The sequence below is a fragment of the Rhamphochromis sp. 'chilingali' genome, assembly GCF_963969265.1.
Source record: "Rhamphochromis sp. 'chilingali' genome assembly, chromosome: 1".
Taxonomy (NCBI): domain Eukaryota; kingdom Metazoa; phylum Chordata; class Actinopteri; order Cichliformes; family Cichlidae; genus Rhamphochromis; species Rhamphochromis sp. 'chilingali'.
The window spans coordinates 71,429,312-71,488,724 of NC_137929.1; the positions used below are offsets into that span (position 1 = coordinate 71,429,312).

Sequence of the window (59,413 nt, forward strand, 5' to 3'; positions counted from 1 at the left end):
ATATTAACGTTTAATAAGTTGAGTTCATGTTTTTATCATTTTCCAATACTGTTCCTCTGATTCAGGATTATGTGTGTGCATTGCCGACACGGTCGTTATCATCCTACAGTCCTCTAGACACACTCAAAACTGTTAAGGGTAGCTGCACACCAGAGGTGTGAAGTATCCATACATTCATCCATCCATCAATCTTCTTCTGCTTTAACCAGGGCCAGGTAGCAGGGGCAGCAGCCTAAGCAGAAAACCCCAGACCTCCCTCTCCCTAGCCACCTCCTCCAGTTTATCTGGGGGAACACCAAGGCGTTCCCAGGCCAGCTGAGAGATATAATCTCTCCAGCGTGTCCTAGATCTGCCCTGGGGGCACACAGGAGGCACCCTTGTCAGATGCCCAAACTACTTCAACTGGCTCACCCTTTAGAGGAAGCGCATTTCCGCCACTTGTATCGGCAATTTCATTCTTTCGGGCACTACCCACAGCTTGTGACCTGAGGGTAGGGACAAAGATTAACCACTAAATTGAGAGCTTTGCTTTTATGCTCAGCTCCCTCTTCACCACGATGGACCAGTGCAGCGTCCGCATCGCTGCAGCTGCAGCACCAATCCGTCTGTCGATCTCCCGCTCCCTTCTCCCATCACTCCTGAACAAGACCCCGAGATACTTGAACTCCTCCACTTGGTGCAGGAACTCGTCCCTGACCCGGAGTGGGCACTCCACCCTTTTCCGGCTGAGAACCATGGCCTCAGATTTGGAGGTGTTGATCATCATTCCCGCTGCTTGACATGTTCGAATATGGTGTTCGTTATCACCAAACTGAGGTTTGCACAGAAGTCCAATAACAAAACACCGTTCAGGTTCAGATTAAGGAGGACGTTCCTCCCAATCACGCCCCTCCAGGTCTCGCTGTCACACACGTGAGCATTGAAGTTTCCCAGTAGGACGACAGAGTCTCAAGGCGAAGCAACCTTCCAGCACCCCATCTGGTGCTGGGTACTCTGAACTGCCCCTCGGCGCGTAAGCACAGATGACAATCAGGACTCATTCCCTGTTACCTGAAGGCGCAGGGAACAAACCCTCTCATCCACCGAGAAGAACCCCAACGTACAGGCAGCAAGCCGAGGCGATACCAAGATACCCTCACCAGGGGCAACTCAGACAGAGTCCAGCCCCTCTCCAGGAGACTGGGTCCAGAGCCCAAGCCATGCGTTGAGGTGCGCCTGACTATATCTAGCCGGTACCTCTTAACCTCACGCATTGACTCAGGCTCCTTGCCCGCCAGAGAGCAAGGAGCAATGCACCCGACCCCTACGGTGCTTCTTTTTTCTTTTTCTTTTTTTTTTTGTCCCGTTTTGATTTATAGCCATCAGAATTGTTGTCTTGAGGCCAAGAAAGATGCCAAGCGGATTTATTTTACCAAGTGGATCATCATGGCCTTGCCATATTGGTCCATTTGATTGACCTTTATTATAATTATGAATTTATTTTATTTTCAGTTGCTACAAACGGGACAGACATGACTGTGGGATAGGACAGGTGGAAAGAATGAAAGAAAGAGAGGGAGAGAAAGGAAACCAAAGGGGAGAAGAGACGGTGAGAAGGGGGGGAAGAGAGAGAAAAAAAACAAACAAACAAACAAACAAAAAAACTCCTGGGTCACCTGTATGGAGAAAAAAAAAACAGAAGAGAAAGCAAACAACAAAGAGCAACATAATAAGAAAAAAAAAGCACCATCACAATAAACTAGCTAGCAGTAGATATCAATAGTTACTAAATAATAAACGATATTGTGCAGCACGCAAGATAGACAGCGCACAGTGTGCTTTGAGGCAGCAGCCAAGAAAGCTGTAGTCCGCGTCTGTGAATACCCATGTGTGCATACCTGTGTGGATCAGCATGCTTGCATTCCAAAGGTTTCTCCATGTAATGATCTGCTAGGGAGTGTGGGGAGCCACAGCCCTGTCCTCTATGGTATCAAGCAGGTATGGAGGAGATCAAAACTCCAGACATCCAGAGGCCCCCAGAACACAAGAGACCAAGGAAGACCCACAGAGGGGCAGCCGCGCCACTGTCCCAGTAAGAGCTAAGGAGAGTCCCAGATGAGGGCTCATTCAGCAGCCGCGGAGCAGAAGCCAGGGGGAGTTGCAGTGATGCGCCCGTGAGCTCCGCCGGCAGCCAGCTGTGCCTGAGTGACCGAGCCCCAGGCCGAGAGGCCGGGGGCACCCCACCTCCGAAGTGGCCCGAGCGAGCCCCAATAAGCGGCCGCCAAGGAGTGAGCCGGTGTGTACCCGGACGCCCACCCCCAGATACAAAGAACCACCAACGCACCGACACCTGAGGGAGTCCGCCACCGGCAGGGGAAGTGGTGGTGGGTGGAGATAGGCCTCCAAACCTTGGAAGGCCTGAGATGTCCCCAGAGAGGTGGCGTCTGATACCCAACCTGACATATAGACACAAACATACAGGCACACACAGATACAAGCATCCATTCCCAACCTCATGCTCTCATATGCACTTACTCCACACTCAACCGACGTGGAGACAGACATAAAGAGACGCTGTATACACGATCACACTCCGCAAGCGAACTCTACGAACCGGGTCTAGGTACCCTTGCCCCTGGAGGGGGGAACTGCACCCAGACCCAGGTGGTGTTACCCTTTTCCCTGCCGTGGGGGGAGGCAGACCGCCCCGACTCCGCAGCAGCAGGGAGGCCCCACACTCCAGACCGCAGTCGGACGGCCAACTCCTCCTAGCCCCCCTGCTCCAGCAGGTCACAGAGAATGGGGGTGAGAGAAGACTCCAAACCTCCCTCCACCCGCTCATTGTAGTGTTGATGCATGTGTGTTCTAAGGTGCAATTAAAACCCAGGAGGGCATGGAGCTACCTGCCAGAGAGCAGCAGGTAAGCGCATAGTGCCTCCTGCTAGCCCTCAATGTCTACGTGTATTTAAAATTGAGAGGTGGGCAATGACGCCAGGGGTGAGGTGTACACCCTGATGGTAACTTGGACTCCGTGTATCGTGCCCACCCCCAAGATCCTATATGTATGTGTAATGAGGGTGTGAGTAATGTGAATGCCTAAGTTGTGGGATAAAATTGAGGCAGAGGCAGCCAGAAGGGGACAGAGGGGGGTAGCCTCCTCTGCACCCTGGTGACATGCCCCTACTCCAAGGCCCTGCATGTGTGGGTGGTTGTGGTGGAGCGGGAAGAGGGAGGCAGCTGGAGATGGGGAGGGAAGGAAGGGAGGGGCAGGTGACCCCTCCCTGGGGCCAGCTCCCCCACTGACCCCAATAGGCACTCCCATACTCCGCGACCCGCCAGGGAAAGGGGGCCCAGGCCCATCCAGACCGGGGCCCAGCGCAGCAGCGCCCCCCGGCCCCACAGAGCCCGGGACAGTCCACCCAACCCCACCACAGAGAAAACTGCACCCACCCCACCATCCACTCATCTTCAGGACTACATGAGACAATAGACGCCCAGGCTGAGATCTTCCTCCACCTCACCTGTATCTCCCCCTCCTGCAGAGAGTTCCTGAGGAGAGGAAAGCTCCTGCAAGGTGTGACAATCTAGGTGTGACAGCCTGTCCTCGGTCATGGTTTCCTTCCACATATAGTTTTGGAAAACTTGCATAAAAACCACTTGCACCAACAAAAACATAATATTCCAGAAACACGCTTTGCTGATATGATCAGCTGTTCGTAACACTTCCTAAGTTGGACTAGCCGTCATCGCAAACTATTGTATGTCCGCCAATACCGTCCCAAAACCGGAGGTGGCGTCATTTTCGCGGAAAATGTAGTTTTTTACTTATAGGCCTTACAAGGCTATACTGGTGTTTTTAAAAGTCATGTTTGACTTCATGCTTTTCTGAATAGTTTCTGGGATGCTTAGAACTCAAATTGCGCTGCTTTAAATAGTTTATTTTGATGCACATGCTGTTTTCTTTGCAAACTTGCATTATAATATTTATTTTCATTTTTACCGCAGTATATAAAGATTGGTGTGCCTCAAAAATAAAATTATGAAGACACTCAAAAGAAAATTTCCTGTTGTTGTCAACTATTTTTTGCAACTTTTTTGTATTTAAAGTTTTGAGGGATAAACCTCTTAAATTTCTCTAAGTAGAAATATATGTAATAAAAAACAAAAACGATTTTCAATTTTTTTGTTGTTTATTGGACTTTTTTGAAATTTATGTAATTACTATGGACTTAATGCATACATATTATTAAAATATGGGCTATAACAGTTGTATAGCAACTTGAAATGCTCCCACAAATGGCACAAAAAAATTGAAAATCGTTTTTGGTTTTTTTTTTACATTTTTACATGTTTTTGTTGCTGCAAGTGGTTTTTATGCAAGTTTTGCAAAGCTATATGTGGAAGGAAACCGTGACCGAGGACAGGCTGATGGCATAAGATGTAAGTACAACTCCTCTGGTTTCATATGCAAAAAAAAATTATTGCACTAGCTTACGTGTTTCTGGTTCTACAGGGATTTAAAAATAGTTATGCAAAACGGAGCGTGCCTGTTCCAACCAGCTTTAAAGGGTTAAAAAAGTATTTGTACTTCATTGCTTCTCTGCTCCCCTCCTTGAATTGCTACCTTATCGTGGTGGAAGGTTTTGTGTGTCCCAGGGATCCCAGGGACTATATTGCATGGAGGGCTTTGCCCCCTGGTAGGGTCTCCCATGGCAGATTGGTCCTGGGTAAGGGACCAGACAAAGAGCGATTCAGAAGACCCTTGTGAGGATATCACAGAGGTAACAGTTTACCCTGTCTGGGCCATGGGGCCCGCCCGGGCAAAGCCCAAAATGGGGACATGGGCCCAACCTCCTGCAGGCCCACCACCCGCCAGAAGCGCCGTAGGGGTCGGGTGCATTGTGGGAAGGAGCAGAGGCCCTGGCGGACTGATCCCCGGCTACCAAGACTGGCAATTGGGACATGGAATGTCAGCTCTCTGGCGGGCAAGGAGCCTGAGTCAATGCGTGAGGTTAAGAGGTACCGGCTAGATATAGTCAGGCGCACCTCAACGCATGGCTTGGGCTCTGGACCCAGTCTCCTGGAGAGGGGCTGGACTCTGTCTGAGTTGCCCCTGGTGAGAGGCGGCGGGCTGGTGTGGGTATCTTGGTATCGCCTCGGCTTGCTGCCTGTACGTTGGGGTTCTTCTCGGTGGATGAGAGGGTTTGTTCCCTGCGCCTTCAGGTAACAGGGAATGAGTCCTGATTGTCATCTGTGCTTACGCGCCGAGGGGCAGTTCAGAGTACCCAGCACCAGATGGGGTGCTGGAAGGTTGCTTCGCCTTGAGACTCTGTCGTCCTACTGGGAAACTTCAATGCTCACGTGTGTGACAGCGAGACCTGGAGGGGCGTGATTGGGAGGAACGTCCTCCTTAATCTGAACCTGAACGGTGTTTTGTTATTGGACTTCTGTGCAAACCTCAGTTTGGTGATAACGAACACCATATTCGAACATGTCAAGCAGCGGGAATGATGATCAACACCTCCAAATCTGAGGCCATGGTTCTCAGCCGGAAAAGGGTGGAGTGCCCACTCCGGGTCAGGGACGAGTTCCTGCACCAAGTGGAGGAGTTCAAGTATCTCGGGGTCTTGTTCAGGAGTGATGGGAGAAGGGAGCGGGAGATCGACAGACGGATTGGTGCTGCAGCTGCAGCGATGCGGACGCTGCACTGGTCCATCGTGGTGAAGAGGGAGCTGAGCATAAAAGCAAAGCTCTCAATTTAGTGGTTAATCTTTGTCCCTACCCTCAGGTCACAAGCTGTGGGTAGTGCCCGAAAGAATGAAATTGCCGATACAAGTGGCGGAAATGCGCTTCCTCTAAAGGGTGAGCCAGTTGAAGTAGTTTGGGCATCTGACAAGGGTGCCTCCTGTGTGCCCCCAGGGCAGATCTAGGACACGCTGGAGAGATTATATCTCTCAGCTGGCCTGGGAACGCCTTGGTGTTCCCCCAGATAAACTGGAGGAGGTGGCTAGGGAGAGGGAGGTCTGGGGTTTTCTGCTTAGGCTGCTGCCCCTGCAACCTGGCCCTGGTTAAAGCAGAAGAAGATTGATGGATGGATGAATGTATGGATACTTCACACCTCTGGTGTGCAGCTACCCTTAACAGTTTTGAGTGTGTCTAGAGGACTGTAGGATGATAACGACCGTGTCGGCAATGCACACACATAATCCTGAATCAGAGGAACAGTATTGGAAAATGATAAAAACATGAACTCAACTTATTAAACGTTAATATTTACCAGTTACCATCACTCATGTGTGGTTTTATTGATGTCTGTGGTTCTCAGTCACCCAGGTCATGGTGATCTCAGGAGCTTGGAAGGAAAAGACTGAACGTCATTAATTTTTGTCTGAGAAGCTTCTTCATTTCTGAGAACATTTGGTGGAGAGTCCCAGATTTTTAAGGCCTGTTGGGAGTGTCCCTAAGAGGGTTGTGGAGCCACTATTGATCCTCTGCCTAATCACACGGCCCAGGGGTGAAAATGGGTGTGGGTCATTGTCAGCAGAGCTTTCTAATATTTATATTTTATCCTGGCACAGTTGGTGTGGAGCACTCAAAATTTCATTGTATTTGTAAATGACGATAAAAAGCTATTTTACTCTATTCTATTCTTTCTCAGATCTTTAAGGACACACTGCACACCATTTTGAGACATGCCAAGTTTTCAGCTAATCACCTTTTTGCACCAACAAGTTGAGCAAGCCACGTAGTCTGAAAGGAGCCTGAGGAGTGATACTTGACTGTCACTCATGCAGGGGTTAAAGCTGAGAAGCCTGGAGCTGTAACTGAACATTCTTCTGCTCATTCAGGTTTTGCAGAAACTCCCAGGATAGATAAAGAAGAATGGAAATATGTTTTAAACTATGGACAAAGTAACCCTGACACCTTTGAAAAGTCCGAATTAAAATGTGTTTAATTCAGTTTTGAAGTTAAACTCTTGGTTTGTGTTAGTCTTTTTACAGATCTGTTAAATAACATGTTGTTGTTGCTTCACAAAGAGCAGGGGCGCTGCCAACTGAAACTGTGTTGCAGGCGGTTTCTAGTATTTCTAGTCTGAAAATTTCCTTGGAAGACTGAAAGCAGGAAACACAACCACATCAATCATCATCAAACAAAGCAGCTTTATTTCACCAGTGATTAAAGATGAATGTTATGCCTTTTGGTCAAAAGTCCGTGGTTAGTGCATAGTCTGATTAAGTTACATAAGCAAAGTGATAAATAAGTTCAAAGTTAAGAAATATTATAAGTGATTCATGCTAAAAACAGGTAAAATGTATGGGTTCAAAATTTGCTCAGAGTGAGACATCATTATCACAAGCGATCTTTGTATTGTACGTGCGGAAATGGGAGCGAGGGAGCGCTCTGATAATTAACCTATCTTTGACGTATTTTCTCCGTTAATGCTGTGAAAAGTGCTTCGGCAGTATTAAAAGAGTGAACGAGTTCATGTACACGCTAAGAGTGCCCTACACGCTTGTACCTTGGGAAACGTTCGTCTTATTAATATGTTCAGAGATGACTTTTATATGTGTTTACATGGAGTGAACTGCGATGCTAATGTAACGCACGTGTTAAGCTAGGCTAATCAGTAAGTTTGTCATTGAGATGTGTATTAGCTAGCAATTTATTTTCACTTTCTGTATGTTTTAGTTACAAATAAGAAATAGCAAGGAGAAGCCTTGAGAGAGATAAGGCTTTAAAGGATCTTCATTAAAAGCAAGAAAAGCAAGCCTTGTGTGGAAGATCTCCTCTATTTTGTTCGCTAGCTGTCTAGCTTCACATGGTCACGTGTCGTGAGGGCAGCATAGTAAAAAGACGAACGAAAAGACGCCTACTCAGCAGGTTCAAGCATACAGAGCTACTTTAAGCAACATGAGTCTACGCTCAGGAAGAAATTACTTAAAAGACTACGCTGCCGAAGAGCTAGACGAAGTAGCCGGTGGTGAACAACAAGCAGACGTCGCCACTCAACCAGCTACAATGCAGCAACGGTCTCAGCCATTCGACACCAAGTCGCAGCAATCCAGAACATCGACAAGGCGTTCTCAACGGACATCCTCATCAACAGCTTCTGCAGCTGCAAGGGCCTACGCCAAAGCTCAAGCAGCACGAGCTCAACTGGCCTTCGCTGAAAAGGAAGCTAATGCAATGAAACAGAGAGCTGAACTCGATGCTCATCTCGCTGAAAAGGAAGCTAATGCAATGAAACAGAGAGCTGAACTGGATGCTCATCTACATGTCCTCCAGTGCCAAAAAGCAATAGCCGCAGCTGAAGCAGAGGCCTCATCCTATGAAGAAGAAGAGATTCAGAGCGGGGAGCTCTACGGAGAACTTTGTGAGGAAGCTGAGCCCATCAGTACAGTGCACCGCACTAACGAATATGTTCAACAACAATGGGAGTTACTCTACCCAGACACTCAGCACGACCCAGCACAGTCTCCTAAAGGAAATTGCAATGAAGTAGATGTACAAGAGAGTACACAAATAACTAATCCTTTTATAACCAACACTCAGACGAAAACACCACCTGTAAACAGAGAAAGGAAACAGGAGCAAACAGCGAACACATGTGTAGTCGACACGTACTGGTCCAACTCCACAAAGCACACCCCCAACCTTAACAACTGCGTACCTGAATCAAGTGAAATGCAACAGTTTGCAAAATACCTAATTCGCAAAAAACTAGTCAGCACAGGTCTTTTGCACTTTGATGACAAACCTAAAAACTATTGGGCATGGAAAACCTCATTCATCAGCGCAACCAAAGACCTAAATTTGTCTCCAAGAGAGGAATTAGACTTGCTAACAAAATGGTTGGATCCAACATCATCCGAACAGGCTAAGCGCATTCGTGCTGTACACACCCTCAATCCTGCTGCAGGTGCGAAGATGGTCTGGCAACGCCTTGAAGAGTGCTACGGCTCACCTGAGGCTATTGAGGACGCACTCTTAAAAAAGGTAGAGGACTTTCCCAAACTCACAAACAAAGACAATGTTAAGCTGCAGGAACTTAGTGACATCTTATTGGAGCCACAGTGTGCTAAACAAGATGGCGCACTCCCAGGACTTGCTTACCTGGAAACAGCTAGAGGAGTCAGGCAAATAGTGGAAAAACTTCCCTTCAACCTACAGGAAAAGTGGACAACTGTAGGAACACAGTACAAGGACACTCATCGTGTGTCATTTCCTCCTTTCTCAGTTTTCACACAATTTGTCCAGCGGCAAGCGAAAATGAGGAATGACCCAAGCTTTGCTATGTCCAAGGCCAACACCCATGTCCCTTCTCCCACAGAAAAACTGAGGTCTTATAGTCGCAAACCTACTGTGTCAGCACACAAAATGGACATTACGGCAGAGCCGGACCAGAATAATCTCAGTCCAAAGAAAATGGAGGAACCGGATCGCCAGTGCCCAATCCACAAAAAACCAAATCCACTCAAAAAGTGTAAGCTCTTTAGAGACAAAACTATTGAAGAAAATGAAAAAGCGAGATAATGCAGATTTTAATGAGCAGATCAGGACCAACCTGTTCAGACCTGTGTTCATATACAACTGTCATGTTTTATATCTTTATCATTTCTGTCTGAGGCCCTGACTTCATTTTTCTTTCTTTGGTATGTTGTGCTGATTCTTTCATTATTTATCCAATAAGTATTTTTATACACATGATGGTGGGGTTTTTCTTTTTGGCTTTGCTTCACCACATTTATACAAACACTAACTCAGTGGTGGTGCAGTACTTGTACCACAACAGATCCCAAGTGCTGGATTTTGGATGTCTTCTTCCAGTGTTTGTTCACAAGTGTTTTATAAAACAGTTTTAAGTGTGTAAGTGACACTGTCCCTCCCTTTAACTGGAAACACAAACAGATCAAACCAGCTTGTTCCAAGAAGTCAACATTCAGGTTTTAGAGGCTGAGGTGGAGCCAGCTGTGCTCGACAGGAAGTTCTGAGACTTATTGTGTCAGTGTTTGCCGGTGAGGTGATCCAGCTCAGGTGAGGTGAAGTCTTCAGCTGCACTCTGTGAACTCTTGGATCTGTGAGGAGAACCAGGACTCAGCGTCACTGCTGTAAGTGTCTCTGATCATTCAGCTTTCAATTGTCTTGGAAAGTGTTTCTGTTCAACAGGCAGCAAACATTTTCTCCTTGTTACTGCTCACTGACATCTCAGACTGCTCACTCTTTATCAGAACCACTGCAGCTCTCAGACATTAAACAGGTTCTAACAGTTTTTCAATTTTTCTTTACTGCAAATGCAAATGCAACATGTTTTTCCTTTACTTAACCAGATTCTTACTCTGGATCACATTACATTGGCCTCCAGTAACACTGTGAGGAACGTTGGAGTCATTTTTGAACAGGATGTGTCCTTCAATGCCCATATTAAACAAATATGTAGGAATGCTTTCTTCCATTTGTGCAAAATCTCTAAAATTAGAAATATCCTGTCTCAGAGTGATGCTGAAAAACTAGTTCATGCATTTATTACTTCTATTATACTATATCCTCGCATGTGATTGGCCACAATATGGAGGGATTAGAGACCGGCCCACCAGGTATTATAGGAAAAGTCATAAAGCCTTTGAATGAAAACAACCGCTGTTGTGACAGTGATGTACACAGTCTTGTTGGTATATGTATGATTTCTATAGATTTGACATAAAAACTTGATACAGATAATTATTTGTTAAAAGTGAGACATTTTAAATGAGAATAAGAAAGAAAAGTATTTCTTTGTGCCCCCCTTTCCCTGTTATTGCCACATCTGCCCCCCTGGCAAAACTTTGCTAGACCCGCCCCTGCACAGTTACCAGCTGTCAGCTACAAAGATGATGGGTGGTTATCTTCCGTCCCTCTGTCCTTTACCTTTTCTTCTGACCACCCATTGTCTTGACCATCCAGCTGATACTAGAAAGTAATATTAAATAAATTCTAACAACAACTGATCAAGTTTAAACGTGCTGCTGTTGTTTAGTGCAACATCCGCTGGTTTCCTCTTTCTGCCGCAAAGTGATAAGGAGATGAGACATCAGAAAAGCCGATGTAAGTCCCAGCAAAAGACGCAAACTCAGCAGTCTGCAACAACAGGTGATCATTGATCAGTTTCATGATTGAAGTAGCAACAGGAGAGGGAGGGGAGAGAATGAGAGAAGAAGAGGCAGCTGTGCAGCGTAACGACAGAATAACTCCAGCTTTGTGTCTTTGTTTCATTGTAGCTGAAGTTCGGGACAAACTGTGTTCCTTTTCAGCTCAATGCGAAATACGTAATATTTTCTCTGAATACGGGATGATTCCGTTTTTTACGGGATGTTTGGCAACTTTACTAACGAACCTTATGAATAAAATAAAGTTCACTATCAGTAACATCATAGCACCCACCCAGCTGTATAGAAACTCTGTCATGCTAGCTCACGCAGTATGAGTTATTGTAACTGACTGTAAAAAGTCAGCACAACGAAAATAAACTCCACCTAAACTTGGTTTATATCTGACCCAGATAGACTGCAGGTCATAACTTCTTACCTGAAGTTCAGTTCACCTGACACTCGGACCAGCCACCGCCTCGGGTCTCTCCTCCTCCTGCCTCCCCTTTCCTTCATCCACCTGCTGGCCTCTGTGGAAGCTCCGCCATAGCCACCACCGAACAACTGAGTTATTTTTACAGATAGCCCAGCATCTGACCAATCCACCACCTTTCATTGTTTATACTGTTACAAAAACGAAAAAAAAAAAAAAAAAACATCGGCCCATAAAAACAAAAAATCACCATCGGGCATACCGGACATATGCCTGGTATGCCCGATGGCCAGTCCAGCTATGATTGGAGCATAGCTGAGCCACTGTGTGGGAGCTGAGCAGCAAAAGGAAATTAAGTGAGGAGCTGGTTCTCGCTCAATGGGAGTCGACTCTTCTGATTCACTATAAAGGACTCTCTAAGCACGGCTGTTAGAGCTGATGCTTTTGCGCACGACACATTTTGGAACATTACGTTGTGTGTCATGGATACTGTTGACTCCAAATCTCCCGACCACTATGTCAATCTGAGACAGCAAGACCGAGACAAGACCCAGGAATCCGAGACCAAGACAAGACCAAGACCAAAGTCTGTCGAGACCAAGACCACGTAAAAGTGGTCTCGAGACCGGTCTCGAGACAAGGGATGGGTACCGGTATCCGGTGCCATTTGATAGCTTGCTGCGAGACCTTACACCGAGCACATCTACTGCCGGTGTGGTGCCTGTTATCGGACCCGGAGTTAGCAACATCCCCCAAGAACCCGAAGAGTAGTTTCCTGGTCCCTAGCCCTGCCAGTTTAGCTGAAATGATGACGGATGATGATGGCAGCAGAAGCCGTTCTTCTCTGCGTGAGTAGCCTAATGTAAAGTCGTGTGTAATTTACGTTGAGTAGGCTAACCACGTTATTAAATTAATGTATATAAGGTAAACTAGCAACACCGTCATAGTTACATGCGGGTGTCTTCTTGTTTGATAGAGTGATACCATATGCCCTATAGCTGCAAAAAAGGCTAACATTGTATCTTTTTACAAAAAAAACAGCTAAACATGATAGGTTTTAGGACAAAGTTTGTGTTTTCCATTGTTTAACCCTTTAAGACCTACCATAGAACCAAGTCCGCCAGAGCTTACTTTATATTTTTACATGCTGTAGTGCCAGTTTTGGGAGCATTTCAAGTTGCTATACATCAATACAACTGTTATCGCCCAAATTTTAATAATATGTATGCATTAAGTCCATAGTAACTACATAAATTGCAAAAAAGTGCAATAAACTACAAAAAAATTGAAAATCGTTTTTGTTTTTTTTACATAATATTATAAAGCAAATCTGCAAAGTAAACAGCATGTGCATCAAAATAAACTATTTAAAGCAGTGCAATTTGAGTTCTAAGCATCCCAGAAACTATTCAGAAAAGCATGAAGTCAAACATGACTTTTAAAAACACCAGTATAGGCTTGTAAGGCTTATAATTAAAAAAGGCCTTACATTTAAGTAAGTAAGTACAACTCCTCTGATTTCATATGCAAAAAAAAATTTTTGCACTAGCTTCTGGTTCTGGTTCTACAGGGATTTAAAAATAGTTATGCAAAATGGAGCGTGACCGCTCCTACCAGCTTTAAAGGGTTAAGCACCAGTTCGAGCACAGTTTAAGCATCTGCACAGTTTTAAAAGTACCGTTTTGGCACCGGTATCGGATAAAACCTAAATGATACCCATCCCTGCTCGAGACCAAGACATCCAACTCTAGTATTGGCTTCCCTTCATTGGCTTCCTCTTAAATCCAGAATTCAAAATCCTGCTCCTCACATACAAGGTCTTAAATAAGGTCTGCAGCGACACTGCAGACCACGCCCTGCCACACACATCAAACACGTAAAATAAATATTTATGCACTTTTGCATTCACTTTTTGTTTTTTGTTATTTTTACTAGAGATGGATCGATCCGATATTACGTATCGGTATCGGTCCGATACTGACCTAAATTACTGGACCGGATATCGGAGAAAAATAAAAAATGTAATCCAATCCATTAAATATCACGAAAGCACCTCACAAAACTTGCAACAGTATGCATCACGTGATAGAGCGGCTGTGGCATGCGGGACCTGTCGGTGGTCTGGATAGCATGTGGAGCTTCGCTAGCAACCCGGCATTTCATCTCCGACAAAGTTATCCCGAGAGAAGTAAAGCAAGTGTGTAAGTCCATCTCTGAATGTTTGTAAAGCATTCCTGCGTTAAGCTTAACAAGCGACTGCCTCTTCTTGCTGCTACTTCAGTCGTGAAACTGCTTAATGATCAGCTGATCGGCTTTTCTGTCGCGAGTCCGTCTCTCTTGTTTGTTTTTGGCCCACTTTGCACCAGAAAGAGGAAACCAGCGGCTGAACAACAGCAGCACGTTTAAGCTTGATCAGCTGTTGTTAGAATGTATTTAATATTACTTTCTACACCAGGATCTTTTTCTACGTAGCTGACGGCTGGTAACTGTGCAGGGGCAGATCTAGCAAAGTTTAGCCAGGGGGGCCGATAGGGCATTAACTGGGAAAAGGGGGCACAAAGACATACTTTTCTTTCTTATTCTCATTTAAAATGTCGAGCTTTTAATAAATAATTATCTGACACCCAAAGTTTTAATTTGATGTAAAATGAATAGAAGTCAATTACTGTATATAGTGACTATTAAGTCTAATATATATACCCTAGTAAGCTATAGTACTTTTTACTTTGGGAAGGTACCATCTGTGCAGTCTGCAATTTTGTTGAAGAAAGATGTTGAATCTATTTAATATTTCTTGAAAAATAATTGATTTCTGTGCATTTATTTTTCACACTGCATCAAATTAAGGTTGATTACGTCGATTAAGCATCATGAGGGGTGGTTCCCTATTTTTTATTTATTTATGTTGTTGCTGGGAGTTGGAACCCTATTAGTTATTTTTTTTTTTTTTTGCATACAGGTATAACAGAATAGCTTTAGTGTAGTTGTTGTTTTAAACTTGAGTATGAAGTTATACAAAATGCAGCAAGATATTTAAAAAAAACAGTTTTGTTGATTAAAAAACACTATATCGGATTCATATCGGTATCGGCAGATATCCAAATTTATGATATCGGTATCGGAATCGGACATAAAAAAGTGGTATCGTGCCATCTCTAATTTTTACACAGTGTTCTGAATGATTAACAATGGTCTACAGCCAATCTTGTGTATTATTATACAAACTTTGGTTGTAAGATTCAGATAGCTATTTAATAAAAGCTAAATATTTTTAATGAGAATAAGAAAGAAAAGTATATCTTTGTGCCCCCCTCTCCCTGTTAATGCCCTACATGGACCCCGGGCAACACTTTGCTAGATCCGCCCCTGCACAGTTACCAGCTGTCAGCTTCTTAGAAAAGGATCCTGGTGTTATTTGTCTCTCAGAAACAGTTCATAACTTCCCTTCAACTCATTCATGTCAACTAAAAGGTAAACCTGTTTCTCCATCACCTGTTCAGCTCTGATGATTCAGTAAGGACATCTCCTGGTTTCGACCAGCCGCCTTTACAGCTGTGGCTCCAGAAAACATCAGCTGATACTAGAATTAATATCAAATAAATTCTAACAGCAGCTGATCAAGCTTAAACGTGCTGCTGTTGTTTAGCGCAACATCCGCCGGCTTCCTCTTTCTGGCACAAAGTGGGTGATAAACAAACACGAGAGAAAAGCCAATCAGCTGATCATTTATCAGTTTCATGATTGAAGTTGCAACAGGCAAGAGAATGACAGGGGAAGAGTCCGCTGTGCAGCGTAACGAGAGAATAAATCCAGCTTTGTGTCTTTTTCCATTGTAGCTGAAGTACGGGACAAACTGTGTTCCTTTTCAGCTCAATACGAAATGTGTAATATTTTCTCTGAATGCGGGACGATTCCGTTTGCACGGGACGTTTGGCAACTCTACTAACGAACCTTATGAATACAATAAAGTTCACCATCAGTAACAAAGCATGCACCCAGCTGTATAGAAAGTCTGTCATGCTAGCTAGCGCGCAGTATGACTTATTTTAACTGATTGTAAAAAGTCAGCACAACGAAAATATACATAATGTCTTACCTGACATTCAGTTCACCGGACACTCGTACCGGCGGCGCGCGAGAGAGAGAGGGGTGTGAAACGAGACAGAGAACCGCTCTCGGTGTAAGCCAGTCGCTCGGCTCCTGCATGTCCTTTCTGTCATACACCGGTGGCTAGCTGCCCTCTGTTGGAGCTCCGCGTTAGCCACCACCAAACAACTCAGTTGTTTTTGCACATCGACCAGCATCTGGACAATCCACCACCTTTCACTGTTTATACCATTACTAAATTGAATCATCGGCCCATAAAAGCGAAAATGTGACTCCGAGTCTGTGCGAGTATTTGTGAGAGACCCGGGAGGTGAAACAAGAGAGAGAGTCGCCCTAGCTGGTGCTTTTCAGCCAAGCGCTAGCTAGCCGGCTAGCTGCCATATGGCAGCAACATCGTCAGAGCACTGTTGCTAATATGGGATGTCTTGATAAAACGAACAGATATTTGAAGTTTACACAGCTACATTTTTGCCTGAAAATATCTTAAAAGTTTATTTTGTCACCTAGAAACATTAATAAAAGCAATATATAAAACGAAGAGGTGGGCTCCATTGTTTGACTGGCAGAGGTGAGCTATGAATTGTGGGATATGGCGGCAGAGGTGTGCTATGAATTGTGGGATATGGAGTTTTCCATCATGTCAATGGGCCAAAATTTGCACTAAAATATTAATATTTAAAAAAGTATAAAAGTCATAAATCCCAAAAGTCATAGTACACCATTCCAGATCCAGCCGCACAAAATGATATAACATTTGTGAAGCTTGTCTCAAAACTCTGGGGTGAGTTATTAAGTGTGCCTCTTGGCATAGGCACAAATAATAATTATTGTACTTAAGGCACTTCAGGTATCTGTACTTGAGTATTTTTATTTTCAGACTACTTTTTACTTTTGTTCCCTACATTTTTAAACAAATATCTGTACTTTCTATTTCTTACATTTTCAAAACAAATTAATCAGATTTACTAATTCATTTCCCTCTCATTCTGTGAGACTGAATTTAAAATGCAGATAAGAAAATGAAGTGGTGGATGTATCTCTCATTTAATATAAACTTCAAGAAATTAATCAGCCAAGATCAGAAGATTCTAACTAATCCCTAACAAACATTGAAGACTGTGTAAAGAAGAATACTGACTGGATCAACTTTATGGAAAAAAAAAGTACTGACTTTGATGTGTTCTTTGTTTATAAATGAGTCATTTTGTGTTTTTCACAGTTCAAAGATGGAGGAACCTGCTCAGACACAACTTCTGAAAACGCTGGGAGATTTGGGAGAAAAGGAACTGAAATATTTTAAGTGGTATCTACAGAAACCTCAGTTACTGGGCGGTTTACCAGTAATCCCAAAGACTGATCTTCAGACGGCTGATAACACAGAGACAGTGAATTTGATGATCAGCAAATACAAATTTGAAGATGCTTTGGAAGTCACAAAGAAGATTTTGGAAAAAGTCAAGACTCAAACAAGTCAGTAAGGGGTAAACAAAATAACACGAAACATGAAATTTTGGCTGAATTATGTCTTGATGCCTGCTTAATCATCCATGTAAAGAAATCCCCAAAAGGTTGATTCTGTTCATCATTCATTCTGTTCGTCATTCATCCAAGTGACTTCTTCAGTCTCAGCTGACTGCAGGTTCCCCCAATCTTATAAAGAGTACATTTGCACAAAAAATGAAACCAGCCCACTGTATGAACAATGGGCTGTGAGGTCAGTTCCTTGATCATTTATATGCAAATATAAAAGTCTCAAATTGATCAAGGAGCATTTTCCCTTTTCACGTAAATGGCCTCCTTGACTCCGCACTCAAACCAGCGTTCCTCCCTGTCCAGGATGTTACATCCTCATCATTGAAAGAGCGTCCACTGGCCTTTAGGTGTATCCTCTTAGCCAGAGGTTGTTTGGTTTCCCTGATGTATAGATCCTGGCAATCCTCCTGCACTTAACAGTGTACACTATGTTGTGTCGGGGACCCGATTTAAAAGCCATGGAGATGCGGTGTTTAGAGAAAATGCATCTCAACTGTTCCGATACTCCTGACACATACAGGATCACTAAGCTTTTTCACTTAAGCAGCGGTTGTCCTTCTCTCCTGGATCATCCTGGAGCTTCCTTTAGGCGCCTTCTCAGCTTTGACAAATGTCCAGCTGGGATAACCACATTTACTCAGGGCCTTCTTGATGTGATGTTCTTCTGCTTCACTGGCTGCTGTGTCTGTGGTATAGATGTGAAAAGCAGCTGGTATTTTTATCTGTATTTGTATTTGTTGAGGAGGGAAAAGTATTTGTATTTGTAAATGTATTTGAATAAAATTCAAAATAGGCGTAAAAATCGGGGTTTTTTGCGTTACACTTCTAATTAACATTATAATGTAAGTATTCTTTAATCATATCCATTATAATAATTATGGATATGCAATATTAGTTGATGTTCTTCCATAAATCCAACAATGAACATGTAAGAAGGAACGTAATTGAAAAGAAAATAACATAACAGCCTCACCCATGGTTAAACCAACAACTAATAAAATACCATTGTGAACATTATGAACTCCACCACCACCCGTCCTTGTTGGAGGACGCTGAACAGACAGGGAAACTGACTTGCAGGGGCAGAACATGGCTGTGATGATGAACTGGTGCTGGTGGGGGGGGGGGGGGTTGGCAGACAGCACCAGGAGAGGATGCTTTAAGTGCAGGTGATTATGCATAGCAGATGTTGTAAGATGTTTGATATCTCTGCCTCTGCTGATTTGACTTTTGCACACAATACATAACAGTTTGGTTTCATCTGCAGCGCTGAAAGTAAAAGACCCAGGGAAACTGAGTTAACCAAGATAAGATAAGATAACTTTTATCAGTCCCACACGTGGGAAATTTATTTCATCACAGCAGGAAGTGGACAGTGCAAAAGTTAGATAGCAAAAATTAGAATACAATAAGAATAAAATACTGTACACAACTGTACAGAATACATCCATCCATCCATTCACTTCCGCTTATCCTTTTCAGGGGGGCGCTGGAGCCTATCCCAGCTGTCATAGGGCGAGAGGCGGGGTACACCCTGGACAGGTCGCCAGTCTGTCGCAGGGCCAACACACAGGGACAGACAACCATTCACACTCACATTCACTCGCACATTCACACCTAGTGACAATTTGGATTATCCAATTAACCTATCCCCACAAGCTGCATGTCTTTGGATGGTGGGAGGAAGCCAGAGTACCCGGAGAGAACCCACGCAAACACGGGGAGAACATGCAAACTCCACACAGAAAGACCCCGGCCTGATGGTGGAATTGAACTCAGGACCTTCTTGCTGTGCGGCAATAGTGCTAACCACCGTGCCACCGTGTACAGAATACAATAAAGTAAAATAAAATACTTTATACAGTGGAATAATATAGAATAAAATAGAAAATAGGATAAAAATAGAATACAAATTCTATATACAACTGAGTAAAAAAAATAATTAATTATAAAATATTAAATAATAACTAGAGATGGACCGATCCGATATTACGTATCGGTATCGGTCCCATACTGACCTAAATTACTGGATCGGATATCGGAGAAAAATAAAAAATGTAATCCGATCCATTAAATATCACGAAAGCACCTCACAAAACTTGCAACACGCCGTAACTCGCCTCAGAACGTTAGCACGTCGGAGCAGTATGCATCACGTGATAGAGCGGCTGTGGCATGCGGGACCTGTCGGTGGTCTGGATAGCATGTGGAGCTTCGCTAGCAACCCGGCATTTCATCTCCGACAAAGTTATCCCGAGAGAAGTAAAGCAAGTGTGTAAGTCCATCTCTGAATGTTTGTAAAGCATTCCCACGTTAAGCTTAACGAGCGACTGCCTCTCGCTCTCCGGCTGCTACTTCAATCGTGAAACTGCTTAAATGATCAGCTGATCGGCTTTTCTGTCGCGAGTCCGTCTCTCTTGTTTGTTTTTGGTCCACTTTGCACCAGAAAGAGGAAACCAGCGGCTGAACAACAGCAGCACGTTTAAGCTTGATAAGCTGTTGTTACAATTTATTTAATATTACTTTCTACTCGAGGATCTTTTTCTACGTAGCTGACGGCTGGTAACTGTGCAGGGGCGGATCTAGCAAAGTTTAGCCAGGGGGGCCGATAGGGCATTAACTGGGAAAAGGGGGCACAAAGACATACTTTTCTTTCTTATTCTCATTTAAAATGTCTAGCTTTTAATAAATAATTATCTGACACCCAAAGTTTTAATTTGATGTAAAATGAATAGAAGTCCATTACTGTATATAGTGACTATTAAGTCTAATATATATACCCTAGTAAGCTATAGTACTTTTTCCTTTGGGAAGGTACCATCTGTGCAGTCTGCAATTTTGTTGAAGAAAGAAAGAAAGATTGATTTCTGTGCATTTTTTTTTCACACTGCATCAAATTAAGGTTGATTACGTCGATTAAACATCATGAGGTGGCGCGTGAGGGGTGGTTCCCTATTTTTTTATTTTTTTATTTTTGTTGTTGCTGGGAGTCGGAACCCTATTAGTTAGGTTGCTTAATATTTACGCTAAGTACTCTTTAAAATACCAGAATAGGGAGGATGGTGTAGGTCTAAGTTTATTAGATTGATCAGTATTGCTGAACTATGAAATATTTTTTTTGTATACAGGTATAACAGGATAGCTTTAGTGTAGTTGTTGTTTTAAACTTGAGTATGAACTTGCAGACTTGCAAAATGCAGCAAGATATTTTAAAAAACAGTTTTGTTGATTAAAAAACACTATATCGGATTCATATCGGTATCGGCAGATATCCAAATTTATGATATCGGTATCGGTATCGGACATAAAAAAGTGGTATCCTGCCATCTCTAATAATAACAATAAAAAACAATAAAAATCCATGAAAAACATAAATTTCACACCCAAACCTCAACTCTCGCAGCCCAGTACCAAACCACTCATGGACCAGTACCGATCCATGGCCCGGGGCTTGGGGGCCGCTGGTCTAAATTGCCGAGCTAACAGAGCTCCATAAACAGAGCGAACATGAGAGCACCCGACTGCATAACGTCAGTAATGCAGCATAACTGATTAATCTCCCGATCTTCACCAAAGTTATAAACTGCCTCTGAAACCCAGTTAAGGTACGAAACAATCTATTCAACAAAAATAGTGATGCAGTTCAGTCTTTTATTACTCAACTGTGCCGTCTCAGTTGCTGTGTGGAGCAGCCGGTGTCAGTCACTTTTTTGCACGTCACTCATCCGGTCATGTACTGTGGTCTCATAAGGAAACTCATCTTTCTGATATACATTTTTTCTTGTTCCCGAATACAAATATTTTTTTAAAGTATTTGTGTGAAATAAGTATTCGTAAAAAACACATTATTTGTGCATTTCCGAATACCGTATTCGGGTTCACCTCCACCCCTATTCTGTGGGGATGGTGTTCTCTCTGTGTTGTAGTTTCCAGATGGGTTTTCCATTTTTTCCATTTCCATTTCCAGACCACCTTTATGCTCCAGTGGATGATGAGAGTCAAACCTTAAATACGTATGTGTAGGTTCACGGTACACGTCAGCTTTTAGATGTCCCCCATTCAAAATCTCACAGTCTAAGAAGGCCAACCTGCCACTTTTCATATCCTCCCTGGTAAATTTGATGTGTCGGTCTACCGAGTTAATGTGATCCATGAAATGTGGTAGATCCTGAGATTTGATTTTCACCCAAGTGTCATCCACATACCTGAACCAATGGCTTGGTGGTGTTCCAGGGTAGGATAGCAAAGCCCTCTTTTCCACTTCTTCCATGTACAAATTAGCCACGATGGGTGAAACTGGGGAACCCATGGCACACCCATGTTTCTGCCTGTAGAACTGACCCTTGTATGTGAAATAGGTGGGATGAAGACACAGTTCCAAGAGCAAACACACTTGGTCAGTGCTGAGAGTGGTCCTGTTGCTGAGGTTGGTGTCATCCTGTAATCTCTTATGAACTACCTCCAACGCTTCCATGACTGGGATACAAGTGAAGAGAGATGCCAACCATCCCATCCATCAATCCATCCATCCTCATCCGCTTTATCCGGGGCCGGGTCGCGGGGGCAGCAGCCTAAGCCAACCATCCCTTTAACGTTAACTAGTAATGACTTCATGAACTTCTTCACAAATAAAATTTTTATCATTAGAGAAAAAATTACCAATAATCATCCCACAGATGTAATATTATCTACAGCTACTCTTAGTACCATTGATGTTAAGTTAGACTCTTTTTCTCCAATTGATCTTTCTGAGTTAACTTCAATAATGACTTCCTCCAAACCATCAACGAGTCTTTTTAAGCTTGATAAGCTGTTGTTAGAATTTCTACATTTCTACATTCCTACAAAACTGCTCAAAGAAGTCCTGCCATTAATTAATTCTTCGATCTTAAATATGATCAACCTATCTCTAATAATCGGCTATGTACCACAGGCCTTCAAGCTGGCTGTAGTTAAACCTTTACTCAAAAAGCATCTCTAGACCCAGCAGTCTTAGCTAATTATAGGCCAATCTCCAACCTTCCTTTATATCAAACATCCTTGAAAGAGTAGTTGTCAAACAGCTAACAGATCATCTGCAGAGGTTTATTTGAAGAGTTTCAGTCAGGTTTCAGAGCTCATCACAGCACAGAAACAGCTTTAGTGAAGGTTACAAATGATCTTCTTATGGCCTCTGACAGTGGACTCATCTCTGTGCTTGTCCTGCTAGACCTCAGTGCAGCGTTCGATACTGTTGACCATAATATCCTATTAGAGCGATTAGAACATGCTGTAGGTATTACAGGTACTGCGCTGCAGTGGTTTGTATCATATCTATCTAATAGACTCCAGTTTGTGCATGTAAATGGAGAGTCCTCTTCACACACTGAGGTTAATTATGGAGTTCCACAGGGTTCAGTGCTAGGACCAATTCTGTTTACATTATACATGCTTCCCTTAGGCAGTATCATTAGAAGACATAGCATACATTTTCACTGCTATGCAGATGACACCCAGCTCTATCTGTCCATGAAGCCAGATAACACACCAATTAGTTAAACTGCAGGAATGTCTTAAAGACATAAAGACCTGGATGGCCGCTAACTTTCTGCTTCTTAATTCAGATAAAACTGAGGTTATTGTACTCGGCCCTGAAAATCTTAGAAATATGGTATCTAACCAGATTCTTACTCTGGATGGCATTACCTTGGCCTCCAGTAACACTGTGAGGAACCTTGGAGTCATTTTTGACCAGGACATGTCCTTCAATGCACATATTAAACAAATATGTAAGACTGCTTTCTTCCATTTGCGCAACATCTCTAAAATTAGAAATATCCTGTCTCAGAGTGACGCTGAAAAACTAGTTCATGCATTTATTACTTCCAGGCTGGACGACTGTAATTCATTATTATCAGGATGTCCAAGAAACTCGCTGAAAAGCCTTCAGCTAATCCAAAATGCTGCAGCAAGAGTCCTGACAGGGACTAGAAAGAGAGAGCAGATTTCTCCTGTTTTGGCTTCCTGTTAAATCCAGGATTCAAAATCCTGCTCCTCACATACAAGGTCCTAAATAATCAGGACCCATCTTATCTTAATGACCTTGTAGTACCATATCACCCTATTAGAGCACTTCGCTCTCGCTCTGCAGGCCTACTTGTTGTTCCTAGAGTATTTAAAAGTAGAATGGGAGGCAGAGCCTTCAGTTTTCAGGCCCCTCTTCTGTGGAACCAGCTTCCAGTTTGGATTCAGGAGACAGACACTATCTCTACTTTCAAGATTAGGCTTCAAACTTTCCTTTTTGCTAAAGCATATAGTTAGGGCTGGACCAGGTGACCCTAAATCCTCCTTTAGTTATGCTGCAATAGATGTAGGCTGCCGGGGGATTCCCATGATGCATTGAGTTTTTCCTTTCCAGTCACCTTTCTCACTCACTATGCATTAACAGACCTCTCTGCATTGAATCATATCTGTTATTAACCTCTGTCTCTCTTCCACAGCATGTCTTTATCCTGTCTTCCTTCTCTCACCCCAACCAATCACAGCAGATGTCCCCGCCCCTCCCTGAGCCTGGTTCTGCTGGAGGTTTCTTCCTGTTAAAAGGGAGTTTTTCCTTCCCACTGTCGCCAAAGTGCTGCTCATAGGGGGTCATATGATTGTTGGGTTTTTCTCTGTATCTATGAAGCGCCTTGAGGCGACTTTTGTTGTGATTTGGCGCTATATAAATAAAATTGAATTGAATTGAATTGAATAGATGTAACAACGAACGAAACCGTTGTTTCGTCTGCCTCCATAATGATGTCTCTCGCCTTCTCAACACAATGGCTTGAGGATCGAAACCAGAAAGTTAGAAATGTTATAAGTAACTGAGTTGATCATGAGTTGGTCACGGTTCTGGGTCATTTTGACCCAGTATTTTGAGTTTTTTATGTTTTGGATTGATTTTGTGTTATGGGTTATATTCTTAACATCTTGTTGTGCTTTGTTGATCATTTCTATTATTATTATTATTATTAGTCTATGTTTCAGTTTAATCTGGTTAAGGGTTTAGTTCTTAGGTTTTGTTCTTGTGCCCTTGTATTTAGTGTACGTTTAGTTCAAGTCTGCGTCTTTGACTTGTTCTTTGAAGGTCTCTGTCTTACGTCAGTGTATTCAGTTTTGCTTCCCGTCTCGTCTTGTCAATTACTCCCAGCTGTGTTCTCCTGCTGTGCCTTGTTCCCCTCGTTATCCCTCTGTGTTTTTAAGCCCTGTGTTTCTCTGTGACAGTATTGTGTCATACCCTCAGAATAACCTGTGTGTTCTTGTCATAGCTTTCTCAGTGTGTTCTATGTTTTTTTTTGTGCCAGCAATAAAGCGGAGATTCTTTGAGTTTGCCATTCAGTGTCCACGAGTTCTGTGTTTGGGTCCTCCATCCCTGCCTGCCCACACACAGAGCCCTGACACAATTGGTCTTAACCCTCTGGGGTCGCTGGACGCGCCGGTGCGTCAAAATCACATGACCAATTTAAGACAACACAGCTACAAGATGCAGTGACTCTGAGTCTCCATTTCAACTTGGGTTGAAAATGCAACCAAAACCAGAGTTATGATAAAAAAAAAATACGCTCGATGTTTTTTCTGAACAAAACAGTTGTGTTTACAGCGGTAAGAACAGTAAAAAAAGTGTTTTCACAAATAATTTGTGTGCCTTCTTATTTGATGCAGAACACCTGATTGTTCTGTAAATAGATTTAAATGGTTATATAAAAAATGCTTGAGGCCTTCGCTGCACTTTTAGGTGAATAGTACCATATAACTTTGTTGTTTGCAAAACTTGTGCATAATTTTTTAGAGATGTACAATTTCTATTTGCATTTCAAGTTATGAAAATAATTTGTTAAACATGATGTGGGTTTTACAGCAAAAAATATAACTTTTTTCTACTCGGATTTTGAATTTTTTGCCTGAATTTAGATCAACTGTGCTAAAATAGTATGCCAAAATGAAAAAAATAACTCAAATTTCAGATATTTGAGGTTGTGCTGAAAATAATGATACCAAACATATTTTAAAGGTGAAATAAAGAGGTAAAATCAAAAGTAGTCAAAAACGGCCAATTATACCCTGTACCACAGAGGGTTAAAGGTTAAATGGTTTCATCTGCCTCCATAATGACATCTCTCACCTTCTTAACAAAATCCAAGGTGTTGTGGATGTGGTGTTCAGAGCTGCCTACCAGCGGGTTGAGGATCGAAGCCAGAAACTTGGAGATGTTATAGGTGACCGAGTTGATCATACAGACAATCGGTCTTAAAGTTGCACCCTGTTTATGTATCTTCGGTAAACCATACAGATTTAGTGTAGATTCCCCTGTGTAGTCTGTGTTATGAGGTCTTCTCAATAGCTTTGTCTCAAGTAGTTAGAACAAGACAATCTATCACCCTCTTCCTGTAACCACTTCCTGGGTCTCATTTCGGGGACTCATAAGTATTTCTGTCACTGAGCAGTGGCAAGATTTTCTCATGATAGTCTTTCTGGTTTAGCAGAACTGTGGACCTACCCTTATCTGCCATAAGGACGACAATGTTATATTATATAATGTCGTTACTAAGTGATGTGAGTGCAGTGCCTTTCTGTCCTCCATGTTGATGCTGAATGCTGTGGGCTCTGCAGTGCTTAGACAGGCCGAAACTTTCGTCTGTAGTTGCTCTGCTTCCATGTGTGCAATGTTGCTGTCAGGAAGTCAAGGAGGCCATTTACTTAAAAAGGGAAAGACCATCTCTGACTCTCGGAGGGGGCCTAAGGGTACATCTTTCACCATCTTACAATGTTGTGATTGCAGCCATTCCCCAACTCTCTGTGAATGGTTCTCATTGCCATTGATAAGCGGTCTTTGAACAACAGCATTGATGAATTGGCATTAATCAGTAGGTGTTGATCAATGGTCATGAGAATTTGCATATTAATGATCAAGGACCTTGCCTTATAGCCCATTTTTCATACAGTGGTGTTAGTTTTAGTCATTATGCAAATGTAGTGTTTATAAGATTGGTTTAAGAGAGAAAACATTTTTGAGGATGTAATTTATTGAAAAAAAAAACACTGTAAGACTGTAACAGGCTGTTTTACAGCTAATCCGAAGATCTTTGCTGTTCCTAGGACTGCGTTCTTCTGGACAGAGATCGTTGATGTTGTTTCTGGGATCTGCTGGAGCCACTAACCAAGCTTGGCAGGCCCTAAAATGAGCGCTGGAACCACTGTTACCTTCACCTTGCACATCGTCTCGAGCCCTTCTCTGATCCCTTGGTATTTCTCGGGCTTCTCTTGTTCCTTCTTCCTGATATTGCTGTCATTCGGAACCGCTACATCGATCACTACGGCCGTCTTCTTCTGTTTGTCTACCACCACTATGTCCGGTTAGTTAGCCACCACCATCTTGTCTGTCTGTATCTGGAAGTCCCACAGGATCATAGCTCGGTCATTCTCCACCACCCTTGGGGTGGATCTCCCATTTTGACCTCGGGACTTTCAGGTTATACTCGGCACAGATGTTCCTGTACACTATGCCGGCCACTTGGTTATGGCGTTCCATGTATGCCTTGGCTGCTAGCATCTTGCACCCTGCTGTTATGTGCTGGATTGTCTCTGGGGCATCTTTACACAGCCTGCACCTGGGGTCTTGCCTGGTGTGATAGACCCCAGCCTCTATGGATCTTGTACTCAGAGCTTGTTCTTGTGCTGCCATGATTAGTGCCTCTGTGCTGTCTTTCAGTCCAGCTTTGTCCAGCCACTGGTAGGATTTCTGGATATCAGCCACCTCCTCTATCTGCCGGTGGTACATACCGTGCAGGGGCCTGTCCTTCCATGCTGGTTCCTCATCTTCTTCCTCTTTCTTGGGTTTCTGCTGCCTGAGGTATTCACTGATCACACGGTCGGTTGAGGCCATCTTCCTGATGTATTCGTGGATATTCCTTGTCTGTTCATGGACTGTGGTGCTGACACTCACCCGTCCCCAGCCTCCTTCCTTCCGCTTAGCATACAGCCTCAGGGTGCTGGACTTGGGGCGAAACCTTCCATGCATGGTCAGGAGCAATGTTCCTTCTAAGCTGTGCACGTGCGCAATTGCACACTGCTGGCATGGTCTCTGCGCACAGAAAATCTGCGTTGCGCATAAAATTGATACTTTAACAATTCTGTTTTGCAGTGTTAGTCAGTGAGTGACTGGTTGCTCCCATATGGGATTAGAACGATGCCACCTTATCCCATCGTCCAGCCAATAATGTGATTTACATTCGTATATACGCAGCTAATCACCATCGTTGACAGGTTATGACAGCGTCCTTGTGTGCCGACACCGGTGTTTTAGCAAGCAAAGCGGCTGATGTGGAGTGAAGCCACGTTAATGACAACGTGTACAACCATTGGAGATGTGAGCAGGACAGACGGAACAACTGACGGACAAAGTGTGGACTTTATACCAGTTTTTAAATTGTGTTGATCGGCCACGTAAAACCAAAGTTGTGATAAAAATAATATGTAATGTTTGGTTTTCTTCCTGAACACTATCGTTGTTTATATTTACTGCGGGAATAAAAGGTAAAAACAGTGTTTTATAAGAAAAAAGGCTCGAAAACCTGTGAGCAAAAACAAACTCCACCCCCCTATCCCTTTCCTATTCGTCCAAAAAAGTACCATGTCGACCAATCAAAAAATGATATGGCAACGTGGTAGTTATGTGTAGTGTAGTTGTGTTGTGTGTCAGAACAATGAGGCGACTGCTGAGTGTTACAGGTGTTACAGCAGTGAAACATCTCCTGCTGTCAGGCCTGCAGGTATCAGGCTGTTGTTCTCCTTTTTCTCATAGTGGACAGAAATTATTTTTTGGAGCGGCACAAATAATTTGTGTGGCATCAGATTTGATGCAGAACAGCTGATTGTTCTGTAAATAGATTGAAATGTTTATTTAAGAAACGCCTTGGCTGCATTTAAAAAAATAGCTGCAAAAAACTTTGTTTGCCAAACTCAGTTACTTTTTTTGAAGACTAAACTAAATCACGGGCAGGGCGTAGGTGTTGATAGCCTGGATCTTATTCTTACCGTTCAGCTGACTCCTCAGGACTTGCCTGACCCTCTGAGGGTACTTGGTGGTTGCAGCCTTTCCTAGGGGCCTCTTCGTGGTTCCCATTTGCCTGTGGGATCCCCAGGTACTTCTGTCCTCTACGTCTGCAGTGTTGCCTTCTGGTAGGTCTATTCCCTCAGTTCTGACTAAGAACTCATTTCTGACTGCTTTCCCTCTCTTGGGCAATCGTGGCTCAAGAGTTGGGAGTTCGCCTTGTAATCGGAAGGTTGCCGGTTTGAGCCCCGGCTCGGACAGTCTCGGTCTTTGTGTCCATTACTACAGTATACATCAAAAAATAATTTGATTTCTCTTTCAAAACGTGTCAAAAACTCGCCAAAAAAATAGATATTGGATTTAAAATTACGATTTACTGTTGATTCTAGAAAATATCACATATAAATTTAGTTTCTAAAGTGTCATCTAACGTAGATTTCGTGAATATGTACTGGACTTCCAATTTGAATTAAGTGTGCTCCCTGTAAGATTGTTGGCTTTATCTGTAACTGTGAGGGACCAAGCAGCCAAAGCAAAGAGGACACAGGCAAAAAAAATATCTTCAAAAAGGGTTTTCTTTATTTTAACCCTCAAAAAGTCCAAAATTAACAAAATTCAAAAACATACTTAGCAGGCCCATAAAAGAGGTCAACTAAATATAACTCTACAAAAAAGAATTTCCAGAAACTTAAACAAATAAAGTGAGACACAACTTAACTCACAAACTGACCTAATTACAAAGACACATAAGGGTAGCTTTTATAATGATTTGGCCAAACCATTTGAACACAATAGGGGGGAAAAACAAACACTCTAATATTAACTAAGCACAGAATAACCTAACTAAACCTAAAACACCCCTGCTCCTGGTAAGCCCATGGTTAGTCCTGCTGAGCAGGCATTTTGTTCCCAGAGTCCTCAGCCACGCCTTTTGCCCAGACGGGAAACAGCCACCGCCCAAACCCAGGTAACTCAAAGAAAGAGAAACATAATTAATATAACAAAACATTTTGGAAAAACCATACAATGTTACCAGTGTTAGGTTTAACCAAAGGATTAATGAAGAAAACTGCAAAGCAAATTAATAAAGTAAAAAGTGGACTAATTTACCCCTGTGTGGCTGATGCCATCACAGTAGCAAAACATCCAAAGAACCCTTATTAAACAAAACCCCTGATTATATTTACATCAAGATTATGTTAATTCTTGATCATATGTTGTGTATGAGCAGTTTTTACATGTTTATTTTACTTATAAGACATGAGACATGGTTCCAATCATTAACATGGATTTTATTGACAAAAAGATAACCCTTCCTGGAACAATCCAAGACCAATTGACACTTATGCATAAACAAAGGCACATAGAAAAAAAAATCTAATTCAAACGCACATTTGAGCACAAAAGAAGGGGACACTGCCACCTCGAATCTGCCTTACCACATCTGGAACAACGAAAAGGGGACTAATTGAGGCACATAACCTGCAGGTTTAGAAGTAGCTCTAGCTTTCTGAACGTCTCAAATTTAGGGCTGCTGCGGGCCATTTGCGCTCCCTTGGAGAAATCTGCAATGTAATTATATGCAAAGAACAACTAGAGTAAAACAAAAGCCTCATTGTTATGCTGATTATACTTAACTGACAAATTAAGTCAGTCTATTACAATGAACTGAGATGAAGATAATACTTAAGACAATGCTACACCTATCGCAGGACAGAGTGACAGAGAAGCCTGTCAGCAGACAGTAACATACTAACTGGCCAGCACTAATGCTAGCTAAATGTGAATAGGATTTGCAGCCTATATTTCACTTTTCCCTATCAAGCAGGCCACTTGTGCTGTTGACACTGACCATGAACCAAAGACCAGTGCTACTGAACAGCAGATTATGTTATCCTCAGGATAAAAATAAGAACGTTTTATGCTCTCCACTCGTAGTCTGCAATTTTGGTGATCAATGTCAGAACCTTTGGATTGACTGCAAGGTTTTTCTTGGACGTGTTCCACTCCACTTTGGGTTTATCTTAAAGCACCGGTCGAATGAAAAAAAAAAAAATGAAAATGAAAAATAACAACTTCATTAAGAAACGGACTGGACTGTATGATTTTTACATTTGCAATGAATCTAAGTGTAGATTGAGCTTGCTTTTGAGTGCATGTTTGGACATACAGGTCATTGTGAAACAGAGAGGTGATGCAAAGATATTTGGTTAACCTGTGAGTCTATTGCAAATGCTGTTTCAGGGTAGTGAAACATCTGTGAACATCTACTACTCAAAGGTCTCTTTCTATAACTTGACACGAGCATGAATCAAGGATATTACAGAGACAGCCATCTGAAACGCATTGCTCAGTCTTATGTGTTTTAGCTGCAAATAAAAGGAGATCTGATGATTTAATTTGGATTGCATAACTTTAGATTTCACTGTCTCATCATTCTTATGTTTTAATGCATAAAATTGACTGGTGCCACCTTACCGTTGCTAGAATTCCAAGGTTGCTGCTTGGGCTACTGGATAAGAAATGTTCATGCAGTAGTAAGAGCCAAACATCAGGATAAGTGCGTCGCTGAAGATAGTGATATGGCCATTCACAATTGCCTGGTCCACAGATAACATGAAGTGCTCGGCTGCCAAAGTAGAGTTTCCTGTTGTGTATTTGAACAAGAGACAAAGGGACAAAAAAAACAAGTCCACACATGACTCAAACAACAAACTGCAATGTTACAACTGATGTATATCAATATACACTGGCATGCAGTTTGGGCCCCCCGGTCAACTGCAAGGAGTCCAAATTTTTGCTGTGGGCCCTTTCTTTTTCTGTTTAAAAAAAAAAATATGAAAATGATTTTATTTAAAATTAAATGTCATCTGTAACTTTATGCCATTTGGAAATTATTTCATCTTCCACTTGCTTAACTGTTCATATGAACCAAAATTTTGACCATAGGTGCCCAAACATTTACATTAAAGCACCACAACTGTGACAGCCGTAATCTTTTGACATCCTTAAATGCAGCACAATACTTGCCTTTACAGCTTACTGAATAAATTTGAGAACTCACGCCACTAATCTGCAGAGGAAGAAAAAAACCTTATAAATCATGAAACCTGCCAAAATCCAAATACAGGCATGCAATGTACGTTTATATGTAGTCAAATAATTCACCTCATCTGCTTAGGTCTACTACCTCTCTACAAAATAAAAGAAAATACTTGGCTTATCCTTTACATGTCCATTACATTTTACAGGGCAAAGCTAGCACAGTGGGCTACTTCTATTTCCCTCACTTCATCACGCAGCACATGTTGGTGCGCACGAGCTAGAGTGGAACAGGTCGCCTATTAACTCTTAAGTTGCATACTTAATTTCACATTGAGACAAATGCATCAGTGGCAGCTGTTGTCGTGGGGCCCCTAACGGGTATTAGCGGTGTAGAAACTATCCGCGTAGCAACTGCTGTGTTTACACGGTCACAGAAAGCTGGCAGCTAACAAATTATCAAACAACAACTCTGCTAGCCAGCAAGCTAGCGGCTGGTCTAACTACACCTTATACTGACGGATGGCGTGCTTTGCCTGCATAGCTAGGGATTCCATGCCTTTTACCGTCTCAGTAAACTATGAGCCATAGTGGTCAAGCAATTCCAAGTTAATTCTACTAAGCTGAGTTTGATATACTTGCCTTGCAGCAGTGCATGGATGATCTTTCACCAACGTCTCTCTTCCTCCGCGCTTTCCAAGCCATACACGTGACCTTGTGGTTGTTAGTTCAAATTCCTCATGTTGTTATGTGTCCCAACATCCAATAGCATGTCACACTTTTTTAATGACCGTGTCCTTACCCCAGGTGCAGAGGCCTATCTCTGTTCAGGAATGTTGTAAATACTTTGAGATTTATATTAATTGCAATTCCTACCTCTACATTTATTTTTAAAAATATATCATTAGCACAGTGTGGCCGTGCAAGGTTTTATATGTTTTTTTTAGTATTTATTCCTATTAGTTATATTTTCACTTTTTACCTCTGAATTATTGAAAAAGAGCTAGATGACATTTTCAGCAAAATTATAATTCAAATACTCATTTAATAATTAATTGTTCTCATTATATTTTAGATCATTTTTTTAAATATTTTTCCATAGTTTTACATTTGAATTTAACAGTTCAATCTTTCAAATAATGGACAAATATTTGTGAAAGTATTTTAACAATCTAAATATGCATATGTACAGAAAAATATATTTAAAAAACAAGAGAATTATGTTTTATTACATTTACAGTGATTTTATGTTATTTTACATTTGACATATAAAATCACATTCTATTTATGTAAATTTAATGATATTGTAGGAAAACAGTACAAAACTGTAACATACGCAGTAAAATACTTTGATTTTACAATTTGGTTTTACAGTGTGTGTCTGTATATAACAAAAGACCTTTTCATAATTTCAGATTTCCTTCAACAGGTAAATTTTCACAAGTTGTGGTGAAACAAGGTAAAGAAGGTAAGAGTTCAAGATTTCAGCAGTGTGAAGTAATATTGTTGACAATATATAACACATGCCAGAACTATTAGTGCCCCTATGAAAATGTACTTCCCAACTGCGGCTTTCTCTGTTTTGTTGTCCTATTTCTCACGCTTTCATCAATTTAAATTTTACAAGGTTTCTATTGACTAGAGGGGGATACTATGAGATGCTGGCAGGGTGAGAAATAAAGGAAAGAAATCTAGCTCCCCATGCCCCACTATTACATTGTGTTAGTGATATGTGACTGTAAGTGTTATTCTTTCTAAAGAGCTTGGGTCAGTCTGAATTAAAAGTTAGTTTCTGACAAGTTAGCGTTCCCTGTTGAGATCATTTAATGCACAGTATAAATGGTCGTAATTTAGATTTCTAGTATTTCAGATGTTTTTATTCTGCTTATGAGCTGACTCCAGAAAAGTTCTTATCATAGTTTATATGAAAATCAAAGAGTTCAGTATGTTTGAAAATGTGTCAGAGTAAAGCCATCCATGATAGATACAGTCTGACTTCTGTTTCAGAATTCTTCAAACGTGTCAGATAGGCTGTGCATGTTCAGTTAATGCAGAAAGTCAATGACATGACTGTTTCTGTCTTATTGACATCTACTTTTTAATATTTTTGTTCAATAAGAGGCTCTCACAAAGTGTCAGCATGAGCTCAAAGCTAAGTTGAACAAGAGATTCCTGCATTTGTTGGAAGGGATTGCAGAAGAAGAAGACCCAACCCTTCTGAATCAGATCTACACAGAACTCTGGATCACAGAGGGAGAGACTACAGAGGTCAATGATGAACATGAGGTCAGACAGATTGAAACAGCATCCAGGAAACCAGACAGTCTAGAAGCAATAATCAGACAAGAAGACATCTTTAAAGCCTCACCTGGAAGAGATGAACCAATCAGAACAGTGCTGACAATGGGGTTGGCTGGCATTGGGAAAACAGTCTTAACACAGAAATACAGCCTGGACTGGGCTGAAGACAAAGCCAACCAGGACATCCAGTTCATATTTCCATTCACTTTCAGAGAGCTGAATGTGCTGAAAGAGGAAAAGTTCAGCTTGGTGGGACTTGTTCATCACTTCTTTACTGAAACCAAAGAAGCAGGAATCTGCAGCTTTGAAGACTTCCAGGTTGTGTTCATCTTTGATGGTCTGGATGAGTGTCGACTTCCTCTGGACTTCCACAAAACTACAATCCTAACTGACCCTAGAAAGTCCACCTCAGTGGATGTGCTGCTGATAAACCTCATCAGGGGGAAACTGCTTCCCTCTGCTTGCCTCTGGATAACCACACGACCTGCAGCAGCCAATCAGATCCCTCCTGACTGTGTTCACATGGTAACAGAGGTCAGAGGGTTCACCGAAACAAAGAAGGAGGAGTACCTTAGGAAGAGATTCAGAGATGAGGAGCAGGCCAGCAGGATCATCTCTCACATCAAGACATCACGAAGCCTCCACATCATGTGCCACATCCCAGTCTTCTGCTGGATCACTGCTACTGTTCTGGAGGATGTGCTGGAAACCAGAGAGGGAGGACAGCTGCCCAAGACCCTGACTGAGATGTACATCTACTTCCTGGTGGTTCAGGCCAAAGTGAAGAAGGTCAAGTATGATGGAGGAGCTGAGACAGATCCACACTGGAGTCCAGAGTATTGGGGGATGATTGAGTCTCTGGGAAAACTGGCTTTTGATCAGCTGCAGAAAGGAAACCTGATCTTCTATGAATCAGACCTGACAGAGTGTGGCATCGATATCAGAGCAGCCTCAGTGTACTCAGGAGTGTTCACACAGATCTTTAAAGAGGAGAGAGGACTGTACCAGGACAAGGTGTTCTGCTTCATCCATCTGAGTGTTCAGGAGTTTCTGGCTGCTCTTCATGTCCATCTGACCTTCATCAACTCTGGACTCAATCTGCTGGAAGAACAACAAACAACCTCGAGGAAACCTGAAATAAGAGAATCTGCTGAGAAATACTTCTACCAGAGTGCTGTGGACAAGGCCTTACAGAGTTCAAATGGACACCTGGACTTGTTCCTCCGCTTCCTCCTGAGTCTTTCACTGCAGACCAATCAGGATCTTCTAGAAGGTCTGCTGACACAGACCAGAAGTTGCTCACAGACCAGTAAGGAAACAGTCCAGTACATCAAGGAGAAGCTCAGTGAGAATCTTTCTACAGAGAAAAGCATCAATCTTTTCCACTGTCTGAATGAGCTTAAAGATATTTCTGTAGCAGAGGAGATCCAACAGTCCCTGAGATCAGGAAGCCTCTCCACAGATAAACTGTCTCCTGCTCAGTGGTCAGCTCTGGTTTTCATCTTACTGTCATCAGAAAAAGATCTGGATGTGTTTGACCTGAAGAAATACTCTGCTTCAGAGGAGGCTCTTCTGAGGTTGCTGCCAGTGGTCAAAGCCTCCAAGAAAGCTCTGTAAGTAAATATACACTCATCAATCAAAAAATAACTTTTTCATCATTGTTTATCAAGAATTCTCTTATTATCTCCATAGATTGAGTAGCTGTAACCTCACAGAGAGAAGTTGTAAAGCTCTGTTCTCAGTTCTAAGTTTCCAGTTATCTAGTCTGAGACACCTGGACCTGAGTAACAATGATCTTAAGGATGCAGGAGTAAAGGCTCTGTTTGCTGAATTGGCAAATCCACCCTGTAAGCTGGAAACACTAAGGTCAGATGACATTACAGTTTTTTATTTTGTTTTTTATGTTATGAAGGAGGTGTTACCTACTAATACAAATCTCATTCATGATATAATGTGATTTAAACCTATTGTTGTTATCACTCTGTGATATTTCAGATATTTCTAACATTATGGCTTTTATGTACAACTAATCAATGTGCACCCAAAATAACAAGCTACTTTAAACACTCAAAATCCACGATTTAGTTTATTTCCAAACAAATTTGAACTTTTTAATTTTTCTCATATAGGGAAATGTCTGATGGGATCTGAAAGAATGTTGAAATGGTGATAATTATATCTTAAAAATGTATTAAATTAATTTAAATGAAGTTGTATAATTTGAGGAAAAGTGATGGGAAAAAAATTAAGAAAATCTCACCACAATATATATATACATAGATAAACATGAAATTATAATGTACAGTCAGTATGGTTTCAGACCAATCAGATCAACATCCATGGCATTAATGGAACTAATTAAAAATATCACCAATAATATCGATCAAAGACAATGTACAGTTGGTGTTTTCACTGACCTAAAAAAAAATGCTTTTGACACAATTAATCATGAAATATTACTTGATAAACTGGAGTACTATGGCATTAGAGGCGTGGTGCTAGAGTGGGTCAGGAGTTATTTGAGAGACAGGCAACAATTGTGAAGGTTGGTGAATATCAATCAGTACCTGGACATTGTTTGTGGAGTTCCACAGGGGTCTGTATTGGGACCAAAACTGTTTATCCTGTACATTAATGATATAAGTAAAGCATCTGATATATTACAGTTTATTTTATTTGCAGATAATACAAATATTTTTTGTGCTGGAGAGAATTCACAACAGCTTATGGAAATTGTCACACAAGAAATGATTCAACAGAAAACATGGTTTGACAGAAACAAGTTATCACTAAATTTGAATAAAACTACATTTATGTTATTTGGAAATTAATAAAAAGATACTGGAGCAAAATTGTTGATAAATAATGTTGAAGTAGAGAAAGTTTCTCATACAAATTTTCTGGGTGTGATAATAGATAACAAAATCTGCTGAAAACCTCACATAAGAGCTAAACTGTGAAGAAGCATCTCTGTTATGAGTAAAGCTAAACATCCTTTGCCTTCCAAATCACTCCAGGTACTTTACTGTACACTTATACTGCCATATTTGGAATACTGTGTGGAAATCTGGGGAAATACATACAATACTTCACTGCAACCGTTATGTAAAATTCAGAAAAAAGCAATCAGGATGATTACTAAAGCAGGAGACCACACTAACATTATGTTCTTGAAATTAAAATCCTGAAGTTTATGGATCTTGTAAAATATAAACTGCAAAAATTATGTAGAAAGCCAGATATAATATCTTACCAGGAAATGTACAGAGGGTTTTTTTGACAGAGAAGGGGACTATGAATTGAGGGGAAAAATTAAATAAAAAATCTGAAGACTCTTAAAGCACAGACAAAGGTTAAAACCTGTTGTGTTACCATTTGTGGGGTAAAACTGTGGAACAGCTTTGCTGTGGATCTACAGCAATGTTCCAGCATTAGTCAGTTCATAAAGATGTTTCGAAAACTGCTTTTGGAAGAATACGAAACTGATCAAGTTGATCACCCGTTGTCAATGTAACTATCCTAAAATGTATATATCATTGTAGCTATGTTAATACATGTCCTTCATTCCTTGTTTATTGTGTGGGGTAAGTGATGATGGGAATTAGGGGTAACAATGAACAGTGGGATTTAATAGCATGTTGAGCATGGGGTAGGGACTAATAAGTATGTTATACTTCTTTCTACTCTATTTCGGACTCATTGTAATATGTCATTTAGACTCTATTTTATTTTATTTATTTTCTTTTTTGTTTTGTCTGAGCACATACATGTGTGTATTTGCATATATATTCGTATTTATACATGTAAACACAAGTATGTGTACTTGTATATATTGTTTTTCTGTATACGTCTGAAATAAAGATACAATAATCAATAACCAATTTCAGTATTGACTGAGACACTGAGATAATCCAAAAATATTAGCTAATTTAAAACTTGATTGGAACAATACATCTGAATGAAGTTACGTTAAAGTAACAGAATGCTGGGAAAGTGGTAGTAAATAGAAACTGGCCGTATCAAATATTTGAATGTTGTGTTCCCATTATAACTGATTCTTTGTTTACCCGAGATACAGTTTTTTGGGGGTGAAAATATGAAAGGAAAACTTTCTTTTCTGTTTGTTTTTTTCATGTCTTCAGTCTTTCAGGCTGTCTGATGACAGATGAAGGCTGTGATTTTCTGGCTTCATTTCTGACCTCCCACCCCACCCATTTGAGAGAACTGGACTTGAGCTACAATTACATAGGAGACTCAGGAGAAAAGCTGCTGAACCAGCTTAGACTGGAGAGTATGAGGTAGTGGAGTGTGAAACACTGGAAACATTTCGTCTTGGTAGCATTTTGTATTTCAGTAAATTTATTAGATCTGGGAAGTAATTGTCATAGTACGGAAACACATTTAAAGGTTCCAAAGAGGTAAACCTATTTAGCAATAGTATAGTAATGTTTTGAGAGTCCTGCTTACAATAGAATCACGATATTATGGATGGTAAATGGCCTGCATTTGTATAGCGCTTTTCTAGTCATTAAGGACCCCAAAGCGCTTTACACTACATTCAATCATTCACACACACAGGCAATAGCAAGCTACATTGTAGCCACAGCTGGGGCGCACTGACACAGGCGCGGCTGCCGGACACAGGCGCCACCAGTAGGCAAACATGTGGTTAGTATCTTGCCCAAGGATATTTGGCATGCAGCCAGGAGGCAGCCTGGGATCGAACCACCGACCTTCTGATTAGTGGCTGACCTGCTCTGCCACCTGAGCTACAGCCACCCAGGATATTATTGTAGCGATCGTGGCTCAAGATATGGCAGTTCGTCTTATAATTGGAAGGTTGCCGGTTCGAGCCCCGGTTCGGACAGCCTTTGTGTCGTTGTGTCCTTGGGCAAGACACTTCACCCGACTGCCTACCGGTAATGGCCAGAGGGACCGATGGCGTGATATGGCAGCCTCGCTTCTGTCATTCTGCCCCAGGGCATCTGTATCTAGAACTGTAGCTTGCCTTCACCAGTGTGTGAATGTGAGAGCGAATGAATAGTGGAATTGTAAAGCGCTTTAAAGGTCTCGAAAAAGCACTATATACATGCAATCCATTATTATTATTATAGCATACAATAATGTATACAATTTAGGGTGAAAAATGTAGGAAACACTCTTAGACTAGAGGGTTTTAGTAAATCTCTGATTGTAGCTCCTTGGTCTTATTTGCAAGCGATCTGGTGTTGGTGAGGAAGATAGATGAGAGCGTCTCGCTACATTCCTTTATCAGTGTGTAACAGTGTGTGTGTGAGAGCCATGTAATGTCCATGTGTGCATGCTGACTGTGCTGCTCTGACCCCCCTCCTCCTTTCAGGGTGGAGCCTGCTGGAGTCCGATGGTTGACACCAGGTCTGAGGAAGTGTAAGTGTGTTTTTAATGGGATTCATGAAAACAAAGCAGCACACATTCAACCATCTTCATCATGTCAGGAGTCATCATCAAAGTGTCAATCAATGAACAGATGATGGATCAATAACTGCAGCTGGATTGTGTTTGTTCTCTCCATCAGATTCCTGTCAACTCACAATCGACACAAACACAGTGAACAAATGGCTCCAACTGTCTGACAACAACAGGAAGGTGACACATGTGTGGGAGGTTCAGTCATATCCTGATCATCCAGACAGATTTGATTACTGGAAACAGCTGCTGTGTAGAAATGGTCTGACTGGTCGCTGTTACTGGGAGGTCGAGTGGAGAGGAAATGTTGATATATCAGTGAGTTACAGAAGAATCAGAAGGAAAGGAAACAGTGATGACTGTTGGTTTGGACACAATGATCAGTCCTGGAGTCTAATCTGCTCTGATCGTGGTCCTCAGTCTGTCTGTCACAATAGAATAAAAACATCCATCTCCTCCTCCTCCTCCTCCTCCTCCGTCTCTAACAGAGCAGCAGTGTATGTGGACTGTCCTGCTGGCACTCTGTCCTTCTACAGAGTCTCCTCTGACACTCTGATCCACCTCCACACCTTCAACACCACATTCACTCAAACTCTTTATCCTGGGTTTAGTTTCTGGTCTCCTGGTTCCTCAGTGTCCCTGTGCTGAGTGGAGTGTAAAGAGTGTCTCCTGTTACAGAAACACTCTGACTGTTGAACAGATAGTTCAGTCTGTACATGTCTGTCTCTTTCACTCACAAACACGTTTTCAGATTCATGGATTCAATCAGTTGATGTTTGAAACTCTTCTAAATGATTCCTTGTAAACTTCTTCCTCTTCAGTCCTTTAAAGATGGAAGCTCCCATTATTCCAGGATCCACATGTTGTTTTTCTGTCTTTTTCCACTCAAAGCTTCACAGTGAATATCAGTATGTTGTGTTTCTCTGAAGCTCAGTTTACTTTAAACCGTTTAGTTACTGCCAGCTATCTTCAGGCTTGTGCTGTGGAGACCTTATCAGTGCACCTTGGCTCTCCTGTGAATGAAGATGGAGAAAGCACATTAAATGACTTTAACAGACTGGTAGAAAACCCTTTCTAACATGTGACTTCCTGTTCACCTATTGCTATGAGAATATTATTGCATTAACTTCAAATACATATTTGGAGTGCAAAACTGTTATAAGTTAAATGTAATTGCGATGAGTCGATATTATGTTTCTCTGTGAGTTTTCTTTATGTACTACATCCCCTTTGTATTTAAGGCAGACTATGGGTGTCAGAAATTGTTAAGGAAAATGTTCTAAAACGCTTCTTCAGTAAAGACTCAGAGAAGAGAAACACACAGAACTTCTTTTTTTTTTGTCCCGTTTGGATCTATAGCCATCAGAATTGTTGTCTTGAGGCCAAGAAAGATGCCAAGCGGATTTATTTTACCAAGTGGATCATCATGGCCTTGCCATATTGGTCCATTTGATTGACCTTTATTATAATTATGAATTTATTTTATTTTCAGTTGCTACAAACGGGACAGACATAACTGTGGGATAGGACAGGGGGAAAGAATGAAAGAAAGAGAGGGAGAGAAAGAAAACCAAAGGGGAGAAGAGACGGTGAGAAGGGGGGAAGAAAGAAAACAAACAAACAAACAAAAAAAAAACAACTCCTGGGTCACCTGTATGGAGAAAAAAAACAGAAGAGACAGCAAACAACAAAGAGCAACATAATAAGAGAAAAAAAAGCACCATCACAATAAACTAGCTAGCAGTAGATATCAGTAGATACTAGATAATAAACGATATTGTGCAGCACGCAAGATAGACAGCGCACAATGTGCTTTGAGGCAGCAGCCAAGAAAGCTGTAGTCCGCGTCTGTGAATACCCATGTGTACACCTGTGTGCATACCTGTGTGGATCAGCATGCTTGCATTCCAAAGGTTTCTCCATGTAATGATCTGCTAGGGAGTGTGGGGAGCCATAGCCCTGTCCTCTATGGTATCAAGCAGGTATGGAGGAGATCAAAACTCCAGACATCCAGAGGCCCCCAGAACACAAGAGACCAAGGAAGACCAACAGAGGGGCAGCTGCGCCACTGTCCCAGTAAGAGCTGAGGAGAGTCCCAGATGAGGGTTCACCCAGCAGCCGCGGAGCAGAAGCCAGGGGGAGTTGCAGTGACGCGCCCGTGAGCTCCGCCGGCAGCCAGCTGTGCCTGAGTGACCGAGCCCCAGGCCGAGAGGCCGGGGGCACCCCACCTCCGAAGTGGACCGAGCGAGCCCCAATAAGCGGCCGCCAAGGAGTGAGCTGGTGTGTACCTGGACGCCCACCCCCAGATACAAAGAACCACCAACGCACCGATGTCTGAGGGAGTCCGCCACTGGCAGGGGAAGTGGTGGTGGGTGGAGATAGGCCTCCAAACCTTGGAGGGCCTGAGATGTCCCCAGAGAGGTGGCGTCTGATACCCAACCTGACATATAGACACAGACATACAGGCACACACAGACACAAACATCCATTCCCACCCTCATGCTCTCATGTGCACTTCACACTCAACCGACGTGGAGACAGACATAAAGAGACGCTGTACACACGATCACACTCCCCAGGCGTACTCTACAAACCGGGTCTAGGTGCCCTTGCCCCTGGAGGGGGGAACTGCACCCAGACCCAGGTGGTGTTACCCTTTTCCCTGCGGTGGGGAGAGGCAGACCACCCCGACTCCGCAGCAGCAGGGAGGCCCCACACCCCAGACCGCAGTCGGACGGCCAACTCCTCCTACCACACAGAACTTCTTGCTAGCATGGGCAGCCTCCAGACTGAGAGACTCGCCCTGAGAAACTGCCCCGGTCTTTATTTATACTTCAGTGAGCGTTTGTTCTTTACATTGGAAATGTGGAAATGTACGTGTGTGTGTGTGTGTGTGTGTGTGTGTGTGTGTGTGTGTGTGTGCGTGCGTGCGTGCGTGCGTGCGTGCGTGCGTGCGTGTGTGTGTGTGTGTGTGTGTGTGTGGGGGGGGTCAGAGTGTGATCCCATAAACGACTTCCCTTAACCTGCTGGTCTGGAAAATCTAACAGTTCATCTATATGTAAAGAAGCACTTAAACTAAAACAGACATAGCTACGTTAATCCTACCGTAAAACAATAAGACAAGGTACGACCTCTCTCATGCTCCTAGGATGTGGGGTGAACACCCTAGAATGTCACAGACCTCCTAGGATGAGACATTCCTTCAATATGCCACCAACTATATACTTCTACACACAAATGATTACATGCATCATTCTACCATATGCAAACTTATATCACTAAAAGATTATACTGACTACTAAATACAATTTTCCATTGACAGAAATCTTCCCAAATTTCTCCTCCTGACTGTATCTAATAAAGTATGTCCATTCTAACTGAGAGTTGCTGTGTTACCTTTGTTATAAACTTGCATTTTATGTGTTTGTTTTGTGCAATCAATGCATTTGTTTGTGTTAATTGACCAATCCCTGCTGCGATCGGTGCGTGGTTATACAGCTCCAAAGTGACTGGTCCCAGCTGGAGAACCCGCCTATTAAATGGAGGCAGAAGCACTGCAGCAAGAGAGATCTCCATCATTTGCTAAGAATCTTGGAGGCTCTTAATCATGTCACTCAGGGGTGTGAAATTCATCATCACAGCTGTAACACGATTACGTGACCGTAGTGGTAGAGGAAGACCACTGGCTGTTCTGGAGTGTGGATCAAAGAAACCATATTTGCCTAATGTGGATCTGAACACTGCGATACACAATCCACTCATGATCAGCAAGGCATACTGCACATCTGACAACAGGCAGCTCAGTCCAGCTTCTAAGCTGAGAAAGGTATCTACTGCTTCCTCTGGAGGTTCTCCAAATGCCCCATACCGGGAAACCTACAAGCATCAACTTTGTCTGGCAGCTCATCGGTTGCCAAATGAATACTGTCAGGGAATCTTTTCCTGGCCTCTTTGTACATCACATCACCTTTATCCAAGACCAGATGAAGGTCAGCTGTAGTCATGTTTTCATTCTCATGAAGGAAAGCAAGAAATGTGAGTGAGTTACATGTGCACTCACTGTTTCTGGAGTCTCCATATTTGGGATGAGCCTGGCTGTGAGATGCACAGACATGTGTTACAGAGGGCTGGTTTTCAATGTTCACTCTGCTCTGCATCACCTGGAGAATCCTGGAACTTAAGTAAGGATGTTCTTCATTGATTTCAGCTCGACCTTCAATACTATCATCCTAAACATTCTTATAGACAAGCTGGTAAACCCCTCTCCACATGTGCATGGATCCAAAAACTTCCTCACAGACCGATCACAATCAGTCAAGGTTGGCAACCAGAGATCATCCACCCTGTCACTCAGCACTGACTCACCACTGGGATGTGTGCTGAGTCCACTCCTATACACCAGTGACTGCACCCCGATGCACCCCTGCAACATCATCATCAAATTTGCACACAACACCACTCCTATGGAGCTCATCACCAACGATTATGACACCGCCTTCAGCTATGAGGTCCAGTGACTGTCAGAGTGGTGTAACTACAATAACCTCACCCTAAACCCCAAAAAAACAAAAGGAAGTGGTCATGGACTTCCGCAAAACAAGAACTGCCCCCCCTCCCCTCTCCATAAAAGATGACTGTGTGGAGAGGATCTCCTCCTTTAAGTTCCTCGGCCCCCACATATCTGAGGACCTATCTTAGTCTACAAACACATCAGCCCTAGTGAAGAAAGCCCAGCAGCGCCTCCATTTCTTGAGGGTCCTGAAATGAAACAGGTTGCAGACTGACCTACCGTGCCACTATTGAGAGTGTGCTGGTGCACGCCATTCCTGTGTAGTACGCTGGTTGCACAACAGCTGACAAGAAGAGACTAAGATAAGATAAGATAACTCTTTATTGTCATTGCACAGTCATACACAGTAGGATAGTACAATGAAATTGGAAAACTGTCCCACGTCAGCACTACACACAACACAACATGACACAGTAACTTAACTTAGTAATAAAATGAAGAATAACTGTACAAATATTGCACACTGTTATTAATGCACCTTGTTTTTATTAGAGATGGACCGATCCGATATTACGTATCGGTATCGGTCCGATACTGACCTAAATTACTGGATCGGATATCGGAGAAAAATAAAAAATGTAATCCGATCCATTAAATATCACGAAAGCACCTCACAAACCTTGCAACACGCCGTAACTCGCCTCAGAACGTTAGCACGTCGGAGCAGTATGCATCACGTGATAGAGCGGCTGTGGCATGCGGGACCTGTCGGTGGTCTGGATAGCATGTGGAGCTTCGCTAGCAACCCGGCATTTCATCTCCGACAAAGTTATTCCCGCGAGAAGTAAAGCAAGTGTGTAAGTCCATCTCTGAATGTTTGTAAAGCATTCCCACGTTAAGCTTAACGAGCAACTGCCTCTCGCTCTCCGGCTGCTACTTCAATCGTGAAACTGCTTAAATGATCAGCTGATCGGCTTTTCTGTCGCGAGTCCGTGTCTCTTGTTTGTTTTTGGCCCACTTTGCACCAGAAAGAGGAAACCAGCGGCTGAACAACAGCAGCACGTTTAAGCTTGATAAGCTGTTGTTAGAATTTATTTAATATTTCTTTCTACACCAGGATCTTTTTCTACGTAGCTGACGCTGGTAACTGTGCAGGGGCGGATCTAGCAAAGTTTACCCAGGGGGGCCGATAGGGCATGAACAGGGAAAAGGGGGCACAAAGACATACTTTTCTTTCTTATTCTCATTTAAAATGTCGAGCTTTTAATAAATAATTATCTGACACCCAAAGTTTTAATTTGATGTAAAATGAATAGAAGTCAATTACTGTATATAGTGACTATTAAGTCTAATATATATACCCTAGTAAGCTATAGTACTTTTTCCTTTGGGAAGGTACCATCTGTGCAGTCTGCAATTTTGTTGAAGAAAGATGTTGAATCTATTTAATATTTCTTGAAAAATAATTGATTTCTGTGCATATTTTTTTCACACTGCATCAAATTAAGGTTGATTACGTCGATTAAGCATCATGAGGTGGCGCGTGAGGGGTGGTTCCCTATTTTTTATTTATTTATTTTTATTGTTGCTGGGAGTTGGAACCCTATTAGTTAGGTTGCTTAATATTTACGCTAAGTACTCTTTAAAATACCAGAATAGGGAGGATGGTGTAGGTCTAAGTTTATTAGATTGATCAGTATTGCTGAACTATGAAATATTTTTTTTTGTATACAGGTATAACAGAATAGCTTTAGTGTAGTTGTTGTTTTAAACTTGAGTATGAACTTGCAGACTTGCAAAATGCAGCAAGATATTTTAAAAAACAGTTTTGTTGATTAAAAAACACTATATCGGATTCATATCGGTATCGGCAGATATCCAAATTTATGATATCGGTATCGGACATAAAAAAGTGGTATCGTGCCATCTCTAGTTTTTATGAATATAAATATTATTATTGTTGTCCCCCCCCCCCAAAAAAAAGGCCAGGGAAGTATCCAATCAAGTCAGCTGTTAGCACTGATCAGGGCTATTGCCCTGTTTTACAAGCTGTCCTTCAGTCTATTTGTCAGGGACCTCAGCAGCCCAAACCTCCTGCCAGACGGCAGCAGCTTACACACCCGGTGTCCTAGGTGTGTACAGTCCAGTGCCCTCTTGAGACACCGCGTGCTATACAGGTCCTTCAGGGAGGGAAGAGGATGTTCAAGTATTTTTTGGGCCATATTAATGACACTCTGAATTGCCTTTCTGTGTGCTGTGGTGCAGCTGGAGAACCACACACCGATGCAGTATATAAGCACACTTTCAATGGAGCAGCGGTAGAAGACGGTCAGCAGCTCCTTGTTCAGGTCCATTTTTCTGAGGATTCTCAGAAAGTGGAGATGCTGTTGGGCCTTCTTTAAAACCACAGAGGTGTTTGAGCTCCATTGGAGGTCTGTGTCTATGTGCACACCCAGGAACGTGAAACTGGACCCCCTTTCCACAAACTTCCCGTTGATGCTGAAAGGCTTATTAAACCCCGATTCTTTTGTTCCCATGATAGAACAGAGAAAACCGACTCATAGTGTGTTAAAATATTTATTTTTATTTTTATTCAATCATCTTCCGGAAGAGAGAGACCCCTGCACAGCGCAAATGCCAGTTGCAGGATCTCTAACATTAGAATCATAAGCTGTGTCTCATATAGGTGTTATTTTGGTACTTTACACGTCACACAGTCTCAAACATTGCTTATGTGGAAAGTTCCTCTTTTCTGTGTCTTATCTATTAATAGGCCTGTGCACTAAAACTTCCTGTTTTTCAGTGTGGCTGAGCACTTAGTTTGTGAGTCAAAAGTGGCCTTGCGCTACAAGCCTTCATTATTACCCTTTAGAGCCGGTCGGAGCGGGCACGCTCTGTTTTGCATAACTATTTTTAAATCCCGGTAGCTCTGCAACCACGTAAGCTAGCGCAATAATTTTTTTTGCATATGAAACCGGAGGAGTTGTACTTACATTTTATGCCATCAGCTTGTCCTATTTCACAGTTTCCTTCCACATAAAGCTTTGCAAAAATTGCATAAAAAGCACTTGCAGCAACAAAAACATAATATTCCAGAAACTCGCTTTGCCGATCCGATCAGCTGTTCGTAACACTTCCTACATTGGAATAGACGTCAGCGTGAACTTTTGCATGTCCGCCATGACTTGCCCGAAACCGGAAGTGACGTCATTTTCGCAGAAATGTAGTCTTTTTTACTATCTTTCTTTGTGATTGTTTATGTTTAAGTTGTTTATTGCTGGCTTTTAGTTTGTCTTTGTCTATCTGGGAGCTGACACAGTCTCTATGGAGATGGGTTTTTGCCAGCGGTAGCATCAGGAGAGAAGCTCCAGAGAGGCGTGTTCCATGTTGAAAGCTAAAATATAACAAAAGAGATTATGCTAAACAAAACAAAACCTTTCAATTGCCCAACCCTATCTGTCCCCTCAACGGGTTATGTTTGCAATGTTTCCTAATTATTTTGTCATAAAAAGAAATCAAACAAATAAATCAAACTGTGAGACAGCACCTTGTGTTTACTCCGGGCTGTGAGCTGCCCTAAATCTACTTCCTACACCCCCTTTTCAACTAGAATCCCAGTTTAAAACTATTCCTGAGTTTACAGTGTGTCCCTCAGTGCACACTGTAAACTCCAAAAGATACAATTAGCTTTCTCCTGGTAAAAGGTCTTACTTTACTTTTGTCCCTGGTTTGGAAACATCCTCTATAAAGTTAACCCATTTCATCTTTAAAACTTGGGCCTGGTTTCTTTGCCCCCTTTAACGGGTAGCCCATATCCGGTCTGAACACTGTGTTTGGGCAATTTACATAACATAGAAATACTGCAACTATTCGTAAAGTCATTACTTTTATGCTCCCATTATAACCTGTGTCTAACAAGCTTTTGATCTTGTTTGCAATGTAAACAACTAGGTGTCTTTGTGCTCTGTTCTTCTCCTTTCTCTGGTTGGTTCCGTTCGGTCTCGGGCTTCCAGGATTCTCACCACCCCTGTGGTCGCTGTGGTCCTGAAATCTTCTCCTGTAAAGGATAGAAAACAAACAGCCTCTCTCTGCTACACCTCACTAATCTACTGTGTTCATCTGATTTTCCTTTAATCATTCAAAGTTGTTTCACCATATCATGTTCTGGGCTCTGTCCTTTATATTAACTTTACTTAATCTCAATGCTCTTTATGTGTGTAAGCAACACTTTTATTTTATTAAACACACCCAGGGTAAGATATAAACCATCACCATCTGAGCATAAATCTCTGCTAGAAACCACACTCCAAAATTTTGTCTATCAGTATTTATGCCTCTTTTGTAAGCAAAAAGTTGCAGTTAATGACAGTTAGACAAGTTTCTGTTATCTGCAACATTTTGTTTCAGCCGTCTCTGTCACGGCGGGGCGAGCTACACACAGTAGCTCGGCGTGCCTGTGTAGCGTGTTGACTAGACCCAAGCGCGGCTACGGCTAGCGGTGGGTTTGGAGCAGACACGCAGTTATTCTAGTAACGATCAGTGCACGAAGCGTGGCTTCGGAACTGTCGTTACAGACAGAGAGCGAGCGGAGCCGGGAAGAGAAGAAGGATTGAAGGGAAAAACACTCACGGTTGCTGAATCAGGCGGAGACTGACGTCGGCAGAGTTTCGGAGCTCCTGACACGAAGAGAATGATGTCTGAGCGGCGAACAGGTGTGTGGCGTCTCCCTTTTAACCCCGGCCCCGTGATCAGCTGATCACAGCTGATCACCGGCTGACAGGACCCCCCCCCCCGAGGACCGGCACCCGACGGGCCAGGACGGCGGCGACGTAAATCCGAGATGAGGGAAGGATCCAAGATGAAGTGGGACGGCACCCAGGAGCGCTCATCAGGGCCGTAGCCAGCCCAGTCCACCAAATACTGGACCCCCTGGCCCCGGGGACGGGAGTCCAAGATCCGTCGGACAGTGTAGACAGGACCCCCATCGACGATCCTGGGCGGGGGCGGGGCCCGGGAGGGGGGCGCCAGCGAGGAAGTGACGCGCCGCTTAAGCTGCGAGACGTGGAAAACCGGATGGACCTTCATGGCGGGTGGAAGCCGGAGATGGTAAGCCACGGGGTTGAGCCGGGCAGTGACTTCGTACAGGCCGACGAACCTGGGAGTGAGCTTTTTGGACTCAGTGCGCAGCCGCAGGTGCCTTGTGGAGAGCCAGACGCGGTCCCCCGGCTGGAAGGGGTGACCCGGGCGGTGGCGGCGACGATGCTGCCGGGTGTACAGAGCGTTGGCCCGGGTAATGGCAGCCCGCGCCTTGATCCAGGCCTGACGACAGCGCCGGACCATCCGTTCAGCAACAGGCACGTCGACCCCCGCTTCCTGATGGCTGAAGATAGGAGGATGAAAACCATGACAGACCTCAAAGGGCGAGAGACCGGTGGCGGAAGAGACGTGAAGGTTATGAGACAACTCAGCCCACACCAGGTAACGAGGCCAAAGCGACGGTTGGGCGGAGACGAAGCACCGTAAGAAGCGCCCCAACTGTTGATTGGTCCGTTCAACCTGCCCATTGGTCTGAGGGTGATAACCGGACGAGAGGCTGGGAGACGCTCCAATCAGGCGGCAAAAGGCTTTCCAGAACCTGGCGGTGAACTGGGGCCCCCGATTGGAGACTATGTCCTTGGGGAATCCGTGAAGCCGGACGACATGGTCCAGGAGGAGCTCGGCCGTCCATTTGGCGGAGGGGAGGCCGGCCAGGGGCAACCAGGAGCACCTTTTTCCCTAAACCCTGTTTCCCCATGGACCCTGGCAACCTGGACCCCTTTCCCGTGCACATTGTATATAGCCACTTGGTGATTGCGTTCACTGTAAATAAATGTCTTTCGCATAACGGAAAAACCTGGCCTGCGCCTGAGTCCCTTTCAGAATCCCTATCAAAATCATCCCCATCCAGGCCAAGGTGGAGGCACATTTCAGACGATGAAGACAATGTTTTCACCTCTCCAATAAAAGAGAAAGTCTGGGCTAGTCTGCAGAACAGATATCAGGTATTTTCAGACAATATCAATGAAAAATCATGAAAAATGGGGGTATCTTTTTTTCAGTATCAGCTCTTATGTTATATCTTGTTTTACTTAAAGGATGAAAACCTTCAGAAATTTCTGAAGGAAGCCACGATGATGGACCCAAGTTTTAAAGGTAGGCTAGATGGTGAGGCAGCTACTGACATCTGGGACAGGTTGGAGAAGGCAGCAGTTGCAAATGCCACAGTAGCAGTTGTACAGGTATTTTCACTGTGTGTGTACAATCTTGTCCTTTTGAATCATGATGTAGTTTCTATGTTGAAGGAATGCACTTTTACTATCTGTGTGTCCAAAGCCTCCCACCAAGGACCCCAAAGCACACAGCGAGGTGGATGACGCTGAGATGGACAAGCCAGACAAATATCAGAGTTTTTCTAACACAACCACTACCACTACATTCTAAAATTGACCTTTATTTATTTTGCAAACCTCACACTTGTTTTTTTGTTTTTCAGTTTAGAAAGGGCAAGAAGTCACCCTTAGAAAATCTGTTTGAGGATGCAGACAGCCTGCTTCAATCACAAGTACCCTCCATCACAGAGCAGTTACAGAAGGAGCTTGAAATATACAAAGGAGAGCCAGGAATTCCCTCTGGACAAGACCCTGTGGCCTGGTGGAGTAAGAGGTATACACTCCCAAATTTATCTGCCCTATCAGAAAAATACTCGTGTGTCCCGGCCTCATCAACGCCTTCTGAAAGAGTTTTCTCTTGTGTTGGGCATGCCATCAGCCAAGAGCAATGCCGTATAGCTCCAGAGAAGGCTAATATAATTATGTTTTTGCAAAAAAACAGCAAAACATGAGAGGTTTTTGGACAAAGTTTGTGTTTTTTTCCAATGTTTAAGCACTGCTTCCAGCAAAAGGAGGTATGTTGTATCAACAACAAAGGCTAACTTGGTCATCATTTTGCAGAAAAAAAGAGACTGCTAAAAATAAAAACATTAGAGATTTTTGGACAAAGTTTGTGTTCTCCATTCTTTAAGCACCGGTTCGAGCACCATTTAAGCACTGGCACCGTTTCAAAAGTACCGGTTTGGCACCGCTATCAGCGGATAAAACCTAAACGATACCCATCCCTAACGAGCAGTGAACACCCGTGTGCACACCTGTGTGGATCAGCGCGCTTGTATTCAAAGGGTTTCCACATGTAATGGTCTGCAAGAGGATGTAGAGAGCCATAGCCCCGTCCCCAAGGGCATAAAGCAGGCATGGAGGAGATCCAGGCCCCAGACATCCAGAGGCACCAGAGTGCGAGAGCCCAAGGAGGACCACCGGAGGGGCATCCGTGCCACCCTCATGGGAAGGGCTGAGGATCCCCAGATGAGGCGTCACCCAGTAGCCACCGAGCAGAAGCTAGAGGGGGCTGCACCGGCGTGGCAGCCACATCTACTGTGATAAAGTCTACTCTCCACTGCTGTGTAATCAGTTATTGTAAATGTAAATGTTATCAGGAAATGATCAGACAGGAGAGGGTTTTCAGGAAACACTGTTAAATGTTCAGGTTCGATGCCATATGTTACAACAAATCAAATCAAATCAAATCACTTTTAAATCAAATTCAAATTCAAATTTTTATTTGTCACGTACACAGTCATACACAGTACGATATGCAGTGAAATGCTTGGACAACTGCTCGTGACCTAAAGAAAACAAAAAAGGAAAAGGCTATGAATAAGATAGGAAATAAATATGAAAAATTAAAAAGGGTAAATTTAACTAGGAAGGAATAAAATATAAATTAAGGTTAAAAATGAAATAACTGTACAACACAAATTAGAATGAAGGGTAAATTTAACTGGGAAGAATAAGATAAAATATATAAATTAAAGTTGAAAATAAAATAACTGTACAACAAAATACACAATATAGAACTATATAAGAATGTATGAAGAAATCTAAATATAAATAAATATATACACAATAACAGCAGCTGTACAAGTATTAACCGGAAATGAAGAATATAGTGACCAGTGTTGTGCAAAACCAAAGTCCAGAAAGTCCAGTGTGTGTGTAAGAACTGTATGTGTGGGTCAGTACTGTGTGGTGGTGTGATTGAGAGACCGTATCGCCTGCAGGAAGAAGCTCCTCCTCAGTCTCTCTGTGTTGGTCTTCAGGGAGCGGAATCGCTTTCCTGACCTCAACAGAGAGAACAGTCTGTTGTTGGGATGGCTGAGGTCCTTCACGATCTTCCTGGCCTTGGTCCAGCACCGCCTGCTGTAGATTGAGTGCAGGTCAGGGAGCTCGGAGCGGATGGTGCGCTCAGCTGACCGCACAACCCTCTGTAGAGCTCGTCTGTCCTGCATGGTGCTGTTCCCGAACCAGGTTAAGATGTTTCCCGCCAGGATGCTCTCTATGGTGCACGAGTAAAAGTTCCTGAGCACCTTGGAGGGCAGTTGGAAGTCTCTCAAGCGTCTGAGGTGGTAGAGACGCTGTCGGGCCTTTTTCACCACGGTGTTGATGTGACAGGACCATGACAGGTCCTGCGTGATGTGAACTCCGAGGTATTTGAAGCTGTCCACTCTCTCCACTGGGCACTCGTTGATGACGGGGGTCTGGTAGTTCCTCTCCTGCTTAGTGCTGAAGTCCACTATCAGCTCCTTTGTCTTACTGACGTTTAGAAGGAGGTTGTTCCTCTGGCACCAGTTCTCCAGATTCCTAATCTCCTTCAGGTAGGCCGTCTCGTTGTTATCAGAGATCAGGCCCACCACCACGGTGTCGTCAGCAAACTTGATGATGGTGGTGGAGCTGGTAGTGGCCACACAGTCATATGTGTACAAAGAGTACAGCAGGGGGCTCAGAACACACCCCTGGGGGGCTCCAGTGCTGAGAGTGGTGGAGGCTGAGACATGTCCGCCCATCCTTACTGCCTGTGGTCTGCCAGTTAGGAAGTTGGAGATCCACTGACACATAGATGAGCTGAGTCCCAGATGCTCCAGCTTGGTGGTGAGTGTGGAGGGAATTATGGTGTTAAATGCAGAGCTGTAGTCTATGAAGAGCATTTTAACATAATTCCCCCTTCTAGTGTCCAAGTGAGTGAGTGATGTGTGGAGGAGATGAGAGATGGCATCGTCTGTGGAACGATTTGGACGGTAAGCGAACTGTAGTGGGTCCAGTGTGTCTGGTAGTGAAGAAATGATGAAGTCTCTGACCAGGCGTTCAAAGCACTTCATCACTACTGAGGTGAGGGCTACAGGGCGATAGTCATTGAGAGAAGCAGGGTGGGGTTTCTTCGGGACAGGAACAATGATGGACTCTTTGAAGCATGTGGGGATCACCGACTGAGATAAAGAGATGTTGAATATCTCAGTGAACACAGGAGCTAGCTGGTATGCGCAGTCTCTTAGGATACGACCTGGGATGCCGTCTGGTCCTGCTGCTTTCCTGGTGTTCACTCTCTTGAAGGCTCTCCTTACTTCATGCTCGGAGATGACGAGCACGTTTCCGGTGCTGGCAGTATCTTCCTGTCTGCAGCCGTTAGCGCCGCTAACACTAGCATTGTTGGAGACCTTAGCTGCAGCCTCGAAGCGAGCATGGAAAGTGTTCAGCTCGTCTGCCAGAGTCACGGCCGCGTTCGTCATACCGGTTGTTGGTGCTTTATAGTCCGTTATTGTCCTTAGTCCCCGCCACAGGCTCCTAGAGTCACTCTGTTGGAGTTGTGACTCTAGTTTCCTCCCGTAGCGCTGCTTCGCCTCTTTCACCGCCCTCTGCACGTTATATGACGCGGCTTTGTACGGGTCCATGTCCCCCGTAGTGAGTCCCGTGTTGTAGGCAGCGGTGCGGGATCTCAGAGCGTCGCGGATGGTTTTATCCACCCACGGCTTCTGGTTGGGAAACGTTGTGATAGTCTTTGTCTCCACGGTATCATCCGCTAGTTTCCCGATGAATCCCACAACCGCTTCCATAAACACGTTGACGTCATCGTCGGAGCTGTTTCTGAACATGCCCCAGTCTGCGTCATCGAGTGCGTCCTGTAACGCGGCCACCGATTGATCCGTCCAGCGCGCGACCTTCCTCTGAACCGGAACTTCCTGTTTCAGCCTTTGTTTGTATTTTGGCATGAGGAAGATGACGGCGTGATCAGATTTGCCAAAAGGAGGGCGGGATTGTGCCTTGTAGCCGTCCTTGACCGTAGTGTAGCAGTGGTCCAGTGTCCTTTCACCTCTGGTGGGGCAGGTGATGTGTTGATAAAAGTTCGGCACTGCGCGTTTGAGGTTGGCGCTATTAAAGTCCCCCGTCACAATAAGCGCAGCGTCCCGGTGTTGTGTCTGGTGCTGTGTGAGTGCCTCATGCAGCTCGCATAAGGCGGTGACCGTGTCCGCTTATGGTGGAATATAAACGGCACTTATAATGACCGATGTAAATTCCCGAGGTAGATAAAAAGGACGACACATGATGGACAGTAGTTCCAGATTTGGTGTGCAGGAGCGTGTGAGAGGAACAACGTTCGCACTGTTGCACCAGTTGTTGTTCACCATTAAACACACGCCGCCTCCCCTTGACTTCCCCGAGTCCCGTGTCCTGTCCATGCGGTGAACCGAGAAGAACTCGGCCGGCTGGATGGCGTGGTCCGGCACCGCTGGGTTCAGCCATGTCTCGGTGAAGCAGAGGAGATTGCAGTCCCGAATGTCTCTCTGGAACTTTATCCTGGCCCTGAGGTCGTCAAGCTTGTTCTCCAGTGACTGGACGTTGGCGAGCAGGATGCTAGGCAGAGGTGTGCGGTGTGCACGAGCTCTCAGCCTGTTCCTGACGCCGGCTCGCTTCCCTCTAGGCCGCCGCCGCTTCCCTTTGTTCTCCCTCGAGATCTCACTCGGCCAGCTCGGATCCGGAGTTAAAAACTTTGAATTGTGAGTACATTGTATACCAATAGAAACAAGAGTGTCACTGTCATACCTAATGTACCCAATGGTGGTGATTTTGCCGATTTAGAAACGCTGAAAACCAACTTAAAAAACAAAGACAAAGAAAAAGTGGTCGGAGCAGTCGTGACGGCAGCCGACCTCACCGGCGCCATCTTAGTCTTATCGTCACATCACATGTGCAGGCACACTGGCACAGCACATGCGAGTGAAATTCTTGTGTGCGAGCCCCACAAGCAACAGAGATGTGCAAAACACAACAACACAAACGAGCAAAATACAAGAATGGCCAACCTGAAACTAATAAATATATGTACAATATATAATAGTGTATGCATTTCTGGATGTGTATACTAAATATTTTCCTACGTGTGTGTGTGTGTGTGTGTATGCACATTTTTACAAATTAAATAGTAAAAATAAATAAATAAATAAAATAAATAAAATAAAATAATAATAATAAAATATATAAAATATACAGAGTGAGACATGTGCAAAACAGTGGCATTACTGTACAGTATGGAGTGCCTAATGTTGAAGTTCCAGTAGTGAAGCTGAGGTGTCTATGACGTGTTCAGCAGTCTGATGGCCTGGTGGAAGAAGCTGTCTCTCAGTCTGCTGGTACGGGACCGGATGCTGCAGAACCTCCTTCCTGATGGAAGCAGTCTGAACAGTTTATGGCTGGGGTGACTGGAGTCCTTGATGATCCTCCCCGCTTTCCTCAGGCACCGCTTCCTGTAGATGTCTTGGAGGGAGGGAAGCTCACCTCCAATTATCCGTTCAGAGCACCGCACTACTCGCTGGAGAGCTTTGCAGTTGTAGGCGGTGCTGCTGCCATACCAGGTGGTGATGCATCCAGTGAGGATGCTCTCAATGGCACAGTGATAGAAGGTCCTGAGGATGCGGGGGCTCATGCCGAATCTTTTCAGTCTCCTGAGAAAGAAGAGGCGCTGCTGCGCCTTCTTCACTGTTTTGTTTGTGTGTACTGACCACGTAAGATCCTCAGCCAGATGTACTCCAAGGAAGCGGAAGCTGCTCACTCTCTCCACAGCAGCGCCGTTGATGGTGATGGGGGTGTGTACTTCTCTGCACCTCCGGAAGTCCACTATCAACTCCTTTGTCTTTGCGACGTTGAGGGTGAGATGGTTGTCTTGACACCAGTGGGTCAGGGCGCTGACCTCCTCCCTGTAAGCCGTCTCATCACCGTTGGTGATAAGACCCACCACTGTAGTGTCGTCCGCAAACTTCACAATGATGTTGGAGTTGTTAGTGGCTGTGCAGTCGTAGGTGTAGAGTGAGTACAGGAGAGGGCTCAGTACACACCCCTGTGGAGCACCAGTGTTCAGTGTGATGGGGGATGAGGTGATGCTGCCCAGTCTGACCACTTGGCGTCTGTCAGACAGGAAGCTAAGGATCCAGCTGCAGAGGGAGCTGCTCAGTCCTAGATCCTGCAGAGATCTAGAGTGTGATTAAAGTGGTGGGTGGGTTCTTTTACATTTTGAGAGAAGCCAATTAAGTCTAATAACAGATTAAATGCCATGTTGAGGCTGTCATTTTTAGCATCTACATGGATGTTAAAATCACCCACAATAATTATTTTATCTGAGCTGAGCACTAAATCAGCTCACTTTCCAGCTCAGATCTGACTGCACTGTACTGCATAATATCACCAGATCTGAAAGCAGTGTCACGTTGCTTTAGCGGAACCTGGGCCTCTTTATTCATCCGGGGTTTCTGGTTGGAATACACCTGGAGATGTTTGTCCACGGTGACACTATTGACAAGACGATAATATATGAGATGTGCACTTTGAGGTCCTGATGTTCAAACATACTCCAGTCTGTGTATTCAAAACAGTCCTGCAGGTGATGTGATGCACCTTTTGGCCAGGTTTGCACAGTTTTTGTTGCTGGGAGGGCTTTTCTCCTAACGGGAGTGTATACGGGGATCAGTAGCATGTACATGTGGTCTGACAAACCTAGATATGGTAGAGGGGTTGCTCTGTAGCCTTTTAGGATGTTGCTGTATGCTTTATCCAGTGTGTGTTTTCCCCCTTGTTAAACATTTAATATATTGTTCAAAGTTGGGGAATACTGACCTTAAGTCAGCATGGTTGAAGTCCCCAGCTATGATGTGCACTGCGTCAGGATGGGAGTTCTGCTGACTACTTATTGTCTTCTGCAACTTCTCCATGGCCAAGTTAGCATTAGCATTGGGTGGTACATACACGGCTGTTACCATGACAACAGTAAACTCACAAGGTATGTAGACTGCCCCCCTGTTTCCCCTCCCTCTCCCCTCCAGAGAGGAGTTAAACAGTCTGATGGCGTGTGGGCCAAAGGAGTTTTTAAGTCTGTTAGTTTTGGACTTTGGGAGAAGCAACCTGTCGCTGAATAGGCTCCTCTGATTGTTTACGACCGTGTGTAGAGGATGCCCAGCATTGTTCATAATGTCCAGCAGTTTCTTCAGTGTCCTTTTCTCTGCCACTGTCACCAGAGTGTCCAGCTTGTGTGGTTTTCACACCATTCTAGACTTCTCTCATATTGTTCCTCTCCAACTTCTGCTCCACCTTCCTCCTGTAGGTGTCCTTTGCTTCCCTCAGGCAGCGTTTCACCTCCCGCTGTGCTGCTTTCATCTCCTCCTTCACTTTGCACCTGAAAGCCTTCTTCTTCATGTTGAGGACAGCTTTGACTTCCTGTGTTACCCATGGTTTGTTATTAGGATAACACCGTACCGTCTTAGCAGGGGGGACCGTGTCCACACAAAAGTTGAGATAGTCGGTCAGACAGTGTGTCGCCCCCTCTATGTCCTCACCATTTGGGTTCAGAAGCACATCCCAGTCTGTGGTGTCATAACAGTCCCTCAGAGCATCCTCCTTTTCTGGGGTCCATCTCCTAATGGAGCGTGTTGTGACCGGCTGCCTTTGGACGAGAGGTGTATTGTGGCTGTAGGTAAACCAGGTTGTGGGCTGACTGCCCTAGTGGGAGAAGGGGTTGGCTTTGTATGCATCTCTCACATCAGCATACAGTAGGTCAATTGTCCTGTTACTCCATGTGGGACAATTCACAAACTGGTGAAAAGAAGCAAGAGTAGAATCCAGTGTGATTAAAGCCTCCAGATATCATAATGAAAGTCGCGGGGTGTTGTGTCTGCAGTCTTGCTAAAACTATATTTTCTCACAGGCAGCTGTTGCGTCGGCCTTCAGAGGGATGTAAACACACACAGATCACATCACTGAACTGAGGTAGATAATATGGCCGCAAGCTAATGGCTAGCAGCTCCAGGTCCGAACGGCATACTGATACTTTAACGGAGACGTGTCCAGGGTTACAAGATAAGATAAGATAAGATGACCTACTAGTCCCACAGGTGGGAAATTTGTTTTGTTACAGCAAAAGTGGAAAGTTATGTAGCAGAAATTAGAAAACACTGGAATGCAATAAAATACAATAAAATAAAATAAAATACTATACACAATAGAATAAAATAGAAATACAAATGGTATATACAACCTTTTTTATGTTTCCTATTTGGCTTGCCTTTGGGAAAAACCAACCACGGAGACCCTGGAGTTCTTATTATGCCCTCCGGAATGCCGTGAAAGGGGTTGATGGTCCGATTTAATGTCCCTTGCACAGCGTAATCCGAAACTCAGAAAGTCCTGAAGACTGTAAGTGGACTCTACTTGATTTATAAGACAAGTCAATAACACCTTTATTTGTCACATGCAAGTTGGCCTGCACTGAAATGGGACATCCCGCCCATGTCCCAAGACGGTGAATGATTGGGTTTAATGCGAACAACTGCATCTAGTTTTTGCAGTTGGTCTAATGTCCATCACTGGTCACCAATTCTCTCAATTCCCATTGTTCTTCTCCAAGATGTTATCTATATTGGAGAGCCATGAGCATCTCCAAGATCTTGTCCATATTGCGTTCAGTAAATACAGTCTGAGTACTCACAGCCATGCCATTGGCTATCATGTCGACCAGCCTTGTGAGATTTTGAACAGCTGTAGCTGCTTCTTTTCCATAAGCCAGATCCGAGCCAGGTCCAATCAGCCAGAACTCTTTTTTTAATGGTTCCAAATTGGTAGATGTTGTTTAATGTCCTCCGTCGAGAGTGTCGCCAGACACACGATGAAACCAACCATCAAGTACCCGGCAGCAAATGTCTCCACAGGACAATCAGGCTCTCCCAAGCCCAGGAAGGTGTCAATTCCGTTATGGGACCAGTTGATCAAATCCAATTCTTTAGGTTTTAGAGAACAAGACTGAGAAACTCCTTGTGTCATGGTCGCTGCGTGGCAGGCAGGATGAGGACCCAATCGCAAGACTCACAGACTCAGGGGATGAACTCAAAAAGCAGCTTTATTGCTGAAGAGGCAGAACGTAGGAAATACACAACTAAACTGGGAAAAGTAAATTAACACCCGGAGAGAGACACAGGGAAATCCACGCAGCATGAGGGAGAACGCATCACAGAACTGAGGGAGACGCAGACATAAATACACCAAGGGTTAACGAGCGGAGTGGGAGCACATGGGGAACACAGGTGACACTGATAATAATCACGAGACATGGCAGGAGTGAACACAACACTGACGGGAGACGGGCGAGGTGAAACAGGAAGTACAGAGGTTCAGACAGGAGGAGAGAGAGCACGAGTAGAACACCAACATAACGGGCAGGGGAGACACGGAATAAACACGAAAGGGGACGAGGGCTCATGAATACACAGAGGGGCACACAGGGGGTGAGAGTCACAAAGGGAAAGCACTCAGGGAACAACACAACAGGGCAACTCAGGAAACAGAGCCTAAACAAGGAACTGAATACAAAGACACATGAGAACTAAGAATACTGGGCCAACATGGCCCAGGATCATGACAGTACCCCCCCCCCCCCCCCCCCCCCCTCAAGGGCTGGCTCCTGAC

At 43.6% G+C, this 59,413-nt stretch overlaps 1 protein-coding gene across 2 annotated transcripts; it reads left to right on the forward strand.

The window, feature by feature from the left end:
- Positions 1-9,967: 9,967 nt before the first annotated feature.
- On the forward strand, positions 9,968-40,624 carry LOC308396112 (protein NLRC3-like). Of its 2 annotated transcripts, none has more exons than XM_080881204.1 (8): positions 9,968-10,088; positions 16,862-17,112; positions 32,718-32,756; positions 33,408-35,202; positions 35,282-35,455; positions 37,732-37,887; positions 38,949-38,995; positions 39,144-40,624. In XM_080881204.1, the coding sequence occupies exons 2-8, from the start codon at positions 16,869-16,871 to the stop codon at positions 39,680-39,682; spliced, it is 2,994 nt and encodes a 997-aa protein (XP_080737330.1). In that variant the 5' UTR covers positions 9,968-10,088; positions 16,862-16,868; the 3' UTR covers positions 39,683-40,624. The 2 variants fall into 2 exon arrangements, with proteins under 2 accessions (XP_080737330.1, XP_080737331.1); XM_080881205.1 differs by having other exon boundaries at positions 33,477-35,202.
- Positions 40,625-59,413: the final 18,789 nt, after the last annotated feature.

Coding starts and splice junctions, on each gene's coding strand:
- LOC308396112 (XM_080881204.1), top strand. CDS start 16,869: ATGGAGGAACCTGCTCAGACACAACTTCTGAAAACGCTGGGAGATTTG. Junction 17,113..32,717: donor AAAAGTCAAGACTCAAACAA/GTCAGTAAGGGG, acceptor TTCCTTCAACAG/GTAAATTTTCACAAGTTGTG. Junction 35,456..37,731: donor TGTAAGCTGGAAACACTAAG/GTCAGATGACAT, acceptor TCATGTCTTCAG/TCTTTCAGGCTGTCTGATGA.